The following is a 72,089-nucleotide window of genomic DNA, read 5'->3' as shown; positions in this document are numbered from 1 at the left end:
CCGTTTCTCCTGATCTGCGGCGGTCCTTGCAAGAGTTTCAGGCGGATAGACCGGATCGTTGTCCGCCTGATAGACTGTTTGTTCCGGATGATTGGACCAGCAGAGTCATCTCTGAGGTACATTCTTCTGCATTGGCAGGTCATCCCGGAATTTTTGGTACCAGGGATTTGGTGGCAAGATCCTTCTGGTGGCCTTCTCTGTCACGAGATGTGCGAGTCTTTGTGCAGTCATGTGACGTTTGTGCTCGGGCCAAGTCTTGTAGTTCTCGGGCTAGCGGACTGCTGTTGCCCTTGCCTATTCCTAAGAGGCCTTGGACACACATCTCGATGGATTTTATTTCGGATCTGCCTGTTTCCCAGAAGATGTCTGTCATCTGGGTGGTCTGTGACCGTTTCTCTAAGATGGTCCATTTGGTTCCTCTGCCCAAGTTGCCTTCTTCTTCTGAGTTGGTTCCTCTGTTTTTTCAGAATGTTGTCCGATTGCACGGTATTCCTGAGAATATTGTTTCTGACAGAGGTACCCAATTTGTGTCTAGATTTTGGCGGGCATTCTGTGCTAGGATGGGCATAGATTTGTCTTTTTCGTCTGCTTTTCACCCTCAGACTAATGGCCAGACCGAGCGGACTAATCAGACCCTTGAGACATATCTGAGGTGTTTTGTCTCTGCTGACCAGGATGATTGGGTTGCTTTTTTGCCATTGGCAGAGTTCGCCCTCAATAATCGGGCCAGTTCTTCCACCTTGGTGTCCCCGTTTTTCTGTAATTCGGGGTTTCACCCTCGATTTTCCTCCGGTCAGGTGGAATCCTCGGATTGTCCTGGAGTGGATGCGGTGGTGGAGAGATTGCATCACATTTGGGGGCAGGTTATGGACAATTTGAAGTTGTCCCAGGAGAAGACTCAGCGTTTTGCCAACCGTCATCGTCGTGTTGGTTCTCGGCTTTGTGTTGGAGATTTAGTGTGGTTGTCTTCTCGTTTTGTCCCTATGAGGGTCTCTTCTCCTAAGTTTAAACCTCGGTTCATCGGCCCTTATAGAATATTGGAGATTCTTAATCCTGTTTCTTTCCGTTTGGACCTCCCTGCGTCCTTTTCCATTCATAACGTTTTTCATCGGTCGTTATTGCGCAGGTATGAGGTACCTGTTGTACCTTCAGTTGAGCCTCCTGCTCCGGTGTTGGTTGAGGGTGAGTTGGAGTACGTTGTGGAGAAAATTTTGGACTCTCGTGTTTCCAGACGGAGACTCCAGTATCTGGTCAACTGGAAGGGTTACGGCCAGGAGGATAATTCTTGGGTCAATGCATCTGATGTTCATGCTTCTGATCTTGTTCGTGCCTTCCATAGGGCTCATCCTGGTCGCCCTGGTGGATCTGGTGAGGGTTCGGTGCCCCCTCCTTGAGGGGGGGGTACTGTTGTGAATTTGGATTCTGGGCTCCCCCGGTGGCCGCTTGTGGAATTGGACTTGTCATCCTCTTTCCTGTTTCACCTGATTCCATCAGTAGTGGGTGTCGCTATTTAAGCTCATTTCTCTGGTGGTTTCTTGCCGGTCAACAATGTTATCTGATGCCTCTCAGTGCTTGTTCCTGCTTCTAGACTACTACTAGATAAGTTGGACTTTTGTCCATGTTTTGTTTTGCCTATTTGTTCCAGTTCACAGCTGAGGTTTTGTTACTGTGTCTGGAAAGCTCTCGTTGATCAGGGATTGCTACTCTGGCGTTATGAGTTAATGCCAGAGTTTAAGGTAATCTCTGGATGGTGTTTTGTTAGTGTTTTTCTGCTGACCATGAAAGTATACTATCTGTCTTCTGCTATCTAGTAAGCGGACCTCAAATTTGCTAAGACTATTTTCCTGCTGCGTTTGTTGTTTCATCTGAACTCACCGTCATTATATGTGGGGGGCTACTGTCTTCTTTGGAATATTTCTCTAGAGGTGAGCCAGGTCTTATATTTCCCTCTGCTAGCTATTTAGGTCTTAGGCCAGAGCTGGGCATCTAGCGATAAATAGGAAATGCTACCTGGCTATTTCTAGTTGCGCGGCAGGCTTAGTTCATGGTCAGTATAGTTCCATCTTCCGAGAGCTTGTCCCTCTATAGGCTTGCTATGATCTCTGCCTGCAGAGATCATGACAGTGGGCTGTGCAATATACTACGTGGGCTGTGCAATATACTATGTGGCTGTGCAATATACTACGTTGGCTGGGCAATATACTACATGGGCTGTGCAATATACTACGTGGGCTGTGCAATATACTACGTGGGCTGTGCAATATACTATGTGGGATGTGCAATATACTATGTGGCTGTGCAATATACTACGTTGGCTGGGCAATATACTACATGGGCTGTGCAATATACTATGTGGCTGTGCAATATACTACGTTGGCTGGGCAATATACTACGTGGGCTGTGCAATATACTACGTGGGCTGTGCAATATACTACGTGGGCTGTGCAATATACTACATGGGCTGTGCTATATACTATGTGGGCTGTGCTATATACTACGTGGGCTGTGCAATAGACTGCGTGGGCTGTGCAATAGACTGTGTGGGTTGTGCAATATACTGCGTGGGCTGAGCTATATACTGGGTGGACTGTGCAATATACTGCATGGACTGTGCTATATACTGCTTGGGCTGTGCTATATACTGTGTGGGCTGTGCAATATACTGCGTGGGCTGTGCAATATACTGCATGGGCTCTGCTATATACTGTGTGGGCTGTGCAATATACTACGTGGGCTGTGCTATATACTACATTGGCTGTGCAATATACTGCATGGGCTGTGCAATATACTACGTGGGCTGTGCTATATACTACGTGGGCTGTGCAATATACTACGTGGGCTGTGCAATATACTACATGGCCTGTGCTATATACTACATTGGCTGTGCAATATACTGCATGGGCTGTGCAATATACTACGTGGGCTGTGCTATATACTACGTGGGCTGTGCAATATACTACGTGGGCTGTGCAATATACTACATGGCCTGTGCAATATACTACGTGGGCTGTGCTATATACTACGAGGGCTGTGCTATATACTACATGAGCTGTGCAATATACTGTGTGGGCTGTGCAATATACTGCGTGGGCTGTGCTATATACTGTGTGGGCTGTGCAATATACTACATGGGCTGTGCAATATACTAAGTGGGCTGTGCAATATACTGCGTGGGCTGTGCAATATACTGTGTGGGCTGTGCAATATACTGCATGGGCTGTGCTATATACTGGGTGGACTGTGCAATATACTGCATGGGCTGTGCAATATACTGCATGGGCTGTGCTATATACTGCATGGGCTGTGCTATATACTGCATGGGCTGTGCAATATACTGCATGGGCTGTGCAATATACTGCGTGGGCTGTGCAATATACTGTGTGGGCTGTGCAATATACTACGTGGGCTGTGCTATATACTACGTGGGCTGTGCAATATACTACGTGGGCTGTGCAATATACTACGTGGCCTGTGTAATATACTACATGGTCTGTGCAATATACTACGTGGGCTGTGCAATATACTACGTGGGTTGTGCAATATACTACATGGCTGTGCTATACACTACGTGGGCTGTGTTATACACTATGTGGGCTGTGTTATACACTACGTGGCCTGTGTTATACACTGCTTGGCCTGTGTTATACACTACGTGGCCTGTGTTATACACTACGTGGCCTGTGTTATATACTGCGTGCGTGGGTTGTTATATACTATGTGGCTGTGTTATATGCTATGTGGGCTGTTATACACTACGTGGCTGTGCTATATACTACATGGCCGGCCACAAACAATCAGTGACACGCGCAGTCCGAATTGGCGTGGGATTTGAACCACGCTTCGCTAATTGGTCGCGGACGGCCGAATCCTGTGTATTCAATGTATTATTCTAAAATCTTCATAAATAAACTACATACATATTCTAGAATACCCGATGCATTAGAATCGGGCTACCATCTAGTCTACAATATGGATCAATCCCACAAAAAATAAGTGAAACGTTTTGGTAAATTTGTGACTACTGGTTCAAAGGAAGATTGTTCTAATAATTGTTGGGTTGCTCTGATGCCCTTGGAATGTTCTATTGAGGAGTACAAATTATTGACATCAAATGTCACTAATAAGGTATCTTTTGGTAATTGTCCCAAGTCTCTGATTTAAGAAGGCCCCTGTATAGTGTTGAGCATTCCGATATTATATCGGCCGATATTTGCTGTATCGGAATTCCGATACCGAGTTCCGATATTTTTGCGATATCGGAAATTGGAATCGGAAGTGTGCGGTGCGTATGGTTCCCAGGGTCTGGAGGAGAGGAGACTGCTGGAAGGTTTTGGCGGCCGTCCTGGCCATTAGATCTTTGACGGGCACGACTACCAGGAATCTAGAGTAGTGATCTACGATGGTGAGAGAGTAGATATAGCCTGACTGACTAGGTGTTAGCTTCACATGATCTAGCGCGACCAGTTCGAGCGGCCATTTGGTGATGATGGGCTGCAAGGGAGCCTGTTGGCTGTCACGGTCCTTCCTGCGTAGGCTACATGGGCCACACTCCCAACACCACTTCTCGATGGCATTCTTCATGCCAATCCAGTAGAACCTCCCACGGAGTAGCCTCTCCAGCTTCCTCCACCCAAAGTGTCCTGCCCCATCGTGGTACGCTCCCAGAACCATTGGCACATCTTGTCTGGGGACTACTATCTGCCATACCAATTCATAAGTGCGTGGGTCGATGCTTCTCCGGCACAGCTTACCGTCGTGAATAAACAGTTTGCCTCTCCCCCTCCACAGCTGTTGTCTCTCTTGTGGGTCATCCGGGCCGGGATGCAAACCTGCCTGCGTCAGAAGCTCTTTCACCCGACGGACCGCAGGGTCACCATCCTGGGTCTCTGCCCACCCGTGATGGGGCAGGGGGTTCAGCGTGGCGCCCTGCTTATTCCTGCGCCTGTTCTCCACCTGATGGGAACACTGGGTGGCCTTGGGGCGATGGAAAGCGGGAAGTTCTACCTCTTCAAGTGCCTCAGGGTCTTCTCCCGTTTCGGGCAAGTTGGGCATCCGGGACAATACATCGGCATTCGCGTTCTTGTGCCCTGCCCGGTACTTGATGGTGAAGTCGTAATTGGACAACCGGGCCATCCACCGCTGCTACAAGGCACCGAGTTTTGCTGTGTCCAGATGCGTTAGTGGATTGTTATCCGTGAAGACGGTGAATTTTGCTGAGGCCAGGTAGTGTTTGAACCTCTCTGTCACTGCCCAAACGATGGCGAGGAATTCCAGCTTAAAGGAACTGTAGTTGTCCAGATTCCTTTCAGTGGGACGAAGTTTTCTGCTGGCGTAAGCGATTACCCTCTCCTTGCCTTTCTGGACCTGGGACAACATGGCTCCCAGTCCTACGTTGCTGGCATCTGTATACAGCACAAACGGTTGATCATATTCAGGGTAGGCCAGTACCTCTTCTCCCGTCAGCGTCAACTTTAAGCAAGTGAACGATTCTTCCAGTCCCTCATTCCAATCAAATGGGGTATTCTTACCCTTGGTCTTCTTGGATTGGCCCACCAACAGGTCTTGCAATGGCGCGGCCTTCTTGGTGAAGTCCTTGATAAACCTCCTGTAGTAGCCTACTGTTGTGAATTCCGTTCTCGAACTCCCTCCTGTGGTCATGAATGGTACTTCGGCGAGTTCTGTCCGTGGACTCCCTCTGGTGGCTGTGAGTGGAACTGCTGGTTCTGAGGTTGCTTCCTCAGCTGCCCTTGTTTGCGGCTAGGCTGGCTTCTCTATTTAACTCCATTCAGATCGTTACTCCATGCCAGCTGTCAATGTATCAGTACTGGTTCAGATCTCTCTCGGATCTTTCTGATGACCTGTCTACTCCAGCATAAGCTAAGTCCCCGCTGGTTCATTTGTTGTTCATTGTGTACTGAATATGTTTCTTAGTGCTTGCTAAGTTCTAGTCCAGCTTGCAAATATGATATTGCCTTGCTAGTTGGAAGCTCTGGGTTGCAGAGTGGCACCTCCGCACCGTGAGTCGGTGCGGTGGTCTTTTTGCACACTCTGCGTGGCTTTTTGTAGTTTTTTGTGCTGACCGCATAGATCCCTTTCCTATCCTCAGTCTATCTAGTAAGTCTGGCCTCCTTTGCTGAAACCTGTTTCATCCCTGTGTTTGTGACTTTCCTCTTAACTCACAGTTAATATATGTGGGGGGCTGCCTTTACCTTTGGGGAATTTCTCTGAGGCAAGGTAAGGCTTATTTTCCTATCTTTAGGGGTAGTTAGCTCTTAGGCTGTGAAGAGGCGTCTAGGGAGAGTTAGGTATGCTCCACAGCTATTTCTAATGTGTGTGTTAGGATTAGGATTTGTGGTCAGCAGAGTTCCCACTTCCCAGAGCTTGTCCTGTCTTTTAGTTTAACCATCAGGTCATTCCAGGTGCACCTAACCACCAGGTCCATAACTGTACAGCTGGCCCACAAAGTGTTAATGCATCTCAATAGAGGGATAAGAGAAGTTCTGAGACCATTTTTTTTTCTCTGCAGTGTGTTTTGTCTTTCTTTTCCCCTTAACCTCTGGGTGGTTCAGGACTCAGGTGTAGATATGGACATTCAAGGTCTGTCCTCTTGTGTTGATCACCTCACTGCGAGGGTACAAAGCATTCAAGATTATGTAGTTCAGAATCCTATGTTAGAGCCTAGAATTCCAATTCCTGATTTGTTTTTTGGAGATAGATCTAAATTTCTGAATTTCAAAAATAATTGTAAACTGTTTCTTGCTTTGAAACCCCGCTCCTCTGGTGACCCCATTCAGCAAGTAAAAATCATTACTTCTTTGTTACGTGGTGACCCACAAGACTGGGCATTCTCCCTTGCGCCAGGAGATCCTGCATTGCTTAATGTAGATGCGTTTTTTCTGGCGCTTGGATTGCTTTATGACGAACCTAACTCTGTGGATCAGGCAGAGAAAATCCTGCTAGCTTTGTGTCAAGGTCAGGATGAAGCGGAGGTATATTGCCAGAAGTTCAGAAAGTGGTCTGTGCTTACTCAATGGAATGAGTGTGCCCTTGCAGCAATTTTCAGAATGGGTCTTTCTGAAGCCCTTAAGGATGTTATGGTGGGGTTTCCCACGCCTGCTGGTCTGAATGAATCAATGTCCTTGGCTATTCAGATCGATCGGCGCTTGCGTGAACGCAAGGTTGTGCGCCATTTGGCGGTGTCCTCTGAGCAGAGGCCTGAGTCTATGCAATGTGATAGGACTTTGACCAGAGCTGAACGGCAAGAACACAGACGTCAGAATAGGCTGTGTTTTTACTGTGGTGACTCCACTCATGCTATCTCTGATTGTCCTAAGCGCTCTAAGCGGTTCGCTAGGTCTGTCACCATTGGTACTGTACAGCCTAAATTTCTTTTGTCCGTTACTCTGATTTGCTCTTTGTTGTCCTACTCTGTTATGGCATTTGTGGACTCAGGCGCTGCCCTGAATTTGATGGACTTGGAGTTTGCCAGGCGCTGTAGTTTTTTCTTGGAGCCCTTGCAGTATCCTATTCCATTAAGGGGAATTGATGCTACGCCTTTGGCCAAGAATAAACCTCAGTACTGGACTCAGTTGACCATGTGCATGGCTCCTGCACATCAGGAAGATGTTCGCTTTTTGGTGTTGCATAATCTGCATGATGTGGTCGTGTTGGGTTTGCCATGGCTACAGGTCTATAATCCAGTATTGGATTGGAAATCAATGTCTGTGTCCAGTTGGGGTTGTCAAGGGGTACATGGTGACGTTCCGTTGTTGTCAATTTCTCCTTCTACTCCTTCTGAAGTCCCTGAGTTTTTGTCGGATTACCGAGATGTATTTGATGAGCCCAAATCCAGTGCCCTACCTCCTCATAGGGATTGTGATTGTGCTATTGATTTGATTCCTGGTAGTAAATTTCCTAAGGGACGGCTTTTCAATTTATCTGTGCCGGAACACGCCGCTATGCGGAGTTATATAAAGGAGTCCTTGGAGAAAGGGCATATTCGTCCGTCGTCGTCACCGTTGGGAGCAGGGTTCTTTTTTGTGGCCAAGAAGGATGGTTCTCTGAGACCTTGTATAGATTACCGCCTTCTCAATAAAATCACGGTCAAATTTCAGTACCCTTTGCCTCTACTGTCTGATTTGTTTGCTCGGATTAAGGGGGCTAGTTGGTTCACCAAGATAGATCTTCGAGGGGCGTATAATCTCGTGCGTATTAAACAAGGCAATGAATGGAAAACAGCATTTAATACGCCCAAGGGCCATTTTGAGTACCTGGTGATGCCATTCGGGCTTTCTAATGCTCCATCTGTGTTTCAGTCCTTTATGCATGACATCTTCCGAAAGTATTTGGATAGATTCATTATTGTATATTTGGATGATATTTTGGTCTTTTCGGATGATTGGGAGTCTCATGTGAAGCAGGTCAGAACGGTGTTCCAGGTTCTTCGTGCTAATTCTTTGTTTGTGAAGGGGTCTAAATGTCTCTTCGGAGTTCAGAAGCTTTCCTTTTTGGGCTTCATTTTTTCCCCTTCTACTATCGAGATGGATCCTGTTAAAGTTCAGGCCATTTATGATTGGACTCAGCCTACATCTGTGAAGAGCCTTCAGAAATTCCTGGGCTTTGCTAATTTTTACCGTCGCTTCATCGCTAATTTTTCTAGCGTTGTTAAACCATTGACTGATTTGACCAAGAAAGGTGCTGATGTGGTGAATTGGTCCTCTGCGGCCGTTGAGGCTTTTCGGGAGTTGAAACGTCGTTTCTCTTCGGCCCCTGTGTTGTGTCAGCCAGATGTTTCGCTCCCTTTTCAGGTCGAGGTTGATGCTTTTGAGATTGGAGCAGGGGCTGTTTTGTCTCAAAGATCTTCTGATGGCTCTGTGATGAAGCCATGTGCTTTCTTTTCTAGAAAGTTTTCGCCTTTTGAGCGTAATTATGATGATGGCAATCGGGAGTTGTTTGCTATGAAGTGGGCGTTCGAGGAGTGGCGACATTGGCTTGAGGGAGCCAAGCATCGCGTAGTGGTCTTAACTGATCACAAGAATCTGACTTATCTCGAGTCTGCTAAGCGGTTGAATCCTAGACAGGCTCGATGGTCGCTGTTTTTCTCCCGTTTCAATTTTGTGGTTTCATACCTTCCGGGTTCTAAGAATGTGAAGGCCGATGCCCTTTCAAGGAGTTTTGTGCCTGATTCCCCGGGAGTTCCTGAGTCGGCTGGTATTCTCAAAGAGGGGGTAATTCTGTCTGCCATCTCACCTGATTTGCGGCGGGCGCTGCAGGAGTTTCAGGCTGATAGACCTGACCGTTGTCCAGCAGAGAAACTGTTTGTCCCTGATAGATGGACTAGTAGAGTTATCTCTGAGGTTCATTGTTCGGTGTCGGCTGGTCATCCTGGGATTTTTGGTACCAGAGATTTGGTGGCTAGGTCCTTTTGGTGGCCTTCCTTGTCACGGGATGTGCGTTCTTTTGTGCAGTCCTGTGGGACTTGTGCTCGGGCCAAGTCCTGCTGTTCTCTTGCCAGTGGGTTACTTTTGCCCTTGCCAGTCCCGAAAAGGCCTTGGACGCATGTTTCCATGGATTTTATTTCAGATCTCCCTGTCTCTCAAAGGATGTCGGTCATCTGGGTGGTTTGTGATCGCTTCTCTAAGATGGTCCATTTGGTACCCTTGCCTAAATTGCCTTCCTCCTCTGATTTGGTTCCACTATTTTTCCAGCATGTGGTTCGTTTGCATGGCATTCCGGAGAACATCGTGTCGGACAGAGGTTCCCAGTTTGTTTCAAGGTTTTGGCGGTCCTTTTGTGCTAAGATGGGCATTGATTTGTCTTTCTCTTCGGCTTTCCATCCTCAGACAAATGGCCAAACCGAACGAACTAATCAGACTTTGGAGACCTATCTGAGATGCTTTGTTTCTGCTGATCAGGATGATTGGGTGACCTTCTTGCCATTGGCTGAGTTCGCCCTTAATAATCGGGCCAGTTCGGCTACTTTGGTTTCGCCTTTTTTTTGTAATTCTGGTTTTCATCCTCGTTTTTCTTCAGGGCAGGTTGAGCCTTCGGACTGTCCTGGTGTGGATTCTGTGGTGGACAGGTTGCAGCAAATTTGGACTCATGTAGTGGACAATTTGACATTGTCCCAGGAGAAGGCTCAACGTTTCGCCAACTGCCGTCGCTGTGTTGGTCCCCGACTTCGTGTTGGGGATTTGGTTTGGTTGTCATCTCGTCATGTCCCTATGAAGGTTTCTTCTCCTAAGTTTAAGCCTCGTTTCATTGGTCCTTATAAGATTTCTGAAATTCTCAATCCTGTGTCGTTTCGTTTGGCCCTTCCAGCTTCTTTTGCCATCCATACTGTGTTCCATAGGTCGTTGTTGCGGAGATATGTGGCGCCTATGGTTCCCTCCGTTGACCCTCCTGTTCCGGTGTTGGTCGAGGGGGAGTTGGAGTATGTGGTGGAGAAGATTTTGGATTCTCGTATTTCGAGACGGAAACTTCAGTACCTGGTCAAGTGGAAGGGCTATGGTCAGGAGGATAATTCCTGGGTTTTTGTCTTGATGTCCATGCGGCCGAGTTGGTTCGTGCCTTTCATTTGGCTCGTCCTGATCGGCCTGGGGGCTCTGGTGAGGGTTCGGTGACCCCTCCTCAAGGGGGGGGTACTGTTGTGAATTCCGTTCTCGAACTCCCTCCTGTGGTCATGAATGGTACTTCGGCGAGTTCTGTCCGTGGACTCCCTCTGGTGGCTGTGAGTGGAACTGCTGGTTCTGAGGTTGCTTCCTCAGCTGCCCTCGTTTGCGGCTAGGCTGGCTTCTCTATTTAACTCCACTCAGATCGTTACTCCATGCCAGCTGTCAATGTATCAGTACTGGTTCAGATCTCTCTCGGATCTTTCTGATGACCTGTCTACTCCAGCATAAGCTAAGTCCCCGCTGGTTCATTTGTTGTTCATTGTGTACTGAATATGTTTCTTAGTGCTTGCTAAGTTCTAGTCCAGCTTGCTAACATGATATTGCCTTGCTAGCTGGAAGCTCTGGGTTGCAGAGTGGCACCTCCGCACCGTGAGTTGGTGCGGGGGTCTTTTTGCACACTCTGCGTGGCTTTTTGTAGTTTGTTGTGCTGACCGCATAGATCCCTTTCCTATCCTCAGTCTATCTAGTAAGTCTGGCCTCCTTTGCTGAAACCTGTTTCATCCCTGTGTTTGTGACTTTCCTCTTAACTCACAGTTAATATATGTGGGGGGCTGCCTTTACCTTTGGGGAATTTCTCTGAGGCAAGGTAAGGCTTATTTTCCTATCTTTAGGGGTAGTTAGCTCTTAGGCTGTGAAGAGGCATCTAGGGAGAGTTAGGTACGCTCCACAGCTATTTCTAGTGTGTGTGTTAGGATTAGGATTTGCGGTCAGCAGAGTTCCCACTTCCCAGAGCTTGTCCTGTCTTTTAGTTTAACCATCAGGCCATTCCAGGTGCACCTAACCACCAGGTCCATAACAGCCTACCAACCCGAGGAACTTCTGGACTTCATATATGTTACCGGGCTTCGGCCAGTCCTTGATCACCGTAACCTTGTCAGGGTCTGGGGCCACTCCCTCAGCACTCACCACATGGCCCAGGTACTGCACTTTGGGTTTTAGCAGATGGCATTTGGACGGTTTCACCTTTAAGCCAAAGTTGGACAGGGCTTCAAACACCTCGGCCAGGTGCTTTAAATGGTCTTCATAGGTCTTGGAGAAGACAATGACATCGTCCAGATACAGCAGCACGGTTTCAAAGTTCTTGTGTCCCAGACAGCACTCCATCATCCTCTGGAACGTTCCCGGGGCGTTGCACAGTCTGAAGGGCATGTAGTTGAATTCACAGAGACCCATCGGTGTCGTGAAGGCCGTCTTTTCCTTGTCCGCCTCTGCCACGGGAACCTGCCAGTACCCACTGGTGAGATACAAGGTAGAGAAGTAGTTAGCAGATTTCAAAGCAGCCAAGGACTCCTCTATCCTGGGCAGTGGGTATGCATCCTTATGTGTAATGCGATTTAACTGCCTATAATCAACACACATCCTCATGGTGCCATCTTTCTTCCTAACGAGGACCAATGGAGCTGCCCAGGGGCTACAACTGTCTCTCACTACCCCAGCCTCCTTCATCTCTCGCAACATGTCCTTGGCACACTGATAGTGAGCTGGGGGTACAGGACGGTATCTCTCTTTTAAGGGTGGATGATCTCCTGTGGGGATATGATGTTGAATCCCTTTTACCTGCCAAAAATCTAGGGGGTGCTTGCTGAATACCCGCTCATACTCATGATCTGTAGGCTCCCTGTTTCTGGTGAGATGGGGTAGAGTCAGTGCCCACGTGTAATTCCCGACACCAATCTTTCGGTTGCCCTGCAGAGCCGTTGTCCTTCGCCGGATTGGATGGGACCAAGGGCCCGGGTGCCTGTATCACACTATTATTAACAGTAAACAGTTTGGAAAGTGTGGCATATTTGGTTAGGTGGACTTCTTCCTCCCCACAGTTAAGAACACGTACTGGCACCCTCCCCTTGCGGACGTCAACCACCCCTCTGGCTGTCAGGAGGGTACGCCTATTATCTGAATATACAGATTCTACCAGGGCCTGATAGTCTTTACCCCTGAGGCCTATGGTTGCCCGACACCATATTAACATTTCACTCCTGGGGGGTATAGCAATGGGGTTTGAATCACTCACTGTGACACGACCAATTTCACAACCAGTCAGCTCCACCTGCTATCTCTGCATCAGAGCCCTGATTTCTTTTTGCAGGGCGCGTTGTTTACTGTAGGCAGCTGTTTCTGCTACCTGCTGTAACAAGACAATAACTTCTGCAAGACAATATTCTATAACATTAGTACCAATGGTCATCATGGGATTACATTCACGTCGGTCAATATCAACAATTATAATCCCTTGGGCCTCCAATTCTACCCGCCCCACTTTGATGGTGACCTCTTTATACCCCACTTGTGGCAATGGCTGACCATTACTGGCTATTATGGTGAAATCATCATCGCGGCCACGAGTAATGTCGGTGTCCTCCCAATAACATTTATAAAGGATGTAAGGCATAGTCGTCACCTGAGAATCGGTGTCCAGCAAAGCGTTCATGGGGATACCGTCGATCACGATAGGAAGAACTGGTCGCCCTCCAATGTATTTGGCTCTCCAATTTTGTGGGCCTGATCGTCCTACTCCTGGGGGTTGGCCCTCTGCCCCAGGGGTTGCTCGTTTAAAATGACAAGGTGGTCCATAACTTGCAAGGTGGCCCACCTGGTGGCAGCAGCGGCAGATAGGTCGTCCGTCCCGATGAAAGCAATCGTCATCCCTGCCTCTGGTCAGTGGAATCCTCCTCTGTCACTGCCAGGGGACATCCTCCGGTCTGGAAGCCAGCTGGATCTTCTCCTTGGTGGCCTCCTGTAGGGACTGTACGGTCCGGGCTAGGGCAGCAACGCTCTAGGTCAGCTCCTGCATCTGGAGGCGTAGTCCTGCAGGGGAATCGTCCTCCAGGATCTGGGCATCGGCCTCGGCAGCAATTGGGGCATCTGGCGCCACCTCCTGGTGGTACGTGAGAGCTGGACGCCTGGGAAGTACTGCACGGCTGGGCTGTCGCTCCAGTAGCGCCTGGATGGCTTTATCTTTGAATTGCGCGAAAGTCAGGTTTGGATTCTGCATGGCCAGGAAGTGCAGTTGGGCCCTTTGTTGACTGCACATGAACCGCTCTTTCAGAAGTTTATCCTCATCTTGCATGCTGTTTGGGTCATTCTGTTTGATGGCCCGCAGTGCCTCCTGGAGATTAAGGGCATAGTCCCGTAAGCTATCCTGCGCCCTCTGCTTGCACCCATAAAACGTCAATTTAATTTCTGTAGCGGTGCGGGTGTCAAAGGTGGTTTTAACCCCTTAACGACCGCCGATACGCCTTTTAACGGCGGGCGCTAAGGGTACTTAAACCATAGCGCCGTTAATTAACGGCGCTGTGGAAAAAGTGAATAGCACCCCCCAGAGTCGGATTTTCTCTGAGGTCTTGGTTGCCGAGGGTAGCCGAGACCCCAGAGAACATGATTCGGGGGGTTTTTACCGACCCCCGAGTTGCGATCGCCGGTAATTAACCGTTTACCGGCGGTCGCAACAAAAAAAAAAAATGCGATTTGCCATTCAATTTCTCTGTCCTCCGATGTGATCGCACAATGGAGGACAGAGAAATAGGGTCCCCGATGGCCCCCAATAGCCCCCCAATACTCACCTATCTCCCCCGGTGCTCCTCGTGTCTCCCGATGGGCGCCGCCATCTTTTTCCAGGGGGAAAAATGGCGGGCGCATGCGCAGTGCGCCCGCCGCCCGGCACCCGGAAGATCTTTGGGGTCTCGGCTGCGATCTGTAATTCTCTGTCCTCTGATGTGATCGCACATCAGAGGACAGAGAAATAGGGGGATTCGGGGACCCTATCATACTTACCGGTGTCCCTGGGTCCTCCTGCGTCCTCTCCTGCCAGCCGGCTTCTTCCTATGGAAAGAAAATGGCGGGCGCATGCGCAGTGCGCCCACCATCTGCTGCCATCTGCCGGCCGGCAGGAGAGACGAGTTGGGGCTAAAATTAGGGTTAGGGTTAGGGTTAGGGTTGGGGCTAAATTTAGGGTTAGGGTTGGGGCTAAATTTAGGGCTAGGGTTAGGGTTAGGGCTAGGGTTAGGCTACTTTCACATTAGCGTTTTTTGGCTTCCGTCGCAATGCGTCGTTTTGGAGAAAAAACGGATCCTGCAAAATTGCTTGCAGGATGCGTTTTTTCTCCATTGACTTGTATTAGCCATTTACGCCGGAACTCCGCCCCCGCCTCCCCGCACCTCACAATAGGGCAGCGGATGCATTGAAAAAGGGCATCCGCATCACCCGTTGTGCGGCGCTTACAATGCTAGCGTCAGTACGACGCTAGTGTGAAAGTAGCCTTATGCTTCTTTCACACTTGCGTCGGTACGGGGCGGTCGCAATGCGTCGGCCCAACGTACCGACGCACATTGTGAAAATTGTGCACAACGTGGGCAGCGGATGCAGTTTTTCAACGTATCCGCTGCCCAGTCTATGTCCTGGGGAGGAAGGGGCAGAGTTACGGCCACGCATGCGCGGAAATGGCGGATGCGACGTACAAAAAAAAGGTTACATTGAACTTTTTTTGTGACGACGGTCTGCCAAAACACAACGGATCCAGTGCACGATGGACGCGACGTGTGGCCATCCGTCGGCAATACAAGTCTATGGGCAAAAAAGGCATCCTGTGGGCACATTTGCAGGATCCGTTTTTTGTCCAAAACGACGGATTGCGACAGATGCCACACGACGCAAGTGTGAAAGTAGTCTTAGGGTTAGGGTTGGGGCTAAAGTTAGGGCTAGGGTTAGGGTTAAATTTAGGGTTATCGTTGGGGCTAAATTTAGGGTTAGGGTTAGGGCTAAAGTTAGGGTTAGGGTTAGGGTTGGGGCTAAAATTAGGGTTAGGGTTAGGGTTGGGGCTAAAGTTAGGGTTAGGGTTAGGGTTGGGGCTAAAGTTAGGGTTGGGGCTAAAGTTAGGGTTAGAGTTGGGATTAGGGTTAGGGTTTGGATTAGGGTTGGTATTAGGGTTACGTTTGGGATTAGGGTTGGGATTAGGGTTACGTTTGGGATTAGGGTTGGGATTAGGGTTAAGGTTAGGGTTGGGATTAGGGTTAGGGGTGTATTGGGATTAGGGTGAGGTTTGAGGTTAGGGTTGAGATTAGGATTAGGGGTGTGTTGGATTTAGGGTTTTGATTAGGGTTATGGTTAGGGTTGAGATTAGGGTTGTTTTGGGGTTAGGGTTGTGATTATCGTTAGGGTTGTGATTAGGATTATGGATGGGGTTGAGATTAGGGTTAGGGGTGTGTTGGGGTTAGGGTTGGAGTTAGAATTGGGGGGTTTCCACTGTTTAGGTACATCAGGGGGTCTCCAAACACGACAGCCAATTTTGCGCTAAAAAAGTCAAATGGTGCTCCCTCCCTTCTGAGCTCTGCCGTGAGCCCAAACAGTGGTTTACCCTCACATATAGGGCATCAGCGTACTCGGGATAAATTGGACAACAACTTTTGGGGTCAAATTTCCCCTGTTACCCTTGTGAAAATAAAAACTTGGGGGCTAAAAATCTTTTTTGTGGAAAAAAAAAAAAATTTTTATTTTCACTACTCTGCATTATAAACTTCTGTGAAGCACTTGAGCATTCACAGTTCTCACCACATATCTAGATAAGTTCCTTAGGGGGTCTAGTTTCCAAAATTTGGTCACGTTTGGGGGGTTTCTACTGTTCAGGTACATCAGGGGCTCTGCAAACGCAACATAACACCCACAGACAATTCTATCAAAGTCTGCATTCCAAAATGGCGCTCCTTCTCTTCCGAGCTCTGCCGTGCGCCCAAACAGTGGTTTACTCCCACATATGGGGTACCAGCATACTCAGGACAAATTGGAGAACAAATATTGGCATCCAATTTCTCTTGTTACCCTTGTGAAAATAAAAACTTGGGGGCTACAAAATCTTTTTTGTGGAAAAAAAAATATTTTTTATTTTCACTACTCTGCATTATAAACTTCTGTGAAGCACTTGGGCATTCAAAGTTCTCACCACATATCTAGATAAGTTCCTTGGGGGGTCTAGTTTCCAAAATGGGGTCACTTGTGGGGGGTTTCTACTGTTTAGGTACATCAGTGGCTCTGCAAACGCAACATAACGCCCGCAGACCATTCTATCAAAGCCTGCATTCCAAAATGGCGCTCCTTCCCTTCCGAGCTCTGCCGTGCGCCCAAACAGTGGTTTACCCCCACATATGGGGTACCAGAATACTCAGGACAAATTGGACAACAACTTTTGGTGTCCAATTTCTGTTGTTACCCTTGTGAAAATAAAAATTTTGGGGCTAAAAAATCTTTTTTGTGGGAAAAAAATATATTTTTATTTTCACTACTCTGCATTATAAACTTCTGTGAAGCACTTGGGCATTCAAAGTTCTCACCACATATCTAGATAAGTTCCTTGGGGGGTCTATATTCCAAAATGGGGTCACTTTTGGGGGGTTTCTACTGTTTAGGCACATCAGGGGCTCTCCAAACGCGACATGGCGTCCGATCTCAATTCCAGTCAATTTTGCATTGAAAAGTCAAATGGCGCTCCTTTGCTTCCGAGCTCAGCCATGCGCCCAAACGGTGGTTTACCCCCATATATGGGGTACCAGCATACTCAGGACAAATTGGACAACAACTTTTGGGGTCAAATTTCTTTTGTTACCCTTGTGAAAATAAAAACTTGGGGGCTAAAAAATCTTTTTTGTGGAAAAAAAATTATTTTTTATTTTCACGACTCTGCATTATAAACTTCTGTGAAGCACTTGGGCATTCAAAGTTCTCACCACACATCTAGATAAGTTCCATGGGGGGTCTAGTTTCCAAAATGGGGTCACTTGTGGGGGGTTTCTACTGTTTAGGCACATCAGGGGCTCTCCAAACGCAACATGGCGTCCGATCTTAATTCCAGTCAATTTTGCATTGAAAAGTCAAATGGCGCTCCTTTGCTTACGAGCTCAGCCATGCGCCCAAACAGTGGTTTACCCCCACATATGGGGTGTCGGCGTACTCAGGACAAATTGTACAACAATTTCTGGGCTCCATTTTCTCCTGTTACCCTTGGTAAAATAAAAATTTGGAGGCAAAAAGATCATTTTTGTAGAAAAAATGCGATTTTTTTATTTTCACGGCTCTACGTTATAAACTTCTGTGAAGCACCTAGGGGTTTAAAGTGCTCACCACATATCTAGATAAGTTCCGTAAGGGGTCTAGTTTCCAAAATGGTGTCACTTGTGGGGGGTTTCCACTGTTTAGGCACATCAGAGGCTCTTCAAACGTGACATGGTGTCCGATCTCAATTCCAGCCAATTCTACATTGAAAAAGTAAAACGACACTCCTTCTCTTCCAAGCTCTGCGGTGCGCCCCAACAGTGGTTTAGGCTGGTTTCACACTTGCGTTTTTGTCTGCAGCGTTTTTTGCACAAAAAACGCATGCGTTTTTCCCCCTATATTTAACATTGAAAACGCATGCGTTTTTTGCACATGCGTTTGGTCGCGTTTTCAAACGCATGTGTTTTTTGTCTGCATGCGTTCATTTTCAAAAATGCTACCTGCAGTATTTTCTTGCGCGTTTTTTTGCCGCGAAAAAACGCATGCGTTTTTTCGCGGCAAAAAAATGCATTGCTGTCTATGTAAACGCATGCGTTTTTAAGCACATGCGTTTGTTTGCGCTAAAACGCATGCGTTTTTATAGAAAAAAACCAGAAAACACACTGAAAAGCCACCCACCACCATCAAGGTGATAAAGGGATCCAAACCCTAACCCTAACTCTACCCCTAACCTCACCCCTAACCGTTTAATGAACATTTTCTGACAGTCATATTGCCACGTATTTAAGTGCCACGTATCACGTATTTCAGTGCCACGTATGCCACGTGCCACGTATTTAAGTGCCACGTGCCACATATTTAAGTGCCACGTGCCACGTATTAAAGTGCCACGTGCCACGTATTAAAGTGCCACGTGCCACGTATTTAAGTGCCACGTATTTAAGTGCCACGTGCCACGTATTTAAATGCCACGTGCCACGTATTTAAGTGCCACGTGCCACGTATTTAAGTGCCACGTGCCACGTATTTAAGTGCCACGTGCCACGTATTTAAGTGCCACGTATTTAAGTACCACGTATTTCAGTTGCACGTATTTCAGTGCCACGTATTTCAGTCACGTTTAGGGTTAGGGTTAGGGTTTTCTTGTTTTTTCTTGTGTTTTCTTGTGTTTTTCTATAAAAACGCATGCGTCTAAAAAACGCATGCGTTTTACCGCGTTTACATGCGTTTTTCACACATGCGTTTTTTTTAAAAAACGCATGCAGATAAAACGCAAGTGTGAAACCAGCCTTACCCCCACATATGGGGTATCGACGTACTCAGGAGAAATTGCGCAACAACCTTTGTGGTCTAATTTCTCCTGTTACCCTTGTGAAAATAAGAATTTGTGGGTGAAAAGATTATTTTTGTGTAAACAAATGCGATTTTTTATTTTCACGGCTCTACGTTATAAACTTCTGTGAAGCACTTAGGGGTTCAAAGTGCTCACCACACATCTAGATAAGTTCCTTAAGGGGTCTAGTTTCCAAAATGGTGTCACTTGTGGGGGGTTTCCACTGTTTAGGCACATCAGGGGCTCTCCAAACGCGACATGGCGTCCGATCTCAATTCCAGCCCATTCTGCATTGAAAAAGTCAAACGATGTTCCTTCACTTCCAAGCTCTGCGGTGCGCCCAAACAGTGGTTTACCTCCACATATGGGGTATCAACGTACTCAGGAGAAATTGCACAACAAAATTTGTGGTTAAATTTCTGTTTTTACACTTGTGAAAATTAAAAAAAATGGTTCTGAAGTAAAATGTTTGCAAAAAAAAGTTAAATGTTCATTTTTTTCTTCCACATTGTTTCAGTTCCTGTGAAGCACGTAAAGGGTTAATAAACTTCTTGAATGTGGTTTTGAGCAGCTTGAGGGGTGCAGTTTTTAGAATGGTGTCACATTTGATTATTTTCTATCATATAGACCCCTCAAAATGACTTCAAAGGTGATGTGGTCCCTAAAAAAAAATGGTGTTGTAAAAATGAGAAATTGCTGGTCAACTTTTAACCCTTATAACTCCCTAACAAAAAAAAATTTTGTTTCCAAAATTGTGCTGATGTAAAGTAGACATATGGGAAATTTTATTTATTAACTATTTTTCGTGACATATCTCTCTGATTTAAGGGCATAAAAATACAAAGTTTGAAAATTGCAAAATTTTAAAAATTTTCGCCATATTTCCATTTTTTTCATAAATAATTGCAAGTAATATCGAAGAAATGTTACCACTAACTTGAAGTACAATATGTCACAAAAAAACAATCTCAGAATCAGCCGGATCCGATAAAGCGTTCCAGAGTTATAACCTCTTAAAGTGACAGTGGTCAGAATTGTAAAAATTGGCTCGGTCATTAAGTACCAAATTGGCTCTGTCACTAAGGGGTTAAGCTTTGCAAAGACCTGCTGCGCAGTTCTCTTATCCACGGCGGGCCAGGACTTCACTTCTCTCAGAGCCGCTCCAAAGAGTTGGCCTGTTATCATATGAACTTTCTGAGGCTCTGTCAAGGGATAGAACTCGAGCAGGCTGCAGATCCCTTCTTTAAAGTCAGTCAGTGTATGTGATTCTCCAGAGCATCGTGGGAGCCAGGCTGCTCCAGGTAGGTACGGCATGGAGAAGGGCATTATGGCTGCTGTAGCCGCGGCAGTATCCGGCTGGCTGATGGGGGCGGAAAGCTCTGCGGCAACCGGCGGTGGTACAAGGCCCGCGGCTGCGTCTACTGCAGGGCCCAGAGCAACCCCTGGGTCTGCGGCTGCGACCGCCGCCTCCGCTCCTCCCGAATCAGACATGGCCGTTCCTTCCCCCTGCTAACCTGCTGGAAGTCGGGGGTTCCTCTTCCGGAATCGGCACCTCACCGCGTCTTCTTGTTCCGCGCTCTTTTTGGCCGGCTCCGCCCACGAAGCTATGGCTCCTCCCCCCGTGCTCTGCACGGTGCGGCAATGGCGGATTTTGGCGGCAAATAGCAATGCACAGTCTTTGCAATAAATCACTATTCAAGCACAATTCAGTCACAGTTCCAAGGCACACATGACCTGATTCCTCAGGCTTAAGTAGATCCTGTTTGTGACGCCAAGTTGGAGCGGCCCACAAACGCAGGACAACGGGGTACTCGGTACCGGGTCTATCGGTTCTGAGGATGTCACGGTGGCCCGACCCAGTCCGTGGTCCTGCTAAGGGGCGCCCAATAAAAGGTGTAGGTGACGGTGTAGGTCGCAGTAAATAACGAGGACACAGGGTTGCAGTCTCTTTACCTCTTTACTGAAGGCTTCGGCATCCGCCATCCAGAGCACTGCTAACAGGGCTGGCTGAGACCGGCCGGTCCGAAGGCACATCCAGAGTTCCCTTTGCAGGTGGAAATCAGTCGCCTACCTACTAGCGCCTGGGTGTTGTAGTACTTCCCTGCTTAGCACCACGGGATAGTCCTCACAACTGTCGTGTATGTTTCTGTTCTTTCTCTCCGTCCCCCAGGTGATATGGATAGGACGCACCCGTATGACGGGATAGGCCTGCAGTTATTTTATAGGGACCCTAGAGACGCCCCTCTCCCACAATTGCCTCCGTTGTCTTCATTAGGTGAATAAGGTGAGACAGCCAACCTAAAATTAACTGCCCTGCTGTAGTTCAAAGTAATGCGTAGAGTCTATTACTTCCTCAGCGTTCCGGCCGCCGGCTACACACCTCAGAAGGATATTGCTGATCTTGGGGCACGACTCCTTCTGGTCCTATCTCCTTTGTGCGGTGATCCCTTTTCTCACTTCTCCACAATATACTTTGCTTCGTGTCCTTTCTTAGGAGTCTGCCGCTATAAGGCACAGGCACGGCTCCGTAACGATCTGTCCTTTTCTAGGCCTCTGTCAGGATCCCACCCCTGACAGGTCCTCTCTCGAGCTCTCCCCAGCTACTTTCTGCCTGACTTCCTATCCAACCCCCAGTTTTACCCATATGTGAGGAGTGGCCTAGTAGATAGGACCTTTTGCTCCCCCTGGCGGCCGGAGTGTGAAGTGTAATGTGTGTCTGTGATACCTGCAAGGTGAACTCTTTTACGACCAGGACTCTGGGGCGCTGCAGGTCCATACCAGTTCTGTCTGCTGCTGCTTTTACAAATATTTCTAGACATAGCCCCAGGTATCAGGGGCCATGAATAATTTTTTGGGGGATCTTAATCCTGATTATTTGCTTAAAAAGCAATCCAGAGAACACCGATTTTTTGCTCCATTTGCTTGTTGGCACTGCAGAATACAGCCAGATTCTTTCCATATTACAGCGCTAAAAATCCATCTATTTAAAACTGTGGTTTGTCCATCACATGGATCACATATAAGTGCGCTCAAAATTCTGCCATTTCCAGCCTCCTTTAAAATTTTGTTGCAGTGTGTTAGCGAAGTTATTGATACCAGTTTGCTGTTAAAAATAGTTACCTACAGGCCAGCTATTTAAAACTGTGGTTTGTCCATCACACGGATCACATATAAGTGCGCTCAAATTCTGCCATTTCTGACCTCCAATTAAATTTTGTTGCAGTGTGTTAGCAAAGTTAGGCCTCTTTCACACTTCCGTCTTTCTTTTTCCGTCACAATCCGTTGTTTTGTGAAAAAAACGGATCCAGCAAATGGTCCGTTTTTCTCATAGACTTGTATTAGCAATGGATTGTGATGGATGGCCACACGTTTCATCCGTCGTTCACTGGATCCGTCGTAAAATTGCTGTCCGTCGGGAAGAGAAAATGTACAGAGGAACGTTTTTTCTAGACGTCGGAAAATTGCTAAGTGATCCATTGCTGACTGTGAAAAGAAAGAATCCAGTGACGGATGCCATCTTTTCAAACTGAGCATGCGCGGAAGAATTTCCCGCATCAATAGTAAAAAAATATAATGTTAAAAATAATTAAAAAAATAAAAAATTTTAATATTCTCACCTTCCGGCGTCCCCCGCAGCTCCGGTTCCCAGCAATGCTTTGCGAAATGACCCGATGGCGTAGCAGTCTCGCGAGACCGCTACGTCATCACAGGTCATTGTCTCGCTATGCATCACTGGGAACCGGAGCTGCCGGCAGCATCGAGAGCATCGGGAAGGGAGCATGGGCTGCGTGGGACGCCGGAAGGTAAGAATATCACGATTTTTTATTTTTTTAAAATTATTTTTATCATGGGTTGTGTTGTGTATGCGTTTTCGCTGCGAAAAACCGCGGCGAAGACGCATACACAACGTGTGCACATAGTCTTCTAGGATGCACTGGAACCATGAAAAAAACGGCTCCAGTGCATCAGTTTTTTACAATCAGCACAGGACCTGTCTTTTCAACATTTTGATGGATCCTGTGCAGATTGTAAAAATGGAAGTGTGAAAGACGCCTTATTGTCAGGATTGGCGGATTCTACACTGGAAAAACCGAAAAGAGACAGAACAAAGTGACCCACCGAAAGTACAAGAACCAAAGGCTGAACGCGGTAAGAAAAACTTGGTAAAACAGGGGACTGTACTAGCCTTTCACCCGAAACGGGGTTGGGGCTCTATACAGGAACCGGGACTGCCGACTGAAGTCTTCTTTACCAGTTACAACGTGAAGCCCCGTCCCGCAGCAGATGCGACAACCAATTTCTATGTAAAGGGGACCAGGTGACCTACACTCGCCATCGGAGTGCGCAAGGGTGGTGCGCTCGGAACATCCAACAATGCGAGCCTGCAGTGGCGCCACCTGTTGTCTTGCCTACGACTAACTCTGACCTGACAAATTCTACTACTATCACTACTGTGTGCATTATTGCCGCTACTGAACTTGCTACCAAAATGGACATTCGAATTCAGACCCCTGGTGACCTGGCCGCACCTGAGAGACGAACCGCTGATACTGACACCGCATCGGATGAGGACACGGAATCGAAGCTTTCCTGGTCAGGAAGCGTCCCCTACTGACTGATGCCTTGCAACTTACTATGAGAATAAACCTCGGAACTACGAAGATGTAAATAGTTAACCGTTTGTTTTCCTGCTGTTTTGTTGCTTTAAACCCGACCAGGGTTAGTTCTTAAAGGGATCCCTTTGTTGACCCGGGATCCCTATTGTTTTATGTTTTTGCACAAGTTCATCATTGTTCTAAAAGACTGCCGAATCATGGACGGTGAATGATTCACAAACTGTTGCTGTATATAGTTTGCACCTTCTTAAAGGTGCCCCCTACTGGTTTTACAAAAAGAAGAGCTTTTTGAAGAGACTGTCCTGAGTACAGCGCAGAAGTTCTTGCTTTTAAATGGACTTGCAAATAGAAAATTTGCACTATCTCAGAAGAGACTTGGTACCCTCTTAAAGGGAATGTCTAATTGTTGCACTGGTTACCATAGATTTTAGCTGGAGAGCCAGCAGTAACCACACATATAACACGAGCCTGAACAAGATGCTGGGACCAACGTCTGTGCTAAGCAGCAGACCCAGCAGCTGGACCTGAATAGGAGATCAGAGCACCAAACAGTGATACATCCCACATGGCAAGGATGTCCTGGCCTCTAAAAGTTATTGACACCAGTTTGCTGTTAAAAATAGTTACCTACAGGACAGCTATTTAAGGCTATGTGCGCAAGTTGCAGATTTGCTTGGGGAAATGCGCAGTTTCTGCATCTCTTGGGAAAAAACGCAGTGTAAGGCCGGCCTCACACTCAGCGTATGTAAATACGGTCCGTTTTTTATGGCCGTAATACACAGAAAACTCCCCAAAATAGTGATCCGTATGTCATCCGTAGGCAGGGTGTGCTAGCGTATTTTGCGCATGGCACCCTCCGTATGTAATCCGTATGGCATCCGTACTGCGATATTTTCTCGCAGGTTTGCAAAACCGACATCTAATGGATTTATGTGCTCAAATGTTCATTGAAACATATATACAGTATGTATATATATGTCATTGAGACACATATATATATATATTCTGTATTTATATTTAATTCAGCGATATATGTGAAAGCCGGTAATTCAATTGCCGGCTTTTCATTTCTCCTTCCCAAACCCGACATGATATGAGACATGGTTTACATACAGTAAACCATCTCATATCCCTTTTTTTTTGCATATTCCACACTACTAATGTTAGTAGTGTGTATGTGCAAAATTTGGGCACTGTAGCTTGTAAAATAAAGGGTTAAATCGCGGAAAAAATTGGCGTGGGCTCCCGCGCAATTTTCTCCACCAGAGTGGTAAAGCCAGTGACTGAGGGCAGATATTAATAGCCTAGAGAGGGTCCATGTTTATTGGCCCCCCCTGGCTACAAACATCTGCCCCCAGCCACCCCAGAAAAGGCACATCTGGAAGATGCGCCTATTCTGGCACTTGGCCACTCTCTTCCCACTCCCGTGTAGCGGTGGGATATGGGGTAATGAAGGGTTAATGTCACCTTGCTATTGTAAGGTAACATTAAGCCAGATTAATAATGGAGAGGCGTCAATTATGACACCTATCCATTATTAATCCAATAGTACGAAATGGTTAAAAAAACACACACATTATTTACAAGTATTTTAATTAAATAAAGACACATGTTGTTGTAATATTTTATTAGACTCTTAATCCACCTGAAGACCATCGTCCTGAAACAAAGTTAAAAAAACAAACAACAATATTCCATACCTTCCTGTTGTGAAATTGGATTTTGGGCTCCCCCGGTAGCCACTGGTGGAATTGAACTGGTGTGCATCATCCTCTCTGTTCACCTGTTTCCATCAGGATGTGGGAGTCGCTATTTAGCCTTGCTCCTCTGTCACTTCCATGCCGGTCAACATTGTAATCAGAAGCCTTTCTGTGCATGTTCCTGCTGCTAGACAACTCCCAGCTAAGTTGGACTTTAGTCCTTGTTTGTTTTTGCATTTTGTTCCAGTTCACAGCTGTAGTTTCGTTTCTGTGTCTGGAAAGCTCTTGTGATCTGAAATTGCCACTCTGATGTTATGAGTTAATACTAGAGTCTTAAAGTTATTTCAGGATGGTCTTTTGATAGGGTTTTCAGCTGACCATGAAAGTGCCCTTTCTGTCTTCCTGCTATCTAGTAAGCGGACCTCAATTTTGCTAAACCTATTTTCATACTACGTTTGTCATTTCATCTAAAATCACCGCCAATATTTGTGGGGGCCTCTGTCTGCCTTTCGGGGAAATTTCTCTAGAGGTGAGCCAGGACTATATTTTCCTCTGCCAGGATTAGTTAGTCCTCCGGCCGGCGCTGGGCGTCTAGGGATAAAACGCAGGCTACGCTACCCGGCTACTGTTAGTTGTGCGGCAGGTTTAGTTCATGGTCAGTTTAGTTTCCATCCTTCCAAGAGCTAGTTCTTATGTTTGCTGGGCTATGTTCTCTTGCCATTGAGAACCATAACAGTTTGACCGGCCACAAAGGGTTAAATTAATTGACAGAGAAAGGAGAGAAAAGAGAAGTCTGCTGAAGATTTTTTTTTTTTTTCCTTCAGTTCTGTGTGTGCTTGTAATTGAATCTCTTGCTAGTCTGCCTATATTGCAGCCTTTCTCTCTCTCTCTCCTTCTAATCCTGGAATGGCTCTGTGTTCACCTGTTTAAAATGGATATTCAGAGTTTAGCTGCAGGTTTGAATAATCTCACCACGAAAGTTCAAAATTTACAAGATTTTGTTGTTCATGTTCCTATATCTGAACCTAGAATTCCTTTGCCTGAATTTTTCTCGGGGAATAGATCTTGCTTTCAAAATTTCAAAAATAATTGCAAGTTGTTTTTGTCCCCGAAATCTCGCTCTGCTGGAGATCCTGCTCAGCAGGTCAGGATTGTGATTTTCTTGCTCCGGGGCGACCCTCAGGATTGGGCTTTTGCATTGGCTCCAGGGGATCCTGCGTTGCTCAATGTGGATGCGTTTTTTCTGGCCTTGGGGTTGCTTTATGAGGAACCTCAGTTAGAACTTCAGGCGGAAAAGGCCTTGATGTCCCTATCTCAGGGGCAAGACGAAGCTGAAATATACTGCCAGAAATTCCGTAAATGGGCTGTGCTTACTCAGTGGAATGAGTGCGCCCTGGCGGCGAATTTCAGAGAGGGTCTCTCTGATGCCATTAAGGATGTTATGGTGGGGTTACCTGTGCCTGCGGGTCTGAATGAGTCCATGACAATGGCTATCCAGATCGATAGGCGTCTGCGGGAGCGCAAACCTGTGCACCATTTGGCGGTGTCTACTGAGAAGACGCCAGAGAATATGCAATGTGATAGAATTCTGTCCAGAAGTGAACGGCAGAATTTTAGACGAAAAAATGGGTTGTGCTTCTATTGCGGTGATTCAACTCATGTTATATCAGCATGCTCTAAGCGTACTAAGAAGCTTGATAAGTCTGTTTCAATTGGCACTTTACAGTCTAAGTTTATTCTATCTGTGACCCTGATTTGTTCTTTATCATCTATTACCGCGGATGCCTATGTCGACTCTGGCGCCGCTTTGAGTCTTATGGATTGGTCCTTTGCCAAACGCTGTGGGTATGATTTGGAGCCTCTTGAAACTCCTATACCCCTGAAGGGGATTGACTCCACCCCATTGGCTAGCAATAAACCACAATACTGGACACAAGTAACTATGCGGATTAATCCGGATCACCAGGAGATTATTCGCTTTCTTGTGCTGTATAACCTACATGATGTGTTGGTGCTTGGATTGCCATGGCTGCAATCTCATAACCCAGTCCTTGACTGGAAAGCTATGTCTGTGTTAAGCTGGGGATGTAAGGGGACGCATGGGGACGTACCTGTGGTTTCCATTTCATCATCTATTCCCTCTGAGATTCCTGAATTCTTGACTGAATATCGTGACGTTTTTGAAGAACCTAAGCTTGGTTCATTACCTCCGCACCGGGAGTGCGATTGTGCCATAGATTTGATTCCGGGTAGTAAATACCCTAAGGGTCGTTTATTTAATCTGTCTGTGCCTGAACATGCGGCTATGCGAGAATATATAAAGGAGTCCTTGGAAAAGGGACATATTCGTCCTTCGTCATCTCCCTTAGGAGCCGGTTTTTTCTTTGTGGCTAAGAAAGATGGCTCTTTGAGGCCGTGTATTGATTATCGGCTTTTGAATAAAATCACGGTTAAATATCAATATCCGTTGCCACTGCTGACTGATTTGTTTGCTCGCATAAAGGGGGCCAAGTGGTTCTCTAAGATAGATCTCCGTGGGGCGTATAATTTGGTGCGAATTAAGCAGGGGGATGAGTGGAAAACCGCATTTAATACGCCCGAGGGCCACTTTGAGTATTTGGTGATGCCTTTTGGTCTTTCAAATGCCCCTTCAGTCTTTCAGTCCTTTATGCATGACATTTTCCGTGATTATTTGGATAAATTTATGATTGTGTATCTGGATGATATTTTGATTTTTTCGGATGACTGGGACTCTCATGTCCAGCAGGTCAGGAGGGTTTTTCAGGTTTTGCGGTCTAATTCCTTGTGTGTGAAGGGTTCTAAGTGCGTTTTTGGGGTTCAAAAGATTTCCTTTTTGGGATATATTTTTTCCCCCTCTTCCATCGAGATGGATCCTGTCAAGGTTCAGGCTATTTGTGATTGGACGCAACCCTCTTCTCTTAAGAGTCTTCAGAAATTTTTGGGCTTTGCTAACTTTTATCGTCGATTTATTGCTGGTTTTTCTGATGTTGTTAAACCATTGACTGATTTGACTAAGAAGGGTGCTGATGTTGCTGATTGGTCCCCTGCTGCTGTGGAGGCCTTTCGGGAGCTTAAGCGCCGCTTTTCTTCCGCCCCTGTGTTGCGTCAGCCTGATGTTGCTCTTCCTTTTCAGGTTGAGGTCGACGCTTCTGAAATCGGAGCTGGGGCGGTTTTGTCGCAGAGAAGTTCCGATTGCTCCGTGATGAGACCTTGTGCTTTTTTCTCGCGTAAATTTTCGCCCGCCGAGCGGAATTATGATGTTGGGAATCGGGAGCTTTTGGCCATGAAGTGGGCTTTTGAGGAGTGGCGTCATTGGCTTGAGGGGGCTAGACATCAGGTGGTGGTATTGACTGACCACAAAAATCTAATTTATCTTGAGTCCGCCAGACGCCTGAATCCTAGACAGGCGCGCTGGTCGTTGTTTTTCTCTTGGTTTAATTTTGTGGTGTCCTACCTGCCGGGTTCTAAGAATGTTAGGGCGGATGCCCTTTCTAGGAGTTTTGAGCCTGACTCCCCTGGTAATTCTGAACCTACAGGTATCCTTAAGGATGGAGTGATATTGTCTGCCGTTTCTCCAGACCTGCGGCGGGCCTTGCAGGATTTTCAGGCGGATAGACCTGATCGTTGCCCACCTGGTAGACTGTTTGTTCCTGATGATTGGACCAGTAAAGTCATTTCTGAGGTTCATTCTTCTGCGTTGGCAGGTCATCCTGGAATCTTTGGTACCAGGGATTTGGTGGCAAGGTCCTTCTGGTGGCCTTCCCTGTCTCGAGATGTGCGAGGCTTCGTGCAGTCTTGTGACGTTTGTGCTCGGGCCAAGCCTTGTTGTTCTCGGGCTAGTGGATTGTTGTTGCCCTTGCCTATCCCGAAGAGGCCCTGGACGCACATCTCGATGGATTTTATTTCGGATCTTCCTGTTTCTCAGAAGATGTCTGTCATCTGGGTGGTGTGTGATCGTTTCTCTAAGATGGTCCATTTGGTTCCCCTGCCTAAGTTGCCTTCTTCTTCCGAGTTGGTTCCTCTGTTTTTTCAAAATGTGGTCCGTTTGCATGGTATTCCGGAGAATATCGTTTCTGACAGAGGTACCCAATTCGTGTCTAGATTTTGGCGAGCATTCTGTGCTAGGATGGGCATAGATTTGTCTTTCTCGTCTGCTTTCCATCCTCAGACTAATGGCCAGACCGAGCGGACGAATCAGACCTTGGAGACATATTTGAGGTGTTTTGTGTCTGCAGATCAGGATGATTGGGTTGCTTTTTTGCCTTTGGCGGAGTTTGCCCTCAATAATCGGGCCAGCTCTGCCACCTTGGTGTCTCCCTTTTTCTGTAATTCAGGGTTTCATCCTCGATTTTCTTCTGGTCAGGTGGAATCTTCGGATTGTCCTGGAGTGGATGCTGTGGTGGAGAGGTTGCATCAGATTTGGGGGCAGGTAGTGGACAATTTGAAGTTGTCCCAGGAGAAGACTCAGCTTTTTGCCAACCGCCGGCGTCGGGTTGGTCCTCGGCTTTGTGTTGGGGGCTTGGTGTGGTTGTCTTCTCGTTTTGTCCCTATGAGGGTTTCTTTCCAAGTTTAAGCCTCGGTTCATCGGCCCGTACAAGATATTGGAGATTCTTAACCCGGTGTCCTTCCGTTTGGACCTCCCTGCATCTTTTTCTATTCATAATGTTTTTCATCGGTCATTATTGCGCAGGTATGAGGTACCGGTTGTGCCTTCCGTTGAGCCTCCTGCTCCGGTGTTGGTTGAGGGCGAGTTGGAGTACGTTGTGGAAAAAATCTTGGACTCCCGTGTTTCCAGACGGAGACTCCAGTATCTGGTCAAATGGAAGGGATACGGTCAGGAGGATAATTCTTGGGTGACTGCCTCTGATGTTCATGCCTCCGATTTGGTCCGTGCCTTTCATAGGGCTCATCCTGATCGCCCTGGTGGTTCTGGTGAGGGTTCGGTGCCCCCTCCTTGAGGGGGGGGTACTGTTGTGAAATTGGATTTTGGGCTCCCCCGGTGGCCACTGGTGGAATTGAACTGGTGTGCATCATCCTCTCTGTTCACCTGTTTCCATCAGGATGTGGGAGTCGCTATTTAGCCTTGCTCCTCTGTCACTTCCATGCCGGTCAACATTGTAATCAGAAGCCTTTCTGTGCATGTTCCTGCTGCTAGACAACTCCCAGCTAAGTTGGACTTTAGTCCTTGTTTGTTTTTGCATTTTGTTCCAGTTCACAGCTGTAGTTTCGTTTCTGTGTCTGGAAAGCTCTTGTGATCTGAAATTGCCACTCTGATGTTATGAGTAGTGTTGAGCGATACTTTCCGATATCGGAAAGTATCGGTATCGGAAAGTATCGGCCGATACCGTCAAAATATCGGATCCAATCCGATACCGATACCCGATCCCAATGCAAGTCAATGGGACGAAAATATCGGAATTAAAATAAACCCTTTATAAACTTGTAGGTTCATTCTACATGAAGGAAAACAACTAAGAATAATGTAGGATGTATTGGGGGACGTGGCGGAGATATTAAAGGGACAGAGGTTTAGCCCAATGTAATAGAATAGCAGGATTTTTAATTTTTTTTTATGAAGTTCGGCGTTAGAAAGAATTTGACTATGTTTTTTTTTTTTTTTTTTATGTCAGATATTGATGTTTCACTACTTCCACGCCCTTCACCTTCTTTTTTACTTCTCCCACGCTTTCTTCTTAATTATCCTCATCATCAGCTTCTTTGACATCAACTTCTTCACCTTATTCATCTTCTTCTTCATCTTCTACCTATTATTTTTTGGGTTACATTGTTCATATTCTTTTTATTTTACTATTATCTTCATCATATTCAACTTCTTCATCATATTCTTATTTGTGACAGGCATTCCCGTAGTTGTTATCTATAAAAGTTTGAAGATTACACCTTCCGTTCTGCCTGTCACAAACCAGTTACATTTGTCCGCGTTCAGTTTGGCCTGCAGCATCAGGCTTTATCCAGGGGCACCACGAGGAGGAACGGACTCACCCCCATACACTGCTTAGTCTTCTTCTGCTTATAATTTACATAATATTTTTTTGCTCTGATATTTTGTGTTATGCTTAATGTCCTTCTGCTCTTTGTTCTGCAGCCTCTTGTTCTTCTGCTTCTCGGTCTTCCAGGTCGTCGTCGTCTCCAGGGTCGTCGTCTCCGGGGTCGTCGTCATCGGGGTGGTCTCCGGGGTCGTCGTCATCGGGGTGGTCTTCAGGGTCATCGTCTCCAGGGTCGTCGTCATCACGGTGGTTGTCGTCTCTGGTGTCGTCGTCATCTTAGGGGTGTTCTTCCGGGTCATCGTGTTTAGTCTCTTGAACTTGGAAATGTAGCAGAAGGTACAAGAAGGCTGAGAAAATGCCGAGAACCAGCTGATGGAACTGGAACTCGGATGGCTACCCGAAGGTCCAAGAGCCAATGGAACTACCGAGGACCAGCTGACGTTACTGGAACCCGGTTACTAAGCAGGAGGTACCCGTGCCTGAAAGCACTACCAAGGACCACCTGACGTTGGTGGAACTCGGATACCCAGAGGGAGGCACCTAAGCCAAAGGCTCTGCCCGGAACCAGCTGACGGTACTGGAACCAGGATGGGGAGCAGAAGGTACAAGAGCAAAAGACACTGCCGAGAACCAGCTGACGGTGCTGGAACCCGGATGGGTAGCCGAAGGTCCAAGAGCCAATGGAACTACCGAGGACCAGCTGACGTTACTGGAACCCGGTTACTAAGCAGGAGGTACCCGTGCCTGAAAGCACTACCAAGGACCACCTGACGTTGGTGGAACTCGGATACCCAGAGGGAGGCACCTAAGCCAAAGGCTCTGCCCGGAACCAGCTGACGGTACTGGAACCAGGATGGGGAGCAGAAGGTACAAGAGCAAGTGTCTGCGTGGCTTTTGCAGGACACGTTGCCGGCTGCACAGCAGGGGAACAGCTGGCGGTGCTGGACCCCACTGACACATTGGCGAGGTGTTTGGCTCTGTGCAGCCAGCACTTCCGGACAGCAACGAGCGGTGTTGTAGCCCGGGCTCTGCAGGGGGAGCAGAGTGTAGGCCGAAGCCTACTTGAACCAATTTCAAAGGTAACCTTTAACCCCCCCTCAGGGGTTAGAAAGTAGAAGAGCCACAGCTTATGCAGCAGTAGTGCTGCACAAGTCAAAGGTTGCTCTTTTAATTTCGCTCCTTGCACACGCTGAATGAAACACGTATAACATTTAGCCCTTTATACAGTCAAACTGTGTAATGGAGGCGAGAGTTCCCTTTGTAATGAGACGCAGCACAGGTGTCAAGAATCCCACCTTGGTGCTGGGTGCAGCCTCCCGAGCGTTGTTATTTGCTGTACAGGAGTCTGCGCTGTCGTGTTATCCCCTGGCCTAGCGCCGTTAGCGCTGCCCATGTTCTGGCATCATGTAATGTCGGCCGGTGCGGTTCGCGATGACCATGAATCCCAGCCCCGCAGTGTCTTAACATTGTTAAAACACTGCGGGGCTGGGATTCAGGGCCTGGCGCAGCACATATGTTCGCCTCTCACACTCGGGTCCTTACACCCGCTTCAGACTGTGCGGCGTCATCTGATCCCTTATCGCATGCCACGGCCATGAAGCCGCACAGTCCGAAGAAGGCGGAAGGAGAGGAGGGACAGGCGAACTGATGCACTGATCCTGCCCATCAATCACACCCTCGCAGTCCCAATAATTAAGACACCGAGGGGCGTTGTGTGGGTCAGGGCGGCCGCAGAGGCGCAGCCAGCCAAACAATGATGCCAGAAGACGGGCAGCGCTACCAAGGGGGTTGCAGCGTGTCATTACAAAGGAAAGTCACACCACCGGGACGGTTAAATGGTCACACAGAGGACACATTGCAGACGTGTTTTCAGTTCCACATGTGCGAGGAGAATACGTTTCTGAGCCACCTTGCACACATGCAGCATTACCGCTGTACAAGGTGGCTGGATAACGTAAAAACGCCTGGGGGAGGGGGGACAGGTTCCCTTCAATTTCAGTTCTTGTGTCTGCGTGGCTTTTGCAGGACACGTTGCCGGCTGCACAGCAGGGGAACAGCTGGCGGTGCTGGACCCCACTGACACATTGGCTGGTGTTTTTCTCTGTGCAGCTAGCACATCTGGGCAAAAACTGGCGGTGTGTTAGAGCCCAGGGACAGCAGGAGGAGGAGCAGGAGGAGGAGGAGCAGGGGGAGGGGAGTGTAGGCCGAAGCCTGCACAGGTGGCAGCTTTGGGTGTGTTGTGTCTGCGTGGCTTTTGCAGGACACGTTGCCGGCTACACAGCAGGGGAACAGCTGGCGGTGCTGGACCCCACTGACACATTGGCGAGGTGTTTGGCTCTGTGCAGCCAGCACTTCCGGACAGCAACTAGCGTTGTTGGAGCCCGGGCTCTGCAGGTGGAGCAGAGTGTAGGCCGAAGCCTAATTGAACCGATTTCAAAAGTCACCTTTAACCCCCCCTCAGGGGTTACAAAGTAGAAGAGCCACAGCTTATGCAGCAGCAGTGCTGCGCAAGTCAAAGGTTGCTCTTGTAATTTTTCTCCTTGCACACGCTGAATGGAACACGTATAACATTTAGCCCTTTATACAGTCAAACTGTGTAATGGAGGCGAGAGTTCCCTTTGTAATGAGACGCAGCACAGGTGTCAAGAATCCCACCTTGGTGCTGGGTGCAGCCTCCCGAGCGTTGTTATTTGCTGTACAGGAGTCTGCGCTGTCGTGTTATCCCCTGGCCTAGCGCCGTTAGCGCTGCCCATCTTCTGGCATCATGTAATGTCGGCCGGTGCGGTTCGCGATGACCATGAATCCCAGCCCCGCAGTGTCTTAACATTGTTAAAACACTGCGGGGCTGGGATTCAGGGCCTGGCGCAGCACATATGTTCGCCTCTCACACTCGGGTCCTTACACCCGCTTCAGACTGTGCGGCGTCATCTGATCCCTTATCGCATGCCACGGCCATGAAGCCGCACAGTCCGAAGAAGGCGGAAGGAGAGGAGGGACAGGCGAACTGATGCACTGATCCTGCCCATCAATCACACCCTCGCAGTCCCAATAAATAAGACAACGAGGGGCGTTGTGTGGGTCAGGGCGGCCGCAGAGGCGCAGGCAGCCAAACAATGATGCCAGAAGACGGGCAGCGCTACCAAGGGGGTTGCAGCGTGTCATTACAAAGGAAAGTCACACCACCGGGACGGTTAAATGGTCACACAGAGGACACATTGCAGACGTGTTTTCAGTTCCACATGTGCGAGGAGAATACGTTTCTGAGCCACCTTGCACACATGCAGCATTACCGCTGTACAAGGTGGCTGGATAACGTAAAAACGCCTGGGGGAGGGGGGACAGGTTCCCTTCAATTTCAGTTCTTGTGTCTGCGTGGCTTTTGCAGGACACGTTGCCGGCTGCACAGCAGGGGAACAGCTGGCGGTGCTGGACCCCACTGACACATTGGCTGGTGTTTTTCTCTGTGCAGCTAGCACATCTGGGCCCCAACTGGCGGTGTGTTAGAGCCCAGGGACAGCAGGAGGAGGAGCAGGAGGAGGAGGAGCAGGGGGAGGGGAGTGTAGGCCGAAGCCTGCACTGGCGGCAGCTTTGGGTGTGTTGTGTCTGCGTGGCTTTTGCAGGACACGTTGCCGGCTACACAGCAGGGGAACAGCTGGCGGTGCTGGACCCCCCTGACACATTGGCGAGGTGTTTGGCTCTGTGCAGCCAGCACTTCCGGACAGCAACTAGCGTTGTTGGAGCCCGGGCTCTGCAGGTGGAGCAGAGTGTAGGCCGAAGCCTAATTGAACCGATTTCAAAAGTCACCTTTAACCCCCCCTCAGGGGTTAGAAAGTAGAAGAGCCACAGCTTATGCAGCAGTAGTGCTGCACAAGTCAAAGGTTGCTCTTTTAATTTCGCTCCTTGCACACGCTGAATGAAACACGTATAACATTTAGCCCTTTATACAGTCAAACTGTGTAATGGAGGCGAGAGTTCCCTTTGTAATGAGACGCAGCACAGGTGTCAAGAATCCCACCTTGGTGCTGGGTGCAGCCTCCCGAGCGTTGTTATTTGCTGTACAGGAGTCTGCGCTGTCGTGTTATCCCCTGGCCTAGCGCCGTTAGCGCTGCCCATCTTCTGGCATCATGTAATGTCGGCCGGTGCGGTTCGCGATGACCATGAATCCCAGCCCCGCAGTGTCTTAACATTGTTAAAACACTGCGGGGCTGGGATTCAGGGCCTGGCGCAGCACATATGTTCGCCTCTCACACTCGGGTCCTTACACCCGCTTCAGACTGTGCGGCGTCATCTGATCCCTTATCGCATGCCACGGCCATGAAGCCGCACAGTCCGAAGAAGGCGGAAGGAGAGGAGGGACAGGCGAACTGATGCACTGATCCTGCCCATCAATCACACCCTCGCAGTCCCAATAATTAAGACACCGAGGGGCGTTGTGTGGGTCAGGGCGGCCGCAGAGGCGCAGCCAGCCAAACAATGATGCCAGAAGACGGGCAGCGCTACCAAGGGGGTTGCAGCGTGTCATTACAAAGGAAAGTCACACCACCGGGACGGTTAAATGGTCACACAGAGGACACATTGCAGACGTGTTTTCAGTTCCACATGTGCGAGGAGAATACGTTTCTGAGCCACCTTGCACACATGCAGCATTACCGCTGTACAAGGTGGCTGGATAACGTAAAAACGCCTGGGGGAGGGGGGACAGGTTCCCTTCAATTTCAGTTCTTGTGTCTGCGTGGCTTTTGCAGGACACGTTGCCGGCTGCACAGCAGGGGAACAGCTGGCGGTGCTGGACCCCACTGACACATTGGCTGGTGTTTTTCTCTGTGCAGCTAGCACATCTGGGCAAAAACTGGCGGTGTGTTAGAGCCCAGGGACAGCAGGAGGAGGAGCAGGAGGAGGAGGAGCAGGGGGAGGGGAGTGTAGGCCGAAGCCTGCACAGGTGGCAGCTTTGGGTGTGTTGTGTCTGCGTGGCTTTTGCAGGACACGTTGCCGGCTACACAGCAGGGGAACAGCTGGCGGTGCTGGACCCCACTGACACATTGGCGAGGTGTTTGGCTCTGTGCAGCCAGCACTTCCGGACAGCAACTAGCGTTGTTGGAGCCCGGGCTCTGCAGGTGGAGCAGAGTGTAGGCCGAAGCCTAATTGAACCGATTTCAAAAGTCACCTTTAACCCCCCCTCAGGGGTTACAAAGTAGAAGAGCCACAGCTTATGCAGCAGCAGTGCTGCGCAAGTCAAAGGTTGCTCTTGTAATTTTTCTCCTTGCACACGCTGAATGGAACACGTATAACATTTAGCCCTTTATACAGTCAAACTGTGTAATGGAGGCGAGAGTTCCCTTTGTAATGAGACGCAGCACAGGTGTCAAGAATCCCACCTTGGTGCTGGGTGCAGCCTCCCGAGCGTTGTTATTTGCTGTACAGGAGTCTGCGCTGTCGTGTTATCCCCTGGCCTAGCGCCGTTAGCGCTGCCCATCTTCTGGCATCATGTAATGTCGGCCGGTGCGGTTCGCGATGACCATGAATCCCAGCCCCGCAGTGTCTTAACATTGTTAAAACACTGCGGGGCTGGGATTCAGGGCCTGGCGCAGCACATATGTTCGCCTCTCACACTCGGGTCCTTACACCCGCTTCAGACTGTGCGGCGTCATCTGATCCCTTATCGCATGCCACGGCCATGAAGCCGCACAGTCCGAAGAAGGCGGAAGGAGAGGAGGGACAGGCGAACTGATGCACTGATCCTGCCCATCAATCACACCCTCGCAGTCCCAATAAATAAGACAACGAGGGGCGTTGTGTGGGTCAGGGCGGCCGCAGAGGCGCAGGCAGCCAAACAATGATGCCAGAAGACGGGCAGCGCTACCAAGGGGGTTGCAGCGTGTCATTACAAAGGAAAGTCACACCACCGGGACGGTTAAATGGTCACACAGAGGACACATTGCAGACGTGTTTTCAGTTCCACATGTGCGAGGAGAATACGTTTCTGAGCCACCTTGCACACATGCAGCATTACCGCTGTACAAGGTGGCTGGATAACGTAAAAACGCCTGGGGGAGGGGGGACAGGTTCCCTTCAATTTCAGTTCTTGTGTCTGCGTGGCTTTTGCAGGACACGTTGCCGGCTGCACAGCAGGGGAACAGCTGGCGGTGCTGGACCCCACTGACACATTGGCTGGTGTTTTTCTCTGTGCAGCTAGCACATCTGGGCCCCAACTGGCGGTGTGTTAGAGCCCAGGGACAGCAGGAGGAGGAGCAGGAGGAGGAGGAGCAGGGGGAGGGGAGTGTAGGCCGAAGCCTGCACTGGCGGCAGCTTTGGGTGTGTTGTGTCTGCGTGGCTTTTGCAGGACACGTTGCCGGCTACACAGCAGGGGAACAGCTGGCGGTGCTGGACCCCCCTGACACATTGGCGAGGTGTTTGGCTCTGTGCAGCCAGCACTTCCGGACAGCAACTAGCGTTGTTGGAGCCCGGGCTCTGCAGGTGGAGCAGAGTGTAGGCCGAAGCCTAATTGAACCGATTTCAAAAGTCACCTTTAACCCCCCCTCAGGGGTTAGAAAGTAGAAGAGCCACAGCTTATGCAGCAGTAGTGCTGCACAAGTCAAAGGTTGCTCTTTTAATTTCGCTCCTTGCACACGCTGAATGAAACACGTATAACATTTAGCCCTTTATACAGTCAAACTGTGTAATGGAGGCGAGAGTTCCCTTTGTAATGAGACGCAGCACAGGTGTCAAGAATCCCACCTTGGTGCTGGGTGCAGCCTCCCGAGCGTTGTTATTTGCTGTACAGGAGTCTGCGCTGTCGTGTTATCCCCTGGCCTAGCGCCGTTAGCGCTGCCCATCTTCTGGCATCATGTAATGTCGGCCGGTGCGGTTCGCGATGACCATGAATCCCAGCCCCGCAGTGTCTTAACATTGTTAAAACACTGCGGGGCTGGGATTCAGGGCCTGGCGCAGCACATATGTTCGCCTCTCACACTCGGGTCCTTACACCCGCTTCAGACTGTGCGGCGTCATCTGATCCCTTATCGCATGCCACGGCCATGAAGCCGCACAGTCCGAAGAAGGCGGAAGGAGAGGAGGGACAGGCGAACTGATGCACTGATCCTGCCCATCAATCACACCCTCGCAGTCCCAATAATTAAGACACCGAGGGGCGTTGTGTGGGTCAGGGCGGCCGCAGAGGCGCAGCCAGCCAAACAATGATGCCAGAAGACGGGCAGCGCTACCAAGGGGGTTGCAGCGTGTCATTACAAAGGAAAGTCACACCACCGGGACGGTTAAATGGTCACACAGAGGACACATTGCAGACGTGTTTTCAGTTCCACATGTGCGAGGAGAATACGTTTCTGAGCCACCTTGCACACATGCAGCATTACCGCTGTACAAGGTGGCTGGATAACGTAAAAACGCCTGGGGGAGGGGGGACAGGTTCCCTTCAATTTCAGTTCTTGTGTCTGCGTGGCTTTTGCAGGACACGTTGCCGGCTGCACAGCAGGGGAACAGCTGGCGGTGCTGGACCCCACTGACACATTGGCTGGTGTTTTTCTCTGTGCAGCTAGCACATCTGGGCAAAAACTGGCGGTGTGTTAGAGCCCAGGGACAGCAGGAGGAGGAGCAGGAGGAGGAGGAGCAGGGGGAGGGGAGTGTAGGCCGAAGCCTGCACAGGTGGCAGCTTTGGGTGTGTTGTGTCTGCGTGGCTTTTGCAGGACACGTTGCCGGCTACACAGCAGGGGAACAGCTGGCGGTGCTGGACCCCACTGACACATTGGCGAGGTGTTTGGCTCTGTGCAGCCAGCACTTCCGGACAGCAACTAGCGTTGTTGGAGCCCGGGCTCTGCAGGTGGAGCAGAGTGTAGGCCGAAGCCTAATTGAACCGATTTCAAAAGTCACCTTTAACCCCCCCTCAGGGGTTACAAAGTAGAAGAGCCACAGCTTATGCAGCAGCAGTGCTGCGCAAGTCAAAGGTTGCTCTTGTAATTTTTCTCCTTGCACACGCTGAATGGAACACGTATAACATTTAGCCCTTTATACAGTCAAACTGTGTAATGGAGGCGAGAGTTCCCTTTGTAATGAGACGCAGCACAGGTGTCAAGAATCCCACCTTGGTGCTGGGTGCAGCCTCCCGAGCGTTGTTATTTGCTGTACAGGAGTCTGCGCTGTCGTGTTATCCCCTGGCCTAGCGCCGTTAGCGCTGCCCATCTTCTGGCATCATGTAATGTCGGCCGGTGCGGTTCGCGATGACCATGAATCCCAGCCCCGCAGTGTCTTAACATTGTTAAAACACTGCGGGGCTGGGATTCAGGGCCTGGCGCAGCACATATGTTCGCCTCTCACACTCGGGTCCTTACACCCGCTTCAGACTGTGCGGCGTCATCTGATCCCTTATCGCATGCCACGGCCATGAAGCCGCACAGTCCGAAGAAGGCGGAAGGAGAGGAGGGACAGGCGAACTGATGCACTGATCCTGCCCATCAATCACACCCTCGCAGTCCCAATAAATAAGACAACGAGGGGCGTTGTGTGGGTCAGGGCGGCCGCAGAGGCGCAGGCAGCCAAACAATGATGCCAGAAGACGGGCAGCGCTACCAAGGGGGTTGCAGCGTGTCATTACAAAGGAAAGTCACACCACCGGGACGGTTAAATGGTCACACAGAGGACACATTGCAGACGTGTTTTCAGTTCCACATGTGCGAGGAGAATACGTTTCTGAGCCACCTTGCACACATGCAGCATTACCGCTGTACAAGGTGGCTGGATAACGTAAAAACGCCTGGGGGAGGGGGGACAGGTTCCCTTCAATTTCAGTTCTTGTGTCTGCGTGGCTTTTGCAGGACACGTTGCCGGCTGCACAGCAGGGGAACAGCTGGCGGTGCTGGACCCCACTGACACATTGGCTGGTGTTTTTCTCTGTGCAGCTAGCACATCTGGGCCCCAACTGGCGGTGTGTTAGAGCCCAGGGACAGCAGGAGGAGGAGCAGGAGGAGGAGGAGCAGGGGGAGGGGAGTGTAGGCCGAAGCCTGCACTGGCGGCAGCTTTGGGTGTGTTGTGTCTGCGTGGCTTTTGCAGGACACGTTGCCGGCTACACAGCAGGGGAACAGCTGGCGGTGCTGGACCCCCCTGACACATTGGCGAGGTGTTTGGCTCTGTGCAGCCAGCACTTCCGGACAGCAACTAGCGTTGTTGGAGCCCGGGCTCTGCAGGTGGAGCAGAGTGTAGGCCGAAGCCTAATTGAACCGATTTCAAAAGTCACCTTTAACCCCCCCTCAGGGGTTAGAAAGTAGAAGAGCCACAGCTTATGCAGCAGTAGTGCTGCACAAGTCAAAGGTTGCTCTTTTAATTTCGCTCCTTGCACACGCTGAATGAAACACGTATAACATTTAGCCCTTTATACAGTCAAACTGTGTAATGGAGGCGAGAGTTCCCTTTGTAATGAGACGCAGCACAGGTGTCAAGAATCCCACCTTGGTGCTGGGTGCAGCCTCCCGAGCGTTGTTATTTGCTGTACAGGAGTCTGCGCTGTCGTGTTATCCCCTGGCCTAGCGCCGTTAGCGCTGCCCATCTTCTGGCATCATGTAATGTCGGCCGGTGCGGTTCGCGATGACCATGAATCCCAGCCCCGCAGTGTCTTAACATTGTTAAAACACTGCGGGGCTGGGATTCAGGGCCTGGCGCAGCACATATGTTCGCCTCTCACACTCGGGTCCTTACACCCGCTTCAGACTGTGCGGCGTCATCTGATCCCTTATCGCATGCCACGGCCATGAAGCCGCACAGTCCGAAGAAGGCGGAAGGAGAGGAGGGACAGGCGAACTGATGCACTGATCCTGCCCATCAATCACACCCTCGCAGTCCCAATAAATAAGACAACGAGGGGCGTTGTGTGGGTCAGGGCGGCCGCAGAAGCGCAGCCAGCCAAACAATGATGCCAGAAGACGGGCAGCGTTACCAAGGAGCTTGTTGCGTGTGTCAATACAAAGTCAAATCACACCTGAGGGACGTTTTAATGGTCACAGAGGACACATTTTAGACGTGTTCACTTCAACATGGGCAAGGAGAATAAGTTTCTGAGCCACCTTGCACACATGCAGCATTACTGCTGTTCAAGGTAGCTGTAAAACATAGAAACACCTGGGGGAGGGGGGACAGGTTCCCTTCAATTTCAGTTCTTGTGTCTGCGTGGCGGTCGCAGGACACGTTGCCGGCTACACAGCAGGGGAACAGCTGGCGGTGCTGGACCCCACTGACACATTGGCTGGTGTTTTTCTCTGTGCAGCTAGCACATCTGGGCAAAAACTGGCGGTGTTAGAGCCCAGGGTCAGCAGGAGGAGCAGGGGGAGCGGAGTGTAGGCCGAAGCCTGCACTCGAGCAAGTTGAAAGGAAACCTTTAACCCCCCCCCCCCCCCCAGGCGTTTGTAGCTGAAAGAGCCATTGTGTACAGCACTAATGCTGGAAAAGGTAAACTTAGCTCTTTTAATTATGGTCCTTGTACATGCGGAACCTAACATTTATGAAATGTGTCCCCACACAGCGTTAAACCGTCCGGTAGGTGGAACTTTCCTTTGTCGTGTGACGCAGCACAGCCATCATTTTTACCCCCTTGTCGCCGTTCGCCCCCTCCTCAGCGTTGTTTGAATCTGTCCCGGAGCCTGCGCTGTTAGGTTAGCCCATGGCTATGCACACATGTTGCGCTGCCCGTCTTCTGACCTCATTTGGTGTCAGGCTGGCTGCGCCTGTGCGGGTGCGTTGGCCGAGATTCCGCCTCGCAGTGTCGTCTCATGTAATCCCACCGCGGGCCTGTGATCCGTGCCCGTGCGCAGTGCATATCCTCTCCTCTCACTCCCCTCCCTACGGCTTTTTCAGACTGTGCGGTGTCACGGCCGTGGCATGCTATTAGGGACCAGCTGACATCGCACAGTCTGAAGAAGCCGTAGGGAGGGGAGTGAGAGGAGAGGATATGCACTGCGCACGGGCACGGATCACAGGCCCGCGGTGGGATTACATTAGACGACACTGCGAGGCGGGATCTCGGCCAGCGCACCCGCACAGGCGCAGCCAGCCTGACACCAAATGAGGTCAGAAGACGGGCAGCGCAACATGTGTGCATGGCCAAGGGCTAACCTAACAGCGCAGGCTCCGGGACAGATTCAAACAACGCTGAGGAGGGGGCGCACGGCGCCAAGGGGGTAAAAATGATGGCTGTGCTGCGTCACACGACAAAGGAAAGTTCCACCTACCGGACGGTGTAACGCTGTGTGGGGACACATTTCATAAGTGTTTGGTTCAGCATGTGCAAGGAGCATCACGAAAAGAGGCACTTTTTCCCTTTGCATCATCATTACTGCTGCAGAAGGTGGCTCCTTCAGTAACAAACGCCTGGGGGGGGGGGGGGGGTCAGGTTCCCTTACATTTAACTTGTTGTGTCTGCGTGGCGGTCGCAGTACACGTTGCCGTATACACAGCAGGGGAACAGCTGGCGGTGCTGAACCCCACTAACACATTGGCGAGGTGTTTGGCTCTGTGCGTACAGCACTTCTGGACGGCAACTAGCGGTGTTGGAGCCCAGGGACACGTGGAGGAGGAGGAGGTTGGAGGAGGTAGGAGGAGGTAGGAGGGATTGCCACACACACAGCAGGGGAACAGCTGACGTTACTGAACCCCAATAACAGAGGAGCGACTGTTGACTGTGCGTACAGCACTTCTGGACGGCAACTGGCGGTGTTGGAGCCCAGGGACAGGTGGAGGAGGAGGAGGTAGGAGGAGGTAGGAGGAGGTAGGAGGGATTGCCACACACACAGCAGGGGAACAGCTGACGTTACTGAACCCCAATAACAGAGGAGGGACTGTTGACTGTGCGTACAGCACTTCTGGACGGCAACTGGCGGTGTTGGAGCCCAGGGACAGGTGGAGGAGGAGGAGGTTGGAGGAGGTAGGAGGGATTGCCACACACACAGCAGGGGAACAGCTGACGTTACTGAACCCCAATAACAGAGGAGGGACTGTTGACTGTGCGTACAGCACTTCTGGACGGCAACTGGCGGTGTTGGAGCCCAGGGACAGGTGGAGGAGGAGGAGGTTGGAGGAGGTAGGAGGAGGTAGGAGGGATTGCCACACACACAGCAGGGGAACAGCTGACGTTACTGAACCCCAATAACAGAGGAGGGACTGTTGACTGTGCGTACAGCACTTCTGGACGGCAACTGGCGGTGTTGGAGCCCAGGGACAGGTGGAGGAGGAGGAGGTTGGAGGAGGTAGGAGGGATTGCCACACACACAGCAGGGGAACAGCTGACGTTACTGAACCCCAATAACAGAGGAGCGACTGTTGACTGTGCGTACAGCACTTCTGGACGGCAACTGGCGGTGTTGGAGCCCAGGGACAGGTGGAGGAGGAGGAGGTTGGAGGAGGTAGGAGGAGGTAGGAGGGATTGCCACACACACAGCAGGGGAACAGCTGACGTTACTGAACCCCAATAACAGAGGAGGGACTGTTGACTGTGCGTACAGCACTTCTGGACGGCAACTGGCGGTGTTGGAGCCCAGGGACAGGTGGAGGAGGAGGAGGTAGGAGGAGGTAGGAGGGATTGCCACACACACAGCAGGGGAACAGCTGACGTTACTGAACCCCAATAACAGAGGAGGGACTGTTGACTGTGCGTACAGCACTTCTGGACGGCAACTGGCGGTGTTGGAGCCCAGGGACAGGTGGAGGAGGAGGAGGTTGGAGGAGGTAGGAGGGATTGCCACACACACAGCAGGGGAACAGCTGACGTTACTGAACCCCAATAACAGAGGAGCGACTGTTGACTGTGCGTACAGCACTTCTGGACGGCAACTGGCGGTGTTGGAGCCCAGGGACAGGTGGAGGAGGAGGAGGTTGGAGGAGGTAGGAGGAGGTAGGAGGGATTGCCACACACACAGCAGGGGAACAGCTGACGTTACTGAACCCCAATAACAGAGGAGGGACTGTTGACTGTGCGTACAGCACTTCTGGACGGCAACTGGCGGTGTTGGAGCCCAGGGACAGGTGGAGGAGGAGGAGGTAGGAGGAGGTAGGAGGGATTGCCACACACACAGCAGGGGAACAGCTGACGTTACTGAACCCCAATAACAGAGGAGGGACTGTTGACTGTGCGTACAGCACTTCTGGACGGCAACTGGCGGTGTTGGAGCCCAGGGACAGGTGGAGGAGGAGGAGGTTGGAGGAGGTAGGAGGGATTGCCACACACACAGCAGGGGAACAGCTGACGTTACTGAACCCCAATAACAGAGGAGGGACTGTTGACTGTGCGTACAGCACTTCTGGACGGCAACTAGCGGTGTTGGAGCCCAGGGACAGGTGGAGGAGGAGGAGGTTGGAGGAGGTAGGAGGGATTGCCACACACACAGCAGGGGAACAGCTGACGTTACTGAACCCCAATAACAGAGGAGGGACTGTTGACTGTGCGTACAGCACTTCTGGACGGCAACTGGCGGTGTTGGAGCCCAGGGACAGGTGGAGGAGGAGGAGGTTGGAGGAGGTAGGAGGAGGTAGGAGGGATTGCCACACACACAGCAGGGGAACAGCTGACGTTACTGAACCCCAATAACAGAGGAGGGACTGTTGACTGTGCGTACAGCACTTCTAGACGGCAACTGGCGGTGTTGGAGCCCAGGGACAGGTGGAGGAGGAGGAGGTTGGAGGAGGTAGGAGGAGGTAGGAGGGATTGCCACACACACAGCAGGGGAACAGCTGACGTTACTGAACCCCAATAACAGAGGAGGGACTGTTGACTGTGCGTACAGCACTTCTGGACGGCAACTGGCGGTGTTGGAGCCCAGGGACAGGTGGAGGAGGAGGAGGTTGGAGGAGGTAGGAGGAGGTAGGAGGGATTGCCACACACACAGCAGGGGAACAGCTGACGTTACTGAACCCCAATAACAGAGGAGGGACTGTTGACTGTGCGTACAGCACTTCTGGACGGCAACTGGCGGTGTTGGAGCCCAGGGACAGGTGGAGGAGGAGGAGGTTGGAGGAGGTAGGAGGAGGTAGGAGGGATTGCCACACACACAGCAGGGGAACAGCTGACGTTACTGAACCCCAATAACAGAGGAGCGACTGTTGGGACTGTGCGTACAGCACTACCAGGCAACAACTAGCGGTGTTGGAGCCCAGGGACAGGTGGAAAAGCAGAGGAACACAATGTAGGCCGAAGCCTGAGAAAGTCGAAAGGGAACCTTTAACCCCCCCCCAAGGCGTTTGTAGCTGAAAGAGCCAGCTTGTGCAGCACAAAAGATGCAAAAGGAAAAGGTGGCTCTTTTCATCATGCTCCTTGCAAACACAGAACTAAACACTTATAAAATGTGTCCCCTGCAACCGTAAAACCGTCCCGGAGGTGGGACTTTCCTTCGTAATGTGACGCAGCCCAGCCGTCATTCCTACCCCCCCGGCGCCGCGCACCGGCTCCTCAGCGTTGTTTTATTCCGTCCAGGAGCCTGCGCTGTTATGTTATCCCGTGGCCAGGCACACTTAGCGCTGCCCGTCTTCTGGCATCATTTGGTGTCTGGATGGCTGCGCCTGTGCGGCCGCGCTGGCAGAGAGCCCGCCTCGCAGTGTCTTCTGATTTAATCCCACTGGGGGCCTGGGATCCATGGACATGCGCAGTGCATATCTGAACCTCCACCTCTCACTCATCTCCCTATGGCTTCTTCAGACTGTGCGGTGTCACGGCCGTGGCATGCTGTTAGGGACCAGCTGACACCGAACAGTCTGAAGAAGCCATAGGGAAATGAGTGAGAGGTGGAGGTTCAGATATGCACTGCGCATGTCCATGGATCCCAGGCCCCCAGTGGGATTAAATCAGAAGACACTGCGAGGCGGGCTCTCTGCCAGCGCGGCCGCACAGGCACAGCCATCCAGACACCAAATGATGCCAGAAGACGGGCAGCGCTAAGTGTGCCTGGCCACGGGATAACATAACAGCGCAGGCTCCTGGACGGAATAAAACAACGCTGAGGAGCCGGTGCGCGGCGCCGGGGGGGTAGGAATGACGGCTGGGCTGCGTCACATTACGAAGGAAAGTCCCACCTCCGGGACGGTTTTACGGTATCAGTGGACACATTTTATAAGTGTTAAGTTCTGCGTGTGCAAGGAGCTAAACAAAAATAGCTACCTTTTCCTTGGGCAGCATTACTGCTGCACAAGGTGGCTCTTTCAGTAACAAACGCCTTGGGGGGGGGGGGACAGATTCCCTTACATTTCAGTTGTTGTGTCAGCGTGGCGGTCGCATGACACATTGCCGGCTACACAGCTGGGGATCAGCTGACGTTACTGAAACCCAATAACACTGGGTCGTATGTTTTGACTGTGCAGACGGCACGTCTGAGCCTCAACTGGCGGTGTTGGAGCCCAGGAATTTAAGTTCAGGTGGTAGAAAGATGAACACAACAGGAGACCTGGATAACGTATACAGTGACCTAATTATTCAATCAGGAGGAGGAGTGGCAAATTCCGGCGAGATCCAGGCCTTGTTCATTTTCAGGAAAGTAAGCCGGTCAACGTTATCGGAGGATAGTCGCATGCGACGGTCAGTTAGTACACCACCTGCAGCACTAAAGACACGTTCCGATAATACACTGGCCGCAGGGCAAGACAGCACCTCCAATGCATACTGGCTTAGCTCTGGCCATGTATCCAGCTTTGAGACCCAAAACTTGAAAGGGGAAGAGCCGTCTGGGAGTACAGCAAGAGGGCAAGACATGTAGTCTGTCACCATCTGACGGAACCGTTGCCTCCTGCTGACTGGAGCCGTCTGTGATGGTGTAGACTTTTGTGGCGGGCACAGAAAACTGTGCCACAGTTCGGCCATACTGGTCTTGCCTTGGGCAGAGGCACTGCTTCTGCTCCCTCTTTGTGCAGAGCCTCCACCACGGCCTGGACGCACTGAGCTGCTTTGGAATGCACTAGCAGCACTTCTCTCAGTTGGAATGGAGAAGATGATGGAATTGACCAGTGTGTCTTGGTACTCCCGCATTTTTCGCTCCCGGTTCAACGGTGTGATGAGGCTTTCTACGTTGTCCCGGTAGCGAGGATCGAGGAGGGTGAACACCCAATAATCAGACATGTTGAGAATGTGGGCGATGCGGCGGTCGTTTCTCAGGCACTGCAGCATGTAATCCACCATGTGCTGCAGACTGCCAACTGCCCAAGAAACGCTGTCCCCTGCTGGAGGCGTGATCTCTGCCCGCTCGTCATCACCCCACCCTCGCTGTACACACTGAGTACTGGACAATTGTGTAACTCCCTCCTCTGGACGGATGTCTTCCTCCTCCATTGACTCCTCCTCATCCTCCTCACAAACGGTCCCCTGCCTACGCGTTTGTGAGGAACCACGTGGCGCTGACTGTCCAGAAGATGATGGAAATGGTGAATCCTCATCCTCCACCTCTTCCACAACATCATCCCTTAGCGCTTGCAGTGATTTTTCAAGCAGGCAGATAAGGGGGACAGTCATGCTGACTAGTGCATCATCTGCACTCGCCATCCGCGTGGAATAATCAAAGGGACGCAAAACCTGGCAGACGTCATTCATAGTGGCCCACTCTGTGGTTGTGAAGTCTGTACGGCGCTGACTGCGACTTTTTTGCGCCTGAAGCAGCTGGTACTCCATTACAGCTTGCTGCTGCTCACACAACCGCTCCAACATATGTAACGTGGAATTCCACCTGGTAGGTAGGTCACATATGATGCGATGTTCCGGCAGGCGGTGTCGGCGCTGCAGAGCCGCAATGCGCGCTTTTGCCGTGCTGGAACGCCGCAAGTGAGCACACTCTAGGCGGACCTTGTGCAGCAGTGCATCAAGATCCGGATAGTCCCTCAAAAAGCTCTGCACGACCAAATTGAGCACATGTGCCAGACATGGGATGTGAGTGAGGTTGCCGAGGCCCAGAGCTGCCACCAGATTTCGGCCATTATCACACACTACCATGCCTGGCTGGAGATTCGCTGGCACAAACCACACATCGCTCTCCTGCTTGATGGCATTCCAGAGCTCCTGCGCTGTGTGGCTACGATTCCCCAAGAAAATTAATTTCAAGACGGCCTGTTGACGTTTGGCCACGGCTGTGCTCATGTCGGTCGTAACAGGTACACGTTCATCACGGGTCCATGTGGAGGTGGACTGTGACGGCTCCTGCAGCGATGATTCTGAGGAACTGGTGTAAGAGGAGGAGTCAATGCGTACAGAATGGATTCCTGCAATCCTTGGAGTGGGCAGGACACGTCCTGCGCCACTCGCACGGTCTGTACCCGGCTCAACGACATTAACCCAATGGGCAGTGAGGGAAAGGTATCGCCCCTGTCCATGTTGACTGGTCCACGCATCGGTGGTGAGGTGGACCTTGCTACTGACGGCGTTCAGTAGCGCGTGTTTTATGTGTCCCTCCACATGCTTCTGCAGGGCAGGGACGGCTTGCCTGCTGAAGTAAAAGCGGCTGGGCACATTGTACTGTGGGACTGCCAATGACATCAAGTCACGGAAGCTGTCAGTCTCCACCAGCCTGAATGACAGCATTTCCAGTGACAGAAGTTTGGCAATGCCTGCAGTCAGAGCCTGTGCTCGTGGGTGGTTTGACGAGAAAGGCCGCCTTTTCTCCCATGCCTGTACTACCGATGGCTGTAGACTGGGCTGGGAGTGTGTGGATGACTGGGAAAGTGGCGCTGCGGGTGGAATTACAGCGGGTCTCTGGACAACAGGGGCAGAGGTTCTTCCACGGCGATCCTGGGAGGACGCCGAACCAGCTGCGTGTGAGGTAGAGGAAGAGGCAACACGAGCTGAAGAGGTGGTAGCTGCCGCTGTTGGTTGGCCTACCTCTTCAGTGTGTTTTTCTAACTCCGCCGGGTGCCTGTTGCGCACATGTTTCCACATGTTGGAGGTATTGAGGTTGCTGACATTTTTCCCTCTTTTGACTTTTTGATGACACACGTTGCATCTGACATAGCAAATGTCATCTGCAACTGTGTCAAAAAAGGACCAGGCACTGCAAGTCTTGGGAGCGCCCTTTTTGGCTTTTGGAAGAGACATGCTCCTAACGGGTGCCAAAGCGGAGGCTGCAGGATCCGCAGTCTTCCCCCTCCCTCTCCCTCTTTGGGCCGTACGGGGAATCTCTTCCTCAGAGCTGCTCCCACCACCTTCCTGTCCCTCACGCCAAGATGGGTCGAGGACCTCATCATCTACACTACCCTCTGCCCCCAACTGCTCCTCCTGGGTAGTCTCAGCAGCAGAGCACGCACCAGTAAGTGGCACCTGAGTGTCATCATCAGCTGATGCGGCCTGCGATGTGGTGACCGGAGCCACTGGCCCACCCGCCTCTTCAGAGGAAGACAGAAAAAGCTGTTGGGCATCACTGCACCCTGCCTCTTCTTCCATTTCTCCAATGCTGCTTGGCTGGCCCCCTGTTTCCAAGCCAAGAGATTCAGAGAACAGAAGTAGAGACGGCTCCTGTCCTGGGCTCTCTGTCTGCCTGGGCAATTTGGCAGGTGGTGAAGAGACAGATGGCTGCTCTCCAGTGCTCTGTGTCTGAGAGGATGTGGCACTAATGGAAGTTGATGCATTAGCTGCCATCCATCCGACAACAGCTTCAATTTGTTCTTCACGCAGCAGCGGTGTACGGCGCTCGGACACAAAGCTTCGCATGAACGACTGTTGCCTGGTGAAAGTGGGTGCTGATGAGTCACCGGTGCCCGCAGCAGGCACAGAATCCCCACGTCCCCTCCCTGCTCCGCGCCCACGCCCACGCCCACGTGCCTTACTCACTGCCTTCTTCATCTTGGTTGACTGATAAAGATAAGCAGAAAAGTACTAACGGATTTGTGTGCTTATTCCTGAGCAACTCCTCCTAACAGGTATAAGAAGCACTAATTATCTAAAGTGTGGACTAGACTTTAATATGAGCTAATGTGGCCTACAGAAATGTAAAGTGGTGTAACTGGTGTGTTTGGTGAACTTTATTATTTATTTATTTTTTGGGGGCTGAACTGACAACAGATAGAGCTGCAATCACACGGAGACCGTGCAGACAGACGTAAACGGCGCTACAAGGCCCAAAAACCCTCCTCTACTTTATCCTATGTAGTGTTTTTCCACAAATTAGCTGGAGACGGGTGGAAAGACACTAATAGGATTTTTTTGAATAAATTAGCAGCAGACTACACTATTTGGAAAAAAAAGAAAATTGATTTGGCGGTATGACGCAGTGAAAAACCCTGAGCTGGAGACAACCAGGCTATAGCTGCTCACAGATTACAGGGCGAGCTGCAGTCACACGGAGACCGTGCAGACAGCCGTAAACGGCGCTGCAAGGCCCAAAAACCCTCCTCTACTTTATCCTATGTAGTGTTTTTCCACAAATTAGCTGGAGACGGGTGGAAAGACACTAATAGGATTTTTTTAAATTAATTAGCAGCAGACTACACTACTTTGAAAAAAAAGAAAATTGATTTGGCAGTATGACGCAGTGAAAAACCCTGAGCTGGAGACAACCAGGCTATAGCTGCTCACAGATTACAGGGCGAGCTGCAGTCACACGGAGACCGTGCAGACAGCCGTAAACGGCGCTGCAAGGCCCAAAAACCCTCCTCTACTTTATCCTATGTAGTGTTTTTCCACAAATTAGCTGGAGACGGGTGGAAAGACACTATTAGGATTTTTTTAAATTAATTAGCAGCAGACTACACTACTTTGAAAAAAAAGAAAATTGATTTGGCGGTATGACGCAGTGAAAAACCCTGAGCTGGAGACAACCAGGCTACAGCTGCTCACAGATTACAGGGCGAGCTGCAGTCACACGGAGACCGTGCAGACAGCCGTAAACGGCGCTGCAAGGCCCAAAAACCCTCCTCTACTTTATCCTATGTAGTGTTTTTCCACAAATTAGCTGTAGACGGGTGGAAAGACACTAATAGGATTTTTTTAAATTAATTAGCAGCAGACTACACTACTTTGAAAAAAAAGAAAATTGATTTGGCGGTATGACGCAGTGAAAAACCCTGAGCTGGAGACAACCAGGCTACGGCTGCTCACAGACTACAGGGCGAGCTGCAGTCACACGGAGACCGTGCAGACAGCCGTAAACGGCGCTGCAAGGCCCAAAAACCCTCCTCTACTTTATCCTATGTAGTGTTTTTCCACAAATTAGCTGGAGACGGGTGGAAAGACACTAATAGGATTTTTTTGAATAAATTAGCAGCAGACTACACTACTTGGGAAAAAAAAAAAAAAAGGAACAGTATGAGGCAATGAACCACCCTCCCTGAACTGAATACAACCAACTATGGATGGCCTATGTGGCTGCACTCAGACTGGAGACTGGGCTGCACTCACACACACACACACACAGACCCTGCAGATCGCTGTGAAAACAGCGCTACAAGGCAAAAGCAAGGTGAATAGTAGGTGAACACAGCGGTTGCTAAATTAGCCTTTGGAAAGCACAAAGAAGCAAATCGCTATCTCTAAACTGTCCCTCAGTCAGCAAACAGCGTCCTGTCACTAACTGAATTCACAGCAGAGTGATCGCAAAATGGCGCCAGCGACTTTTAAACTGCATCATGACATCATTACACCAGCCAATCACAGCCTTGCCAGTAGTTTCATGCCCTCCATGCTAAACAGGATGTGCCCACACTTGGAATCAATCTCATTGGCTGAATTTCTGCTTTTTGAATCTTAGAACTTCCGATTCCGGTATCCGATACGCGGCAAGTATCGGAATCCCGGTATCGGAATTCCGATACCGCAAGTATCGGCCGATACCCGATACTTGCGGTATCGGAATGCTCAACACTAGTTATGAGTTAATACTAGAGTCTTAAAGTTATTTCAGGATGGTCTTTTGATAGGGTTTTCAGCTGACCATGAAAGTGCCCTTTCTGTCTTCCTGCTATCTAGTAAGCGGACCTCAATTTTGCTAAACCTATTTTCATACTACGTTTGTCATTTCATCTAAAATCACCGCCAATATTTGTGGGGGCCTCTGTCTGCCTTTCGGGGAAATTTCTCTAGAGGTGAGCCAGGACTATATTTTCCTCTGCCAGGATTAGTTAGTCCTCCGGCCGGCGCTGGGCGTCTAGGGATAAAACGCAGGCTACGCTACCCGGCTACTGTTAGTTGTGCGGTAGGTTTAGTTCATGGTCAGTTTAGTTTCCATGCTTCCAAGAGCTAGTTCTTATGTTTGCTGGGCTATGTTCTCTTGCCATTGAGAACCATAACACCTTCCGTCGTTATGTCCCACGATGTAAATCCATCTGAAGGGGTTAAATCATTTTACAGCCAGGAGCAGTGCTAAAACACTCGCTCCTGCCTGTAAAACCCCGGGTACTGAATGGAAAGCAGGGTGACCTGTAGTTACCTTGAGTTGCGGTGATGCGCCCCCTGCTGGATGTCCTCATATGAACTCGAGCGTGGGAACTTTTCCAAGGCTCCAGTTCATGACGACATCCAGCAGAGGGCGCATCACCGCAACTCAAGGTAACTACAGATCACCCAGCTTTCCATTCAGTACCCAGGGTTTTACAGGCAGGAGCGAGTGCTTTAGCACAGCTCCTGGCTGTAAAATGATTTAACCCCTTCAGATGGATTTACTTCGTGGAACGTGACTGATCATCGGAAGGTATGAGATATTGTTGATTTGTTATTTTTACTTTTTCACAGAACGAGGGTCTTCAGCTGGATTAAGAGAATAATAAAATATTACAACAACCTGTGTCTTTATTTCATTAAAGGACTTTGTAATAATGTGTGTGTGTTTTATTAACCATTTCGTACTATTGGAATAATAATGGATAGGTGTCATAATTGACGCCTCTCCATTATTAATCTGGCTTAATGTCACCTTACAATAGCAAGGTGACATTAACCCTTCATTACCCCATATCCCACCGCTACACGGGAATGGGAAGAGAGTGGCCAAGTGCCAGAATAGGCGCATCTTCCAGATGTGCCTTTTCTGGGGTGGCTGGGGGCAGATGTTTGTAGCCAGGGGGGGCCAATAACCATGGACCCTCTCTAGGCTATTAATATCTGCCCTCAGTCACTGGCTTTACCACTCTGGCGGAGAAAATTGCGCGGGAGCCCACGCCAAATTTTTCTGCCATTTAACCCTTTATTTTAGCAGCTACAGCGCCAAAATTTTGCACATACACTCTACTAACATTAGTAGTGTGGAATATGCAAAAAAAAAGGGATATGAGATGGTTTACTGTATGTAAACCATGTCTCATATCCTGTCGGGTTTGGGAAGGAGAAATGAAAAGCCGGCAATTGAATTACCGGCTTTTCTCTCTAACACCGGTGCGTATTTCTCGCAGGTCACACTGCTGGTCCGTGTGTAATCCGTATTTTTCTCACCCCCATAGTTTTTCATTTGCGATTTTTTTTGCGCAATACGGTGACAAACGCAGCATGCTGCGATTTTGTACGGCCGTACAAGACCGTATAATACGGATCAGTAAAATACGGCTGATAGGAGCTGGGACATAGGGTATCATTGGGCCGTGTGTTATGCATATTTTACGGATGTAGTTTATGCGCTCATACGTCCGTAAAACTAGCTAGTGTGAGGCCGGCCTAAATTTGATGCGGATTTTCATGTGTTTTTGTAGATCCATAGAGCTAAATAAAGATATATTATTAAACTAAAAAAAAAGAATTGTGATGTAATTTCCTTATTCTGTAAAGGCACAGATGATTGGCCTCGGGGAGACCAAACCATCCAACACCACGGAGACACCATCACGTGTTTCTCAACGCAGTGATCCAGAACACTGCCCCCATCCCTTATGGGAAATATGCAAACACATGTAGGATAGCTGCGGAGACACCATCACGTGTTTCTCAACGCAAGCAGTGAATAGCCAGACCTTTCCCCGGGAAGGAACAACCACGGGAAGGGCAGCATCCAATAAAGGAAAACATCCAATACAGGAAAACCACCTATGCCAAGCATGGTATCCATCCACAGACAGCTGTTTCGGGGTGTTTGCCCCTCATCAGTGTGGAGTAGGAATCTGGCTATTAGGAGCAGTGCCTAGTAAAAGGCTGTAAAGGCACAGATGATTGGCCTCGGGGAGACCAAAACATCCAACACCGCGGAGACACCATCACGTGTTTCTCAACGCAGTGATCCAGAACACTGCCCCCATCCCTTATGGGAAATATGCAAACACATGTAGGATAGCTGCGGAGACACCATCACGTGTTTCTCAACGCAAGCAGTGAGTAGCCAGACCTTTCCCCGGGAAGGAATAACCACGGGAAGGGCAGCATCCAATAAAGGAAAACATCCAATACAGGAAAACCACCTATGCCAAGCATGGTATCCATCCACAGACAGTTGTTTCGGGGTGTTTGCCCCTCATCAGTGTGGAGTAGGAATCTGGCTATTAGGAGCAGTGCCTAGTAAAAGGCTGTAAAGGCACAGATGATTGGCCTCGGGGAGACCAAAACATCCAACACCGCGGAGACACCATCACGTGTTTCTCAACGCAGTGATCCAGAACACTGCCCCCATCCCTTATGGGAAATATGCAAACACATGTAGGATAGCTGCGGAGACACCATCACGTGTTTCTCAACGCAAGCAGTGAATAGCCAGACCTTTCCCCGGGAAGGAACAACCACGGGAAGGGCAGCATCCAATAAAGGAAAACATCCAATACAGGAAAACCACCTATGCCAAGCATGGTATCCATCCACAGACAGCTGTTTCGGGGTGTTTGCCCCTCATCAGTGTGGAGTAGGAATCTGGCTATTAGGAGCAGTGCCTAGTAAAAGGCTGTAAAGGCACAGATGATTGGCCTCGGGGAGACCAAAACATCAAACACCGCGGAGACACCATCACGTGTTTCTCAACGCAGTGATCCAGAACACTGCCCCCATCCCTTATGGGAAATATACAAACACATGTAGGATAGCTGCGGAGACACCATCACGTGTTTCTCAACGCAAGCAGTGAATAGCCAGACCTTTCCCCGGGAAGGAACAACCACGGGAAAGGCAGCATCCAATAAAGGAATGGTGTCTCCGCGGTGTTGGATGTTTTGGTCTCCCCGAGGCTAATCATCTGTGCCTTTACAGCCTTTTACTAGGCACTGCTCCTAATAGCCAGATTCCTACTCCACAATGATGAGGGGCAAACACCCCGAAACAGCTGTCTGTGGATGGATACCATGCTTGGCATAGGTGGTTTTCCTGTATTGGATGTTTTCCTTTATTGGATGCTGCCCTTCCCGTGGTTGTTCCTTCCTGGGGAAAGGTCTGGCTATTCACTGCTTGCGTTGAGAAACACGTGATGGTGTCTCCGCAGCTATCCTACATGTGTTTGCATATTTCCCATAAGGGATGGGGGCAGTGTTCTGGATCACTGCGTTGAGAAACACATGATGGTGTCTCCGCGGTGTTGGATGTTTTGGTCTCCCCGAGGCCAATCATCTGTGCCTTTACAGCCTTTTACTAGGCACTGCTCCTAATAGCCAGATTCCTACTCCACACTGATGAGGGGCAAACACCCCGAAACAGCTGTCTGTGGATGGATACCATGCTTGGCATAGGTGATTTTCCTGTATTGGATGTTTTCCTTTATTGGATGCTGCCCTTCCCGTGGTTGTTCCTTCCCGGGGAAAGGTCTGGCTATTCACTGCTTGCATTGAGAAACACGTGATGGTGTCTCCACAGCTATCCTACATGTGTTTGCATATTTCCCATAAGGGATGGGGTGTTATGACCCCAGTGGACAGGGTCTCAGAGGAACGTGTAAGTCTGCGAGATTCAAAAATCCAGCTCATAGGGCTGTGGTAACTGGGTTGACCAAATAGCTACTCCTAACGCCAACACTAGAAGTAGCCGGGGATCATGCCTACGGTGATCGCTAGATGACTCGCGCCAGCCGGAGAATCTAACTACTCCTAGGAGAAGAAAACAAAGACCTCTCTTGCCTCCAGAGAAAGGGACCCCAAAGCAAGATACAAGCCCCCCACAAATAATAACGGTGAGGTAAGAGGAAATGACAAACACAGAAATGAACCAGGTTCAGCAAAGAGAGGCCAGCTTACTAATAGCAGAATATAGCAAGATAACTTATCTGGTCAACAAAAACCCTATAAAAATCCACGCTGGAGATTCAAGAACCCCCGAACCGTCTAACGGTCCGGGGGGAGAACACCAGCCCCCTAGAGCTTCCAGCAAAGGTCAGGATACAGATAGGAACAAGCTGGACAAAAATACCAAACAAAACAAAAGCAAAAAGCAAAGAAGCAGACTTAGCTTGAAAAACAGGAACAGGATCAGAGGACAAGAGCACAACAGATTAGCTCTGATTTCAATGATGCCAGGCATTGAACTGAAGGTCCAGGGAGCTTATATAGCAACGCCCCTGAACTAACGGCCCAGGTGAGGATATAGGAAAAGACAGACGCTCCAGAGTCAAATCACTAATGACCACTAGAGGGAGCAAAAAGCAAAATCACAACAGTACCCCCCCCTTAGTGAGGGGTCACCGAACCCTCACCACGACCACCAGGGCGATCAGGATGAGCGGCGTGAAAGGCACGAACTAAATCGGCCGCATGAACATCAGAGGCGACCACCCAGGAATTATCTTCCTGACCATAGCCCTTCCACTTGACCAGGTACTGAAGCCTCCGCCTGGAGAGACGAGAATCCAAGATTTTCTCCACCACGTACTCCAACTCGCCCTCAACCAACACCGGAGCAGGAGGCTCAGCAGAAGGAACCACAGGCACAACGTACCGCCGCAACAAGGACCTATGAAACACGTTGTGGATAGCAAATGACACAGGTAGATCCAGGCGAAAGGATACAGGATTAAGAATTTCCAATATCTTGTAAGGACCAATGAAACGAGGTTTAAATTTGGGAGAGGAAACCTTCATAGGAACAAAGCGGGAAGAAAGCCACACCAAATCCCCAACACGTAGTCGGGGACCCACACCGCGGCGGCGGTTGGCAAAGCGCTGAGCCCTCTCCTGTGACAACTTCAAGTTGTCCACCACAAGATTCCAGATCCGCTGCAACCTATCCACCACAGAATCCACCCCAGGGCAGTCAGAAGGTTCCACATGACCCGAAGAAAAACGAGGGTGGAAACCAGAGTTGCAGAAAAATGGCAAAACCAAGGTGGCGGAACTAGCCCGATTATTAAGGGCAAACTCAGCTAACGGCAAGAAGGTCACCCAATCGTCCTGATCAGCAGAGACAAAACACCTCAAATAAGCCTCCAAAGTCTGATTAGTTCGCTCCGTCTGTCCATTAGTCTGAGGATGGAAAGCAGACGAAAACGACAAGTCAATGCCCATCCTACTACAAAAGGATCGCCAGAATCTGGAAACGAACTGGGATCCTCTGTCTGACACAATATTCTCAGGGATGCCGTGCAAACGAACCACGTTCTGGAAAAACACAGGAACCAGATCGGAAGAGGAAGGCAGTTTAGGCAAAGGAACCAAATGGACCATCTTGGAGAAGCGATCACATATCACCCAGACATGCCCTGAGACACCGGAAGATCAGAAATGAAATCCATGGAGATATGTGTCCAAGGTCTCTTAGGGACAGGCAAGGGCAAGAGCAACCCGCTGGCACGAGAACAGCAAGGCTTAGCTCGAGCACAAGTCCCACAGGACTGTACAAATGACCGCACATCCCTAGACAAGGAAGGCCACCAAAAGGATCTGGCCACCAGATCTCTGGTGCCAAAAATTCCTGGGTGACCTGCCAACACCGAGGAATGAACCTCGGAAATGACTCTGCTGGTCCACTTATCAGGCACAAACAGTCTGTCAGGTGGACAAGAATCAGGCCTATCAGCCTGAAATCTCTGCAACACACGTCGCAGATCAGGAGAAATAGCTGACAAGATAATACCATCCTTAAGAATACCAACAGGTTCAGCGACTCCAGGAGCATCAGGCACAAAGCTCCTGGAAAGAGCATCGGCCTTCACATTCTTTGAACCTGGTAAATACGAGACAACAAAGTCAAATCGGGAGAAAAACAATGACCAGCGGGCCTGTCTAGGATTCAGGCGTTTAGCAGACTCGAGATACATCAGATTTTTGTGATCAGTCAAGACCACCACACGATGCTTAGCACCCTCGAGCCAATGACGCCACTCCTCAAATGCCCATTTCATGGCCAACAACTCCCGATTGCCCACATCATAATTTCGCTCCGCAGGCGAAAACTTCCTAGAGAAAAAGGCGCAAGGTCTCATAACAGAGCAACCAGGGCCTCTCTGCGACAAAACGGCCCCTGCTCCAATCTCTGAAGCATCCACCTCAACTTGAAAGGGAAGCGAGACATCAGGCTGGCACAAAACAGGCGCCGAAGTAAACCGACGTTTCAACTCCTGGAAAGCCTCCACGGCAGCAGGAGCCCAATTAACCACATCGGAGCCCTTCTTGGTCATATCCGTCAAAGGTTTCACAATGCTAGAAAAGTTAGCGATAAAACGACGGTAGAAGTTAGCGAAACCCAAGAACTTCTGAAGACTCTTAACTGACGAGGGCTGAGTCCAATCAAGAATAGCTCGGACCTTGACTGGGTCCATCTCCACAGCAGAAGGGGAAAAAATGAACCCCAAAGAGGGAACCTTCTGTACACCAAAAAGACACTTTGAGCCCTTGACAAACAAAGAATTTTCACGCAAAATTTTAAAGACCATCCTGACCTGCTCCACATGCGAGTCCCAATTATCAGAAAAAACCAGAATATCATCCAGATAAACGATCAGAAATTTATCCAGATAGTTCCGGAAAATGTCATGCATAAAGGACTGAAAAACTGAAGGGGCATTAGAGAGCCCAAAAGGCATCACCAAGTACTCAAAATGACCTTCGGGCGTATTGAATGCGGTTTTCCATTCATCCCCTTGCTTAATGCGCACAAGGTTGTACGCACCACGAAGGTCTATCTTGGTAAACCACTTGGCACCTTTACTCCGGGCAAACAAGTCAGACAACAGCGGCAAAGGATACTGAAATTTGACAGTGATCTTATTTAAAAGCCGATAGTCAATACAAGGCCTCAAAGATCCGTCCTTTTTAGCCACAAAAAAGAATCCCGCACCAAGAGGGGAAGAAGACGGACGGATGTGTCCTTTCTCCAGAGACTCCTTGATATATGAACGCATAGCGGTATGTTCAGGTATCGACAGATTAAACAGTCTTCCCTTAGGAAATTTACTGCCTGGAATCAAATCTATTGCACAGTCACATTCCCTATGAGGAGGCAATGCACTGGACCTGGACTCGCTAAAGACATCCTGATAATCAGACAAGTACTCCGGAACTTCCGAAGGCGTAGAAGAAGCAATAGACACAGGCAGGGAATCCTCATGAATACCACGACAGCCCCAACTAGACACTGACATAGCCTTCCAGTCAAGGACTGGATTATGGGTCTGTAACCATGGCAGCCCCAAAACAACCAAATCATGCATTTTATGTAGAACGAGAAAACGTATCACCTCGCGGTGTTCAGGAGTCATGCACATGGTAACCTGTGTCCAATACTGCGGCTTATTTTCTGCCAATGGCGTAGCATCAATACCCCTAAGAGGAATAGGATTTTCTAATGGTTCAAGAATAAAACCACAGCGCTTAGCAAATGAGAGATCCATAAGACTCAGGGCAGCACCTGAATCTACAAACGCCATGACAGGATAAGATGACAGTGAGCAAATCAAAGTTACAGACAGAATAAACTTAGGATGCAAATTACCAACGGTGACAGGACTAACAACCTTAGATATACGTTTAGAGCATGCTGAGATAACGTGTAGAATCACCACAGTAGTAGCACAAGCCATTCCGGCGTCTATGAATTTTCCTCTCATTTCTAGTCAGGATTCTATCACATTGCATCAAATCAGGTGTCCGTTCAGACAACACCATGAGGGAATTTGCGGTTTTTCTATCACATTGCATCACATCAGGTGTCTGTTCAGACAACAACATGAGGGAATTTGCGGTTTTGCGCTCCCGCAACCGCCGGTCAATTTGAATAGCCAGGGACATGGTATCATTCAGACCTGTAGGAATGGGAAAACCCACCATAACATTCTTAATGGCCTCAGAAAGGCCATTTCTAAAATTAGCGGCCAGTGCACACTCGTTCCAATGTGTCAGCACGGACCATTTCCGAAATTTTTGGCAATACACCTCAGCCTCGTCCTGGCCCTGAGACATAGCCAGCAAGGCTTTCTCTGCCTGAATCTCAAGATTGGGTTCCTCATAAAGTAAACCGAGCGCCAGAAAAAACGCATCAATATCAGCCAATGCCGGATCTCCTGGCGCCAACGAAAAAGCCCAATCCTGAGGGTCACCCCGTAAGAATGAAATAACAATTTTTACTTGTTGAGCAGAGTCTCCAGACGAACAAGGTTTCAGGGACAAAAATAATTTACAATTATTCCTGAAATTCCTAAACTTAAATCGGTCTCCTGAAAACAGTTCAGGAATCGGAATCTTGGGTTCAGACCTAGGATTTCTGGTAACATAATCTTGTATACCCTGCACACGAGCGGCAAGCTGGTCCACACTTGTAATCAAGGTCTGGACATTCATGTCTGCAGCAAGCTTAAGCCACTCTGAGGTAAAGGGGAAAAGAAAAAAAAAAATGAGAGAGGGGAAAAAAAAAAAACTCAAAATTTTCTTTCTTATAATCCCACTTCTGCAATGCATTAAACATTTAATACTGGCCTGGCATACTGTTATGACCCCAGTGGACAGGGTCTCAGAGGAACGTGTAAGTCTGCGAGATTCAAAAATCCAGCTCATAGGGCTGTGGTAACTGGGTTGACCAAATAGCTACTCCTAACGCCAACACTAGAAGTAGCCGGGGATCATGCCTACGGTGATCGCTAGATGACTCGCGCCAGCCGGAGAATCTAACTACCCCTAGGAGAAGAAAACAAAGACCTCTCTTGCCTCCAGAGAAAGGGACCCCAAAGCAAGATACAAGCCCCCCACAAATAATAATGGTGAGGTAAGAGGAAATGACAAACACAGAAATGAACCAGGTTCAGCAAAGAGAGGCCAGCTTACTAATAGCAGAATATAGCAAGATAACTTATCTGGTCAACAAAAACCCTATAAAAATCCACGCTGGAGATTCAAGAACCCCCGAACCGTCTAACGGTCCGGGGGGAGAACACCAGCCCCCTAGAGCTTCCAGCAAAGGTCAGGATACAGATAGGAACAAGCTGGACAAAAATACCAAACAAAACAAAAGCAAAAAGCAAAGAAGCAGACTTAGCTTGAAAAACAGGAACAGGATCAGAGGACAAGAGCACAACAGATTAGCTCTGATTTCAACGATGCCAGGCATTGAACTGAAGGTCCAGGGAGCTTATATAGCAACGCCCCTGAACTAACGGCCCAGGTGAGGATATAGGAAAAGACAGACGCTCCAGAGTCAAATCACTAATGACCACTAGAGGGAGCAAAAAGCAAAATCACAACATGGGGGCAGTGTTCTGGATCACTGCATTGAGAAACACCTGATGGTGTCTCCGCGGTGTTGGATGTTTTGGTCTCCCCGAGGCCAATCATCTGTGCCTTTACAGCCTTTTACCAGGCACTGCTCCTAATAGCCAGATTCCTACTCCACACTGATGAGGGGCAAACACCCCGAAACAGCTGTCTGTGGATGGATACCATGCTTGGCATAGGTGGTTATCCTGTATTGGATGTTTTCCTTTATTGGATGCTGCCCTTCCCGTGGTTGTTCCTTCCCGGGGAAAGGTCTGGCTATTCACTGCTTGCGTTGAGAAACACGTGATGGTGTCTCCGCAGCTATCCTACTTGTGTTTGCATATTTCCCATAAAGGGATGGGGGCAGTGTTCTGGATCACTGCGTTGAGAAACAGGTGATGGTGTCTCCGCGGTGTTGGATGTTTTGGTCTCCCCGAGGCCAATCATCTGTGCCTTTACAGCCTTTTACTAGGCACTGCTCCTAATAGCCAGATTCCTACTCCACACTGATGAGGGGCAAACACCCCGAAACAGCTGTCTGTGGATGGATACCATGCTTGGCATAGGTGGTTATCCTGTATTGGATGTTTTCCTTTATTGGATGCTGCCCTTCCCGTGGTTGTTCCTTCCCGGGGAAAGGTCTGGCTATTCACTGCTTGCGTTGAGAAACACGTGATGGTGTCTCCGCAGCTATCCTACTTGTGTTTGCATATTTCCCATAAAGGGATGGGGGCAGTGTTCTGGATCACTGCGTTGAGAAACAGGTGATGGTGTCTCCGCGGTGTTGGATGTTTTGGTCTCCCCGAGGCCAATCATCTGTGCCTTTACAGCCTTTTACTAGGCACTGCTCCTAATAGCCAGATTCCTACTCCACACTGATGAGGGGCAAACACCCTGAAACAGCTGTCTGTGGATGGATACCATGCTTGGCATAGGTGGTTTTCCTGTATTGGATGTTTTCCTTTATTGGATGCTGCCCTTCCCGTGGTTGTTCCTTCCCAGGGAAAGGTCTGGCTATTCACTGCTTGCGTTGAGAAACACGTGATGGTGTCTCCGCAGCTATCCTACATGTGTTTGCATACAGTTAGGTCCATATATATTTGGACAGAGACAACATTTTTCTCATTTTGGTTATAGACATTACCACAATGAATTTTAAACAAAACAATTTAGATGCAGTTGAAGTTCAGACTTTCAGCTTTCATTTGAGGGTATCCACATTAAAATTGGATGAAGGGTTTAGGAGTTTCAGCTCCTTAACATGTGCCACCCTGTTTTTAAAGGGACCAAAAGTAATTGGACACATTCAATAATTTTAAATAAAATGTTCATTTCTAGTACTTGGTTGAAAACCCTTTGTTGGCAATGACTGCCTGAAGTCTTGAACTCATGGACATCACCAGGCTCTGTGTTTCCTCCTTTTTGATGCTCTGCCAGGCCTTCACTGCGGTGGTTTTCAGTTGCTGTTTGTTTGTGGGCCTTACTGTCTGAAGTTTAGTCTTTAACAAGTGAAATGCATGCTCAATTGGGTTGAGATCAGGTGACTGATCAGGTCAGGTGATCAGGTGATACCTCCGCCCACCATTCCTAGGAGTAAGAAGCACTGAACATGAGCTCCTGAATTTCCATCACTTTATACCTTGTAATGAGGCAACTGTAAGACAAATCCTGGAAAAACTCAACTCCGTGGAACATAAAAGTGATCTGGACCGAACTGGACTTTAAATTTTATGAAAAAAGGAAGAATTGGAGGATTTAAAGGAGAAAACAAGAATCCCCTGGAGGAAGCAGACTGGAAACAGCTGGCATCATACATCTGACCTCCTGATACCTGGACCTATAAAAGGTAGGAGAATTCCTTAACTACAACACAACCTATAGACTTGTTACAAATTAATCTTCTTAGAAATAAGGATTATAATTAACATATAACTACAAAATGGAGAACACAAATTTGGAACAAGTAAAGGAACAAAGCCCAGAGACACAGGAATGCTTGGGGTCAGATCTGGAGATAACACAGTGGGGCAATAAACCCAAGAAGGACTATATTAGAGAGAATCCAGAGACTCTTTATGCAGATTTCACAAAGGAAGAACCAAAAAGAAAAACCAATGTATTATTCTATACAGACCAGCTCTCAGCCTGGCACACTGCCCTGTGCAATCGATATAAACATGTAACTAAATCCAACACCAATAATGCCCAGCGGATGAAAATTACCAGCCAAGCCGATGACGACACCAATGTGCTCACCATAAGCCTGTACAACAATGGCACAGTCATGGTGCAGGGGACGGAGGAGATTCTGCAGCAATTTGAAAACGGTTTTTCTGATATCAAAGAGCAGGCACAAACCTATAAAGGACTACAAGCCCCAGCAGCTACCTCTAATGCTACCTCTAATGCTCACATAGGGATTCCCAGACAGAGCCGCCTATCCCCCGACACTTCACACCTCTCGCAGGATAACATCAGAGACTTCTTATCTCAATTAGAAAGAGACTTGGTCCAACTGAAATTAGAATGTGAAAGAAACTCACAAGGGAATGCAAATTACCAAGCAACAAATGACACAGCCCTACAGAAAATAAGGGAAGAAATGTGTGAACTGAAATATCAACACCAGGCAGCTCTACAGGAAATGGGGGACCTGAAAAAAGACAATGATAAACTCAGAATGGAGATTGCAGAATTAAAAGCCCACAGCCCTGGGCATCTGAACCTGCAGGGGGCAATGGAAACCAGCCAGAGAGCAGACAACATGGCCACCACTGAACAGAATGTAGAGACACCTACTAGCACTAAAATAATAACCAACAATATGACTGATCCTGAAACCAGAGAGATGGAAGAGAGAAGAGAACCAGCCACCAGCATCACAGACCCCCGACAGCAGCACCGTAGCCCACCCAAGACATCACAAAGTCCTAACATTGTCCTAATAATGGACTCAAATGGGAAGTACCTAAATACACAGCGGCTGTTCCCAGGAAAACAGGTCCGTACAATCCGCTGTGCGAATATTGAACAGGTGGCAGAGGTCATCAGTAAACCACGGTTTACCAACCCAAAGCATATTATTATACACACGGGTACAAACAATCTGCCAGACCAGCACCAGCAGATCGCAGAACAACTGATCAACCTGGCAAAGATGGCACAACAAAAATTCCCGGACAGTAAAATCATTCTGTCATCGCTGCTCCCAAGAAAGGACACACCCAGGCAATCCACCCAAACCATCAATACAGAACTGACTGAAAGGATCAAGACTGTGCCAAACGTGACCCTGGCACAACACCCCTCCATAAACATCAGTCACCTGCACGATAATAAACACCTCAACAAACAAGGGGTCAGCCTCCTGGCCAAAGAGCTGAAGGACATCGTGCTAAACAGAGACCCCAGGGCTGGATCCAACAGTGGCCATAATCACACTGAAAGACCCCCGAGAACGAAAGAGCAGAAAACCCCAACGCTACCTCCTGAAGCTGGTAACAAAGCTCTTCACCCAGTGTCAGACCATCAGAGGAGGAGACCTCCATGGAGGAGACCACCGAGCCCGCACAGACACATGCAGAGCAGAGATAGGGATGAGATAAAGACCCTGCTCAATGCACTGTGCAGAATTCTAATGTGACTGGATGGAACCAAGCACTTCTATAAAACAGTCAGAAATCCAGTTTGTCCCACACAGCTATACTCATTACAAGGTATATACACACAAAATACACTGAAGAATGTCTTCACTTACAATCAGCAGCTGGAATATCCAGGGTCTCAACGCCTCAACCTTTGGATCTAAAACAAAGGACCCTGATTTTATACAAAGACTGAAAAATATAGACATTCAGATCCTCCTGGAAACATGGACCAGAGCCGAAAACGAATCCCTGGTGCCTATTGGATACAAGGAATTCTCGGTCCATGCCCAGAAAAATAAAAACATCAAACAGGGCCGGGGCTCAGGAGGAGTATTGATCTGGTATAAAGAGGAGCTTCACCAGTACATCAAACCGGTGAAGAAAGGAGGCAGCCACATATGGATCAGAATCAGCAGCTCCATCCTCACCTGCCAGTCTGATGTCCACCTCTGTGCCACCTATATACCACCGCCAGAGTCTCCCTACTTCAATCCAGACTGCTTCGAGATCTTACAAAGAGAAGCCGCCCATTATCAGGCCCTGGGCAAAGTTCTCATCTTTGGAGACCTCAACGCAAGAACAGGGAGAGAGAGAGAGACTTCCTGACCACGGATGGAAACATCTACATACTTGGAGCAGAGAATGACGACCAAGACCCTGTACACACTGAGAAAAACAGCTATGACACTACAGTCAACAAAAGTGGCAGAAAGCTCCTGAACGTATGTAGAAGTCTAGGACTTCATATCCTTAATGGACGAAGCAAGGGTGACTCCTTAGGAAGGTATACACTAAACTCCCATGTAGGGAGGAGTGTAGTAGACTACGCCATTACAGATCTGAACCTGGCAGATGTCAGCGCCCTCATAGTCACCCCACAAACGCACCTGTCAGACCACAGCCAACTTCTTCTGTACATGAAATCTACAGAGAAACCATCCACTCAGAAGCCACAGCAGAGCGGCCTCTTCACCCGGCCTCCATCCTATAAATGGTCCAAAATGTCGGCACTAAAGTATAAAGAAGCTTCCAGCAGACCTGAAATACAGCGGATGCTGCACCACTTCTACAACCTCGAGTACAAGCCAAACCCAGAGGGAGTGAGCCAAGCCGCAAAGGACCTCAACAATATATTCTACGCAATGGCCAGACTGTCCGACCTTAAAAAAGTCGACTACAAGAGACCAAAAGAAACACAGGTCAATGGCTGGTTTGACAAAGAATGTAAAGCTGTACGGAAGACCCTGAGAACAGCCTCCAACAAGAAACACAGAGACCCCAACCACCTGGGTCTGAGGGAAGCCTATGACTCCATACAAAGGCAGTACAAAACCCTCCTCAGGAGGAAGAAGCAGAGTTACATCTCTACCAAGCTTAACCAACTCCAAGACGCCCTCCAGGACAACTCCTTCTGGGAACTATGGAACCACATGGGCACCAAAGACAAGAAAAACAACACCCATATCCAAAATGGCAACCTCTGGCTCCAATACTTCAGAGACCTCTATAAAGACATTCCAAATGAAGAGCTAAGCCAAGAACAGGAAAACATAATGGCGAAACTAAAAGCAATGGAGGAAAAAATCAAAAACTTCCAAAACCCGGTGGATACACCTATAACACTACAGGAAGTAGCCGAGAGACTCTCCTCCATAAGATGTAGAAAAGCCAGTGGCCTGGACGGAATCCTACCAGAAATGCTGAAGTACAGCCCACCAGAAATACAGGCTGCAATGGTTAAACTCTTCAATATTGTGCTGAGTGCCGGCTACTTCCCTCGTACCTGGAACCAAGGCCTCATCACACCCATCCACAAGAGTGGGGACAGGTATGACCCAGCCAACTACAGAGGCATATGTGTCAGCAGCAACCTGGGAAAACTGTTCAACAGTATCCTGAACAAGAGGATCCTCACCTTCCTCACCGAGCACAACGTCCTCAGCAAGAGCCAAGCAGGGTTCATGCCGAACCACCGAACCACTGACCACATCTACACTCTGCACAGCCTCATTCAGAGACACGTCTACAATACAAAGAATGGGAAGATATACGCCTGCTTTGTGGACTTTAAAAAGGCCTTTGATTCAGTGTGGCACCCGGGCTTATTCCTGAAACTGCTGGAGAGCGGAATAGGAGGAAAGACCTATGATGTCATCAAAAGCTCCTACACCGAGAACCGCTGCAGCGTGAGTGTGAACGGCAGAAGAACGGCTTATTTCCAGCAGAACCGCGGGGTCAGACAAGGCTGCAGCCTAAGTCCAACACTCTTCAACATTTACATCAACGAGCTGGCTACCGTCCTGGAATCCTCCTCAGCACCAGGTCTCACCCTCCACGACACGCAGGTGAAATTCCTGCTGTATGCAGATGACCTGCTGCTGCTGTCACCAACCGAGAAAGGCCTCCAGGACAACCTGAAAATCCTAGAGAAATTCAGCTCCACCTGGGCTCTACCGGTCAACCTAAAGAAAACCAACACCATGGTGTTCCAGAGGAGAAAGAGAAAATAAGACCAGCACCCATCATTTGTCCTTAACAACTGCGACCTCACAGGAATGGACAAATATACCTACCTGGGCCTAGAGATTCACCGGTCAGGGAGCTTCAAACAAGCCATAGAGACCCTGAAAGACAAGGCCTGCAAAACCTTCTATGCCATCCAAAGGAAACTCTACCATCTGAAGCCACCAGTGAGGGTCTGGCTAAAAATTTTCGACTCCATCATCGCCCCAATCCTCCTGTATGGCAGCGAAGTCTGGGGTCCTCACACCTACCCAGACTGGTCAAGGTGGGATTCCAGTCCAACAGAAATATTCCACCTGGAATTCTGCAAGCACCTTCTCCAGGTCCACCGGAGCACCTCCAACAGTGCTTGTCGGGCTGAGCTGGGCAGATTCCCTCTACACCTAACAGTTCTAAAGAGGGCGCTGTCATTCCGGGCTCACCTGCATAGGAGCAATCCAAGCTCCCATCACCATAAAGCCCTGATACATGTAGGTGAAACAGAAAAACCAGAACCCTCGGAACAGCCAAGCCAAACCCAACCGGACCAGAACACCAATCACAACAACCTGACAAAAGCCGGAATCAGGAAGATGGCAGAAGAAGGCCAGGAGAGGTACGTCAGTGACTGGAAGAATGATATCAACAACTCACAGAAACTGATCATGTACCGGAGCCTACAGAGAGACTACAGACTGGCCCCATATCTGGAGAAACTCCCGGACCCCAGAGATCGCAAGATCCTGAGCCGATATAGACTCAGTGCCCACAGTCTGGCCATCGAATGTGGCCGACACAGGCAGAGCTACAAGCCCAGGGAGGAAAGACTGTGCCAACACTGTGATCAGGAGGCCATAGAGGACGAAACCCACTTCCTGCTACACTGCTCTAAATACTCAGCAGTGAGGGACACTCACTTCAGGAGACTCTCACATCTCTTCCCGGACTTCATCACCATGAAGGAGGAAGAGAAGACATATATCCTGCTGGGAGAAGAAGAGAGAGCAGTGGAGATAGCAGCGCGGTATGTGAGCGAATGTCATAGACTGCGAGAAAGACAGCCATGATGCCATGGACTATAGCCCCCACAATGGATCTGCCCCCATCCACCTTCCCTATGCCATGGACTATAGCCCCCACCCTGGATCTGCCCCCATCCACCTTCCCTATGCCATGGACTGTAGCCCCCACCCTGGATCTGCCCCCATCCACATCCCCTATGCCATGGACTATAGCCCCCACAATGGATCTGCCCCCATCCGCCTCCACTATGCCATGGACTATAGCCCCCACCCTGGATCTGCCCCCATCCACCTCCCCTGTGCCGTGGACTGTGGCCCCCACCCTGGATCTGCCCCCGTCCGCCTCCCCTGCAGCTCCTGCCCAACATCCCCACGGTCCCTATTCCTATTGCCTTTATACACTTGCTTTGGCAAAACTGATGTGTATTTGGTCCTGCCAATAAAGCTTCTTTGAATCTTGAATCTTGACTGACTTGGCCATTCAAGAATATTCCACTTCTTTGCTTTAATAGACTCCTGGGTTGCTTTGGCTTCATGTTTTGGGTCATTGTCCATCTGTAGTATGAAACGACGACCAATCAGTTTTGCTGCATTTGGCTGGATCTGAGCACACCGTATGGCTCTGAATACCTCAGAATTCATTCGGCTGCTTCTGTCCTGTGTCACATCATCAATAAACACTAGTGACCCAGTGCCACTGGCAGCCATGCATGCCCAAGCCATCACACTGCCTCCACCGTGTTTTACAGATGATGTGGTATGCTTTGGATCATGAGCTGTACCAAGCCTTCGCCATACTTTTCTCTTTCCATCATTCTGGTAGAGGTTGATCTTGGTTTCATCTGTCCAAAGAATGTTCTTCCAGAACTGTACTGGCTTTTTTAGATGTTTTTTAACAAAGTCCAGTCTAGCCTTTTTCTTCTTGATGCTTATGAGCGGCTTGCACCGTGCAGTGAACCCTCTGTATTTACTTTCATGCAGTCTTCTCTTTATGATAGATTTGGATATTGATACGCCGACCTCCTGGAGAGTGTTGGTCACTTGGTTGGCTGTTGTGAAGGGGTTTCTCTTCACCATGGAGATTATTCTGCGATCACACACCACTGTTGTCTTCCGTGGGCACCCAGGTCTTTTTGCATTGATGAGTTCACCAGTGCTTTCTTTCCTTCTCAGGATGTACCAAACTGTACATTTTGCCACTCCTAATATTGTAGCAATTTCTCGGATGGGTTTTTTCTCTGTTTTCACAGCTTAAGGATGGCTTGTTTCACCTTCATGGAGAGCACTTTTGACCGCATGTTTACTTCATAGGAAAACCTTCCAAATGCAAGCACCACACCTCAAATCAACTCCAGGCCTTTTATCTGCTTAGTTGAGAATGACATAATGAAGGGATTGCCCACACCTGTCCATGAAATAGCCTTGGAGTCAATTGTCCAATTACTTTTGGTCCCTTTAAAAAACAGGGTGGCCCATGTTAAAGAGCTGAAACTCCTAAACTCTTCATCCAATTTTAATATGGATACCCTCAAATGAAAGCTAAAAGTCTGAACTTCAACTGCATCTGAATTGTTTTGTTTAAAATTAAATTGTGGTAATGTCTATAACCAAAATGAGAAAAATGTTGTCTCTGTCCAAATATATATGGACCTAACTGTATTTCCCATAAGGGATGGGGGCAGTGTTCTGGATCACTGCGTTGAGAAACACGTGATGGTGTCTCCGCGGTGTTGGATGTTTCGGTCTCCCCGAGGCCAATCATCTGTGCCTTTACAGCCTTTTACTAGGCACTGCTCCTAATAGCCAGATTCCTACTCCACAATGATGAGGGGCAAACACCCCGAAACAGCTGTCTGTGGATGGATACCATGCTTGGCATAGGTGGTTTTCCTGTATTGGATGTTTTCCTTTATTGGATGCTGCCCTTCCCGTGGTTGTTCCTTCCCGGGGAAAGGTCTGGCTATTCACTGCTTGCGTTGAGAAACACGTGATGGTGTCTCCGCAGCTATCCTACATGTGTTTGCATACAGTTAGGTCCATATATATTTGGACAGAGACAACATTTTTCTCATTTTGGTTATAGACATTACCACAATGAATTTTAAACAAAACAATTCAGATGCAGTTGAAGTTCAGACTTTCAGCTTTCATTTGAGGGTATCCACATTAAAATTGGATGAAGGGTTTAGGAGTTTCAGCTCCTTAACATGTGCCACCCTGTTTTTAAAGGGACCAAAAGTAATTGGACACATTCAATAATTTTAAATAAAATGTTCATTTCTAGTACTTGGTTGAAAACCCTTTGTTGGCAATGACTGCCTGAAGTCTTGAACTCATGGACATCACCAGGCTCTGTGTTTCCTCCTTTTTGATGCTCTGCCAGGCCTTCACTGCGGTGGTTTTCAGTTGCTGTTTGTTTGTGGGCCTTACTGTCTGAAGTTTAGTCTTTAACAAGTGAAATGCATGCTCAATTGGGTTGAGATCAGGTGACTGACTTGGCCATTCAAGAATATTCCACTTCTTTGCTTTAATAGACTCCTGGGTTGCTTTGGCTTCATGTTTTGGGTCATTGTCCATCTGTAGTATGAAACGACGACCAATCAGTTTTGCTGCATTTGGCTGGATCTGAGCACACCGTGTGGCTCTGAATACCTCAGAATTCATTCGGCTGCTTCTGTCCTGTGTCACATCATCAATAAACACTAGTGACCCAGTGCCACTGGCAGCCATGCATGCCCAAGCCATCACACTGCCTCCACCGTGTTTTACAGATGATGTGGTATGCTTTGGATCATGAGCTGTACCAAGCCTTCGCCATACTTTTCTCTTTCCATCATTCTGGTAGAGGTTGATCTTGGTTTCATCTGTCCAAAGAATGTTCTTCCAGAACTGTACTGGCTTTTTTAGATGTTTTTTAGCAAAGTCCAGTCTAGTCTTTTTCTTCTTGATGCTTATGAGCGGCTTGCACCGTGCAGTGAACCCTCTGTATTTACTTTCATGCAGTCTTCTCTTTATGATAGATTTGGATATTGATACGCCGACCTCCTGGAGAGTGTTGGTCACTTGGTTG

The sequence above is a fragment of the Ranitomeya variabilis genome, chromosome 5 (genome assembly GCF_051348905.1).
Source record: "Ranitomeya variabilis isolate aRanVar5 chromosome 5, aRanVar5.hap1, whole genome shotgun sequence".
Taxonomy (NCBI): domain Eukaryota; kingdom Metazoa; phylum Chordata; class Amphibia; order Anura; family Dendrobatidae; genus Ranitomeya; species Ranitomeya variabilis.
Note: the sequence above shows the minus strand (reverse complement) of the source record.